Source organism: Rattus rattus, chromosome 2 (genome assembly GCF_011064425.1).
Source record: "Rattus rattus isolate New Zealand chromosome 2, Rrattus_CSIRO_v1, whole genome shotgun sequence".
NCBI classification, from domain to species: Eukaryota; Metazoa; Chordata; class Mammalia; order Rodentia; family Muridae; genus Rattus; species Rattus rattus.
Window position 1 is genome coordinate 43,487,565 of NC_046155.1, and position 71,094 is coordinate 43,558,658.

General features: G+C 46.2%; 2 protein-coding genes and 1 pseudogene across 4 annotated transcripts in view; 1 reads left to right on the plus strand and 2 right to left on the minus strand.

Annotated features, from left to right (window-relative positions):
- Positions 1–231: 231 nt before the first annotated feature.
- Positions 232–28,083, minus strand: Cpn1 (carboxypeptidase N subunit 1). Its single transcript, XM_032892027.1, has 9 exons — positions 27,665–28,083; positions 21,738–21,934; positions 15,885–16,040; positions 15,506–15,688; positions 13,676–13,787; positions 10,510–10,649; positions 8,525–8,624; positions 4,768–4,886; positions 232–559 (listed from the first exon to the last, which is right to left on the minus strand). The coding sequence occupies exons 1-9, from the start codon at positions 27,885–27,887 to the stop codon at positions 416–418; spliced, it is 1,374 nt and encodes a 457-aa protein (XP_032747918.1). The 5' UTR covers positions 27,888–28,083; the 3' UTR covers positions 232–415.
- LOC116894730 lies at positions 17,035–18,291 on the plus strand (annotated as a pseudogene).
- Positions 28,084–46,971: 18,888 nt separating the features above from the next.
- Positions 46,972–71,094, minus strand: part of LOC116891203 (cytochrome P450 2C23) — a 24,809-nt gene continuing 686 nt past the window's right edge. Inside the window, exons 2-9 of one of the 3 annotated variants that reach the window (XM_032892028.1) lie at positions 64,714–64,876; positions 59,626–59,775; positions 58,728–58,888; positions 58,071–58,247; positions 56,664–56,805; positions 55,243–55,430; positions 48,989–49,130; positions 46,972–47,574 (exon numbers count right to left, since the gene is read on the minus strand). In XM_032892028.1, the coding sequence (XP_032747919.1) occupies positions 47,393–47,574; positions 48,989–49,130; positions 55,243–55,430; positions 56,664–56,805; positions 58,071–58,247; positions 58,728–58,888; positions 59,626–59,775; positions 64,714–64,876 (1,305 nt within the window). In that variant the 3' untranslated portion in view covers positions 46,972–47,392. The remainder of the gene's footprint in view (positions 47,575–48,988; positions 49,131–55,242; positions 55,431–56,663; positions 56,806–58,070; positions 58,248–58,727; positions 58,889–59,625; positions 59,776–64,713; positions 64,877–71,094) is intronic. The other 2 variants (XM_032892030.1, XM_032892029.1) reach the window with 2 other exon arrangements.

The window sequence follows — 71,094 nt, forward strand, 5'->3', positions numbered from 1 at the left end:
GACCTCTGGAAGAGCAGTCAGTGCTCTTAACCACTGAGTCATCTCTCCAGCCCCACTGCAGTCATTTTGACAACTTCTTGCAGCACCATGTTGTCACCAGCTTCAGGCCAGACTCTCAGACAGACAGACAACCAGCCTGAACTGTCTTAGTATGCAGTGACCCGAACCAGACTCCCAGAAAGGTCTCCAGAACCCTGCTGCAGAGCAGACATGTATATATGCACCAGTTTCTGGAAGGTTCGGACTCCTTTAATGCTGGCCCAAGGAAGGCTTGATCCTGGGACAAACAGAAACACTCGGAACTGTTCGGTACGTGCCTGCGTCTACATATGTCCCAGATAAGAAAAGAGAAGTGTGGCCATGGGGGTTTGAGAGCAGGGATGGCCTCGCTGTGTGTGGCCCTGGGTGCTGGGCTTCATGCGGGGCCCCTGTGCCGCTTTGCTGCCTGGTCTTTCTTTCTGGATGTCCGGGGCTGCTTTGCCCTGCTTCCCTGTCCTCGGCCAGGAGCTTTCTGCACAGGGTGCACCTGAGTCGTGCTTCGCTTGAGCTGGAAGTCAACCTGCAAAGGCAAGGCAGAAGCTAAGCTCCTGTTCGGACCCCCACACACACACCTGCTGCCCCAGGTTCTACCACACACACACACCTGCTGCCCCAGGTTCTACCACACACACACACACCTGCTGCCCCAGGTTCTAACACACACACCACACACACACCTGCTGCCCCAGGTTCTACCACACACACACCTGCTGCCCCAGGTTCCCACACACACACACCCCTGCCCCAGGTTTCTACCACACACACACACACTGCTGCCCCAGGTTCCACCACACACACCCTGCTGCCCCAGGTTCCCACCACACACACACACACACCTGCTGCCCCAGGTTCCCCCACACACACACACACACACACACACAGACACACACACACCTGCCCCAGGTTCACACACACACACCTGTCCCCAGGTTCCACACACACACACCTGCTGCCCAGGTTCTACACACACACACACACACACACACACACACACACACACACACACACACACACACACCTGTTCTGCCCCAGGTTCACACCACACACACACCTGCCCCAGGTTCTACACACACACACCCTGCTGCCCAGGTTCTACCACACACACACCTGCTGCCCCAGGTTCTACCACACACACACCTGTTGCCCCAGGTTCTAATGGTGCCACAGAGTTGGCAATAGTTTCCCAAAACAGTGGCACAGAATTAATCACTGGTGACATGAAGTGTGTGGTGGCTGGATGGACTAAATGTATGGTTGTTTTTTTTAACTTTTTAAAAATGTATTTACTGTATGTCTATAAGTACACGGTCTTCATGCACGCCAGGAAAGACATCAGATCACATTATAGATGGTTGTGAGCCACTATGTGGTTGTTGGGAACTGAACTCGTGACCTCTGGAAGAGCAGCCATTGCTCTTAACCCCCGAGTCCCAAGTGTGTTTTTCTCATACGTACAAATTGCATTTCCACTTATACCCCGCTTAGGGCAAGAGTGCTGATGGAAAGGTAAAGGGGACTTAATCTTTCCCCCTCCTGCTGGCTGTGTGAGCCACTATATGCTAATGAGTGTTTCAACCTTCTGCCATGAATGGCCACGCATGCGGCACAGCAACAGAGATGACAGAGAATGTCTGGTTCCATTGTTTCTTTTCTTTCTGAGACAGGGTCTCACTATGTTGTAGCCCTGCTGCTTCAAAGTTGCTCTTAGACCAGGCTGGCCTTGAACTCACAGAGATCCACCTGCCTCGGTGTCCAGAGTGCTAGGATTAAAGGTGTGTGCCACCACATCCCCCTAAATTCTTAAAGCCCAAGATTTCTGTCCTGCGATCTCCCAAGGGCTGTCTACAACTGTCCTCTGGCCATGGGACGAAAGTGGAAAGATGTTGTGGATTGGGCGTGGGACTCTGGGTGTGGAGCCCTCATAAACAGGGAAAGAGGAGGGAATGACACCAAGTCCTAAGTACATTCCCTGGGGCTTCTCTGGCAACCCCTCCCTGTAATAGCCTGAACCACGGAAGCCTGGGGAGTTAAAAACATACCACGTGGTCTCCTGCCTCTTCCATAAAACTCCATAGCCAGATTTTCTGCTAGTTCTATAAAAGGGAGGGGGTCAGAGCCAACTGCAGGAGGCCGGTTCCTACTTCCCAGTTAGTAAACACCTAAGCCTAAGAAAGGACAAAAGACAGGGGTGGGCAAGAAGAGGAGCACAGGGCAGAGGAGAAAGAAAGGCCCCAACTCGGGAGGGAGGCGGGGACCACAGAGAAAGCCAGGCTCTGGAAGACATTTTAATCCTCTTAATTGTAACAACATCAAAAACAAGAGAAAAATCCTTTAGTAAACATCTTTTTTTTTTCTTCCCTCAAGCAAGTAGTTAACAGCTCTAAAATTAATACGGAAGGGAAGTGGATAAACACGCTGGTAGCTCTTACTGTCTGGGACTACTGCATCCAAATGACAGATTGTGCCTGTGGGTTATTCTTGACACACTGAGTGGTTATGCTAGTTTATTTAAAGGATATGTAGGGGGTAAAATAGGCATAACTCAATATGCTGTGGAGCTGTTGACATTTGGCAGCGAACAGACTTGCCTACAGTACACTGCGGCGGCTGCTGAGCGTTTGATTTTAGGGTGGGATAGGGAAGAAAGAGGATTGGCTGGTTGGGAAATAGGGCTCTGCACGATGGAGGGGTGTCTTCCCTCCCCCCAGTCGGTCATATAAAGCACTTGTCCTACAAGTGTGAAGACCTGAGTTTGAATCCTGGAAACCCCTGGAAGCAAGGCACCACAGGGAGTTTGTATAATCCCAGTGACCCTCCGTGGAGACTGGAGGCAGAGATGGAACCTCCCTGGCAGCTCCCAGGCCAGCTGGCCTAGAGCACACACAGGGAGCAGCAGCAGACAGCAAAAGGACACTGCCGCAAATAAGGTGGCAGGCAAGGGCTGACACCTGACATTGTCCTTGACCTCCACGGCCCCATTCCCCACAAACACTCTCTCTCTCTCTCTCTCTCTCTCTCTCTCTCTCTCTCTCTCTCTCACACACACACACACACACACACACACACACACACACACACACACATTCACACACACATTCACACACACATTCACACACACACACACTCACACACACACACACACACACACACACTCACACACACACACACACACACTCACACACACACACACACACACACACACACACACACACACACACATACACACACACTCACACACACATACTCACACACTCACATACACACACACACTCATACACACACCCACACACTCACACACACACTCATACACACACTCACACACACTCACACACACATACACACACATACATATACACACACACATACACATACACACACACATACACACACACTCACACTCACATATACACACACATACACATACACACACACACACTCTCAAACATATTCAGAGAGAGACACAGAAACAGAGACAGAGACAGAGACAGAGACAGAGAGAGGTAGGAGTAGGGGTGGGTTCGGGGGTGACGATGATCTCTAAGTTTCCCCAAGGAATTTTTAAAAGACCCGAAGCTCTCTTTGGTTGCACAGGGTTCTGGGAACAGGCTGAGAGCATGGGGTTGAGACCCTGCCACACATCAGGTGGTGAATCCCACTCCCATCTCATTGCATGATACCTACGGGTTGTTGTGAAGGTTAAAATGGATAATTCTGGAAAGCGCTCCTGCAGGACCTGATGCCTGGCACTGAGTACCACATGTAAAAAGCTCATTGCTGGAGCTCCGGGAGGACTGACGTCCATGCCCCTTTACACTCTGAGGTTCTAACCTTCTAAAGTGAAAAAGTTCCGGGCTGTAAATCAATTTGTTCTTTGCTCCTCATCCTTTCTATAAAGGAGAGTTGTGGAGAGTTGAGGACTGGAAGTGGCTGGTCCTTGGTGGCAGCCATGGGAAAGTGAGCCTGAGACCACAGGGCACAGTCGGTTTGCGGAGCGCCACCTAGTGGTGGTTCTTGTTTATGGCCTTGAATAAAAGCCAGTGCTATCTGGGGAAATCTCCAGCGCTTACTAACCAGCCTTTATAACACCTCTACGGACCCGTGCTTCATCTTTGCGATTCCTGAGGATTAAGTGTGCACTGGCTGGTTTTGTGAGTCAACATGACACATGCTAGAGTCATCAGAGAGGAAGGAGCCTCAGCTGAGAAAAAGGCCTCCATGAGATCCAGCTGTAAGGTATTTTCTCTATCTGCGATCAAGGGGAAGGACCCAGCCTCTGGTGGGTGGTGCCATCCGTGGGCTGGCGGTCCTAGATCTATAAGAAAGCAGGCTGAGGGGTTGGGGATTTAGCCAGTGGTAGAGCGCTTGCCTAGCATGCGTGAAGGCCCTGGGTTCTGTCTCCAGCTCCGAAAAAAAAAAAAAAAAAAAAAAAAAAAAAAAAAAAAAAGCAGGCTGAGACGGTCAGTAAACAGCACCCTCCACGGCTTCTGCATCAGCTCCTGCCTCCAGGAACCTGCCCTGTTTGAGTTCCTGTCTTGACTTCTCCCCAAATTGTTTTTTGGTCACAGCAAAAGAAACCCTGACAATGACAAAGTATTAGCACCAGTTTACAGAGGAGGAAGGAAGATGAGAGAGACAGGCAGTGCCAGAGATGCGCCAGGAAACGTCAAGAAGGAACAACCCAGCAATGGGACGTTGAAGATGGCATTCACAGGTCAGGTTGAGGCTTACCAGTGTTGGTCCCGCAGGCCCCACGGTCACAGTCACTGTTTTGGGCTCATACCCTGGTGCCTTGGCAGTGACCGAGTAAGTACCTGGAAGCAGCAGCCGGAAATAATCCCCGTGTTCACCTAAACATCAGAAGGATGTAATTTAGTCAGCTGATTTCAAATATGCTTCAGTCCGAACCTGTCCGGGACAGTTTGAGCTGACCACAAGCCTGGTTTGTTTTGTTTCTTTCTCCTCGAAGTTTGACAGCTAAACCATTCAGAAGAATGTTCCTCACGGGGAGTCACTCCTGGAAAGGTTTCACTGTGCTGTGCCTCACACTACAGTCTGTTCTAAATCCTGGGTCTAAAGCAGACTTGTGCCCAGTAGAAAGTCGCTAAGAAAGAGAAAAGGGGAGAGGGGGAAATGTCTGCCTGATACTTTGCCTGATAAGAAAACGCTGAGCCCTCTGGCATTCAAAAGGCCGTTTAGAAGAAAAGAACGTGGGAAGAAATAAAGATGAGTGCCCTAGTCTCAAGTTGTAGGGAGGCAGATTTTGCCAGAGAGAAGCAGAAACTTCTGTGATGAACAGCTTCCAACGAAAGAAACGAACTATCGTATAGATGAGCGTGTACTCAGGAGCTGAGTCAAGACCCTGGAAAGGCTACATACCGAGCCATGCACAATCTAACCAGCAAACCCCAGCATCCAGGTTGGACACCCACCACCCAGGGGCGTTAAACATGAAGAGTCAGACCAAATGACCACTAAACGGTCTGCCTTGCGAATCCTACTTTTCTCACCCCACCCCCATCTCTCTTTTGAGACGACAGGGTCTCGTGTGACCCAAGCTAGCATCAAAGTCATTATGCAGGAGGGCCCCTCGAAATCATGATCTTCCTATCTCAGCCTTCCGAGTCTTGGGATGACAGGATGTGCTACCATGCCAGCCGGAGAATATTTTTAAGACAGGGTCTTATATAGCCCCAAACTAGTTATTCTGCCTGAAGATAGCCTCAACCCCAACCCCCACCTCCCACCCACAGTTCTGGGATTATACGAATTACAAGCCTAATTTCTGTGGTGCTGGGACTGAGCCCAGGGCGTCCTGCACACAAGGTAAGCCTACTAGCAACAGTCACATTTCCAGCCCTCACTGATTATAATTTCTTCCATCACCTTCAGAAGAAAGTGAAAGAGAAAATAAAAATTAAAAAGAAGCCTATTATTTTAGGGCAGGGTTGTAGAATTTGGGCTAATGATCGTTCATCCCTTGAGAATCAATTGTGAAGGTGTCTAGAGAGATGGCTCGGGAAATTAAGAGCCCTGGCTGCTCTTGGAGAGGACCTGGATTTGGTTTCCAGCTCCCACATGGTGGTTCACAACTGTCTCTAACTCCAGTAACTCCAGTTCTTGGGGTTCAGATGCCCCCTCCTGGCCTCCGTGGGTACTGCATGTATATGGTACAATTACAGACATGCAGGTGAGATGCCCACACAGAGACCAAAGCATACATAAAATCTTTAAAGAGAGATAAGTAAAAGCTGAGCATGTTGGACCCCTCAGGGGAATCAGGAGTTCAAGGCCAGCCTCAGTCAGACCCTGCCTCAGGAAACAAATGAACAACAACAAAAAGAGGCACTTGCCACCAAGCTGAGGGTCTGAGTTGAATTCCTAGAACTCACACTCACTGTGGCACAAGTGTGCTCTTACGGATCCATGCCAAAAATAAACAAGTTACTGAAAAAGTAATGAATATGAAAGATAAATACATTCAACGAGGAGTGACACTGGCCACCAGGTGTGACGGTGTGCACCTTCACTACCAACACTTCACCTCTGAGACGAAGACTAGGATCTCTGTGAGTTCAAGGCCAGCCTGGTCTGAATTGTGAGTTCCAGGCCAGCCAGTACTACATCGTGAGAAATAAAACAAAGAACAATACAGGCAGTAGTAAGGACATTTTTTTCTGATATTATTAAATGTCTGAAATGTATCTCTCTCCTTCCTTCCTTCCTTCTTCCTTCCTTCTTATTTTTGTTTATCTTTTTTTCTTTCTCACTTTTTTTTCTTTTGGACAGGATCTCAGGCCTTCCAGTCCGGTCTCAGCCTCACAATGTAGCCTCTTGCCAGTCTTAGGAGTTCCAGGGATGAGCTTGAGTGCTCCCGGATGCTAGGATAGGTGTGAGCCAACATGCTGAGCTGATCCTGACCCCAGAGCTTCCTGCGTGTTAGGTAAGTGCTTTACTAAGCTACACCTCAGCTCTGTAATTTACTTCCAAACACTTGAGGAATACAGGGTGTCATTATGTGCATGTTGGACAGTTTAGGTTGTATCCAGAAACGGTTATTGTCTTAATTGGGGGCTCTTGCTCAGGGGTGATTAGCAATTGTGTTACAAAAGCTCCATTTCTAGATGTTTCTTCAAAGAGGGCTTTGGCTCTCTCCACCTATAACCAACACCAGGTGCTTCGCTAAGTAGCACAGTCAGTGTTCCTAGAGCAGTGAGTTCTAATCCTCACGACAGATCCTGAAAGCGGGGCCTAACTGTGGTATTCATTCTTAGTGGCTATGACATTTCAGAGACTTCCCCCACCCTTTTTAATGAGAAAGAACCAAGGCCAGCAGTCAGTGTTCCCAGGGATGGTGCTGAAGTTTGACCCCTCCGAACTCCTGTGTGCAGCTGCTGGGCTGGAAGATTCCCCATCCTGCCAGACTGAGGTGACAGCTTCTAGAACTCTGCCTTTCCTTAAACAAGCCTGTCTCTGAAGAGCCCTGGGCCCACCTCTAAGGACACGAAGCAGAGAGTTCTTCTAGGCTGGACAGACAGCATGATCTGTGAGCTGCTTGCTTGGTAGCAAACGAGGTTGTTTCGGGAGGTGAGTAGCTACTGCTGTCTATGAAAACTCAACACAGAGGAACTCCTAAGACTGGCAGGAGGTCAATTCAGCTGGGACAGTCAGCAAGGAGACAAGCCGGGCATGCCTGAGAGGCTGACTAGCCTGGCATGTCTGTGAGGTGTCCTGTGTTAGCTGAGGTGAGAGCGCCTGCCCACTGCTGGGTGACCTGGTCCGTGTAAGTAGAGAAAAGGAGCTGAGTCCTAGCATGCAGAAGCTCATAGCTCCATCTCCTCATGGTGATCTGAGTTCCCTAGAAGCTTCAAGTTCCTGCCGCCCTGAGCCCCATCTACAATGGATTAGACTCTGGAGCTGTGAACCACAAGCCCTTTCTCCCCTAAGTTGCTTTTTTCAGAGTACTTTATCATAGCAACAGCAAGAAGAAACCCAGCCAATGCCCTTCCAGAATGTTCTAGGTGGCTCCATAATTACCCTCCACTGTTTACCTTGCCTCAGACCCAGCCTATAGGAGGAATCTGTTAGCTTTGTCTGAATGGACACGTGGGAAATACCTGAGCCAGAGGGAGAATAAACATGAGAGTCGTGGTCCTTCTTGACCTATTGCTCTCCATCTTTATTAATGGTGTCTAGCCCAGAAATACTCCCAACAAGGCTGTCTCCACAGCGGTTCCTGGGCTCTGACCAGGGGCTCCATTCGCTTCAAGGGTACTCGCTCCCTGCTCTATGAACCTGCTCACTCCAGAAGTAGAAGCAATTCCTTATCCACGCCTTAGCTGCTTGACACAGCGTTTCCTTTTCGCTCCCGTACACGGTACCCACCCTCCTCTCAGTGTCCATGATGGCTTACGAGTTGGTCTTTCCGGCTTACAAACTGGTCCCCAGTGCTTCCGAAGGACATGAGGGGCAGAAACTCCCTTCCTACCTGAAGTGACATCGTGGTTGATGCCGGTGACGGAAATGACAGCCCCTGTGAGGTTGTTATAGTTCTCGTCAAGCACCATTCCCTTGATGCCCTGGTGAACCTGCAGGAGAGAGCGGCCACTGAGAGTTAGGGTCACAGCAGGGGGGGGGAGGTTCTGGCCTTTCTCCCTTCTCATGGGTCTTCACTGTTCCTCATAACCCCTCCTCAGTAGAGGGAGTGACCCTGCTACTCTGTCACAGCTGCCTTTCTTCTCAAAGTTCCTGTGCAGGTGAGGAGGCGACAGTCACCATTAGCAGCCCAGTCTCAAATGTTTGGGTGTTTTACCTGCATGTGTGTCTTTGCACCATGTGCCTGCCTGTCGCTGGGAGAGGCCAGCAGAGGGCCTCAGACCCCTGGGACTACTGTCACAAATGTCTGTGAGTCACCATGAAGATACTGGAAATCAAACTCAGATCTTCTGAAAGAGGACCCAGTACTCTCAACTGCCAAGCCACCTCTCCACAGTCTCCTGCTAGTCTAATCTTGAATTTTGTTTTAATTAAGAAACTTTAGGGGTTGGAGAGATGGCTCAGCGGTTAAGAGCACCGGCTGCTCTTCCAGAGGTCCTGAGTTCAATTCCCAGCAACCACAGGGTGGCTCACAACCATCTGTAATGGGATCCGATGCCCTCTGATGCCCTCTTCTGGTGTATCTGAAGACAGCCACAGTGTACTCACAAACCCGCATACATGAAATAAATAAATACATCTTTGAAGAAGAAAGAAAGGAACTTTAGATTGTGATGTGTCGAGGTGGCTCAGTGGTGAAAGGCATTTGCTGCTGAGGCTGACATCTGAGTTTGATCTTGGGACCCAAATGGTGGAAGCAGAGAACAGGCTCCCTTCCACAACTTGCTTTCTGATTTCCACACAAACAGGTATGAGTGCGGGTGCAAGCATGCATGCACGCACACATAAAAACATGCAAACACACATATACAAACATGCACACACGTGTGCACACACGCACACACGCTTAAAATAAATTGTGCTAATACTAACCCTGTGAATTGTACAGCCCGGTTTATCACGCACATTTGCAGTGTGTGCCTCTCTTCTAGAACTCTCTTCATCTGACGACACTGAAACCGCTTTCCATAAATTGAAAGTCTCCATTCCTCCCATCTCTACCCCACCTCCTGCTCTTCCAGCCCCAGCCACCATTCTGCGTTCTGTCTGTGCGGTTGCATGAATTCTATCTAAACACATGGAGTCATAGCTTGTTGCACGTAGCGTAATGTCCTCAGGGTCCAGCCTTGCTAAGGTGTGTGTCAGAGCTTACTTAATTTTGAAAGCTTCCCTTCCTCCCTTCCTCCCTTCCTTCCTTCCTTCCTTCTCCTTCCTTCTTTTCCTTCTCTGTCTGTCTGGTTGCCTGTCTGTCTGTCTGACTGACTTCACTTCTTTGGGACTTAACAGTGCTGAATAATATAACAATTTTATTCTAATTGTGGTTGCTTTCGTGGGTCTGAAGACACAACTCTGGGTTTCTCACATGCTAAGCAAGAGCTTTATCACTGAGCTAAAACTTCAGCCTGATTTTTAATTTTCTGGAAGCTTAGTCACACTGCTTAACATAGAAGCGACATCACGTTTCACTGGGAGCACCTAAGGGGTCCAGTTTCTCCACCTCCTCTGAAGCCTTGTCTTTCCTGTTTCTGACAGGAGCCTCTGCCATGCACTTGAGGCAGCAGCTCCCTGTGGCTGCTGATTCTGAGCGGGTTTTGGGTGTGGAGCTTGGCTTGTTTCCACTGGACCCATTCTAGAGGGCCCTGCTTATAGTAAAGTTTTGGACAGACACTTGTGTTCCAGGACATTGAGGGGAAAACATCCAGGAGTAGAGTGCTAGTTGAATGGAGTCAGAGCTGGGGCCCGGGCCCAAGCCTGTGGCAACCCCAGCCGCCATTGGAAGCATATTGCAACCAGGAGAGTCAAAGAGCAAGGTTTTACCTGTTCCAAGAACTGGATTAAGGCTTCCCGGTTACCCAGCCACTCCCTTTGCAGCTCCTCTTGCCGGGGAAACTTGTTGCAACTCAGCTCTAGGGTGATCTCAAAGCAGTTGGTATGGAGGTAATTGAAGTCTTGCATGCCTAGGGAAAGAGACAGCGGCTGGTCTTTGTGTCCAGGCACCCACCATTGCCACAGCCCATCTTTCTCGTTAGTCACAGTTTCTCCTCTACATCTTCATCAGCTTCTCCTTGAATTCTTGACATCTGTTGACTTTACTCTACACAGATGTACTGGCTGGTTCTGTGTGTCAACTTGACACAAGCTGGAGTTATCACAGAGAAAGGAGCCTCCCTTGAGGAAATGCCTCCATGAGACCCAGCTGTAAGGCATTTTCTCAACTAGTGATCAAAGGGGGAGGACCCATTGTGGGTGGTGCCATCCCTGGGCTGGTGGTCTTGGGTTTTGTAAGAAAGCAAGCTGAGCAAGCCAGGGGAAGCAAGCCAGTAAGAAACATCCCTCCATGGCCTCTGCATCAGCTCCTGCTTCCTGACCTGCTTGAGTTCCAGTCCTGACTTCCTTTGGTGATGAACAGCAATGTAGAAGTGTAAGCTGAATAAACCCTTTCCTCACCAACTTGCTTCTTGGTCATGGTGTTTGTGCAGGAATAGGAACCCTGACTAAGAAAACAGAGTTGTTCCTGAGTCTCAGGCTGAATCCTTCATGTTTCTTCCGTTTCGTGATTGAATTCCCCTTCCGAGTGTGTTCGCATGTGTAGATGCTTGAGGAAGTATCGGGTGTCCTGCTCTATCAGTCTTTGTCTTACTCCCTTGACAGAAGGTTCCTCACCTGATCCTGGAGCTAAGCTCACCCCTAGCAAGTACAAAAACTCTCCTGTCTCCTCTCAAGTGCCAAGGTGATGGGAACTTGGCCTCAGGTCCTCACACTTGTGCACCAAGGGCTGCGGCCCACTGTACACCTCTACGACCCCTGATTTCTCTTGTGCCTCTCATTGCTGTCTGCCTCTTAGTTGAGTGCTCACAGGCGCTGCTTTCAGGGGATGGCATTTCTCTTTGAGCTGCGATGTCTCTAGACCTGAGAGATGAATGGAGAAGGATGCTCGCTTCTGAGAGATGTCTCGCAGCTAGGCACACAAACACCATCTGAAAATGGCCCAGCAAACTTGACTCACGGAAAAGCGGTAGACATCTGTGTTTTAGTTTTTCTCTACCAAATACTGGCTTCTTCTGTGTGTTCATATTATTCAATTGTCTGATTGAATCAACTGTTTCGGTATATTTCTGATTATTAGAATGACGTTTATATTGTCCCTTCACGTGGATTAAAATTCATCAATTCAAGGACATCTAGTCAGGCTTAAGTGACCAACCGAGTCACTGTCATTTCTGATTATTTTTATAGCATATATATTCTCTGAAATTTACATATGCAGTGGCTAAGGTAACACCATCTTATCCAGACCTAATCTGGTCTGCTCAAATGTTTCTCAGTCCTCTACTGCAGATAACTGTTACGTTGTATCTGAAATAACTATATATTGTGCCAAAAGCAAAGGTTACAAGATTACTCTGACCCTCATCTAACGCTGATGCAACTGTGTAGCCCTGCCTACCCTGGAACTCACTATGTAGACAAGGCTGGCCTCGGACTCACAGAATCTTCCTGCCTCTGCCTGTGGGTTTTGTCTTTAAAAACACTAAACCCTGAGCTTTGGCACCAATGCTGTGAGATGTGAGTTGGCTCATGGTTGCCAGCCCAAATTAAAGGATTTTTATTCTCTAATTGGCTTAATCAGCACAGCTGCCTGCATTTCTCTCACATGGAATTATTAGACATAGAATCTTAAAATGATATGAAATCACAAAGGACCCATCACAAAGGCACAATAGCCCTGCGGGCTGGGGGGAGGGGAGAACAAAGCTGGAGGTCTCACTTCTGATATCAAAGGTTCACTAATCAAAATAATCCAGTACTGCTGTAAGGACAGAGTTAGGTAGACGGAAGGCAGAGCCCAGGAACTCTGGTAAATACGCTCAAATAATTTTTGATAAGGGTGAAAAATGTTTTAGCAAATGGTGGTAATAAAACTTGTATCCCATACACAAAGACTAAATAAAAAGTTCGTTCCATGTATAATGTCACACAAAGATGTGAACGTTGGCTCACAGCTGTGATCCCAGCCCTCAGGAGGCAGAACGAGGCAGGAGAGTTAAGTTCCAGGTCACTTGAGCTACAGAGCAAGACGCTGTATAAAAAAATCAATATAGGTGTCCAGCACCATGGTTCAGCCCTTTAAGGGATGGCAGAGGCAGAAGCAGGAGGATCTCTATGGGCTCAAGGTTAGCCTGGGCTACACAGCAGGTTCCAGGCCTGCCTGGGCTACATAGTGAAGCTCTGTCTCAAATACAGAGACCGGCAACCATAACTGAACAACTGGCTTCTTCCCATGCACTAAAGGCCCCTAGAGGGCGGGGCCATCCAGCCAAACACAGATCACTGAGCCTTACTCTTGAGAGTTTGACTCAGGACACACAGGATGTTGTTATGTCTGACAACTTCTCAGGATACTGTGGTCAGAGACCTCACTGCTGAGACAATCACTGTGATTGACCTAATCAATCATTGTTAATCTTGGGATAGTGCAGGTTTGGCTGAGGGTGGAAATTCTCTGAGGAAGCATGGGCCAAGCTGTTGCCTGAAGCTCATGTCTGTCTTTCTTTAGAAAACAGCATTTAGAAGACAGGTGTTTCTAACTGTTTTACTTAAAGAACCAAAACTATGAGGCGAGTGTGGTATCAGGCTTAGTTAGAGACAGGGAAATGAGAGCACAGAGAGGCCATGCAATTAGCCTAAACCACACAGCTGGCACACCAACAAGATTAATTCCAAGCCAATTTAATCTCAGAGACCACACCCTTCCCTGGGCCTCACTCTTTTTCTCCTATGCGCCAACAGACTAGGGCATGAAACACTAGTTTTATAAAACCACATACTACCCCCTCCCTGGTCTTTCAGGGTCCTGAATAGACTATTAAAATGACAGCTTGGAAGCTCTCTATTTCTCTAATCCCCATCCCAAGTATTCCCCATTGTGTCTGTCCCTGAGAAGTCGTCTCCCCCTCAGCGGGCCATTCCCAGGACTGCTCACCCTTGCTTAGAGAATACCAGGACGCCCCATTGGTGATGCCGTCTGGAAAGTAGTCCCCACAGTTCCAACCTTGGTGCATCCATCCATGTGCATAGGAGTAGACCTTGGCCAGCTAAAGGAAAAGCAGAAAATGCCTGAGGGCAATCTTGACCCCCCAGCAGTGGCTCAGGTGCCCAACCAGGGGACGCCAAGAGGCCACAAGGACACACACAGTTCATTCTATGCTTCAATGCAAGGGGGTGTCAGAAATAGAAGGAGGTGCTGAAGTGGTGATGGTGGTGGTGATGATGGTGGTGGTAATGGTGGTAATGGTGGTGGTAATGGTGGTAATGGTGGTGGTAATGGTGGTGATGATGGTGGTGGTGGTGATGATGGTGGTGGTGGTGGGATGGTGGTGGTGGTGGTGATGATGGTGGTGGTGGTGGTGGTGGTGGTGGTGGTGGTGGTGGGTGGTGGTGGGTGGTGGTGATGGTGGTGGTGGTGGTGATGATGGTGGTGGTGGTGGTGGTGGTGGTGATGGTGATGGTGGGTGATGGTGGTGGTGATGGTGGTGGTGGTGGTGATGATGGTGGTGATGGTGGTGATGGTGGTGGTGGTGATGGTGATGGTGGTGGTGATGGTGGTGATGGTGATGTGATGGATGGTGTGTGTGAGCATCCATGTAAGTGAGCATGATTCAGATTACAGGTAGAAGTTCTGGATCATTCTTGAGCTCTGCCTCCCTCCCTCTCTCTGCTGGCTATTTTGAGACAGGGTCTCACTCTGTCGTCCAGGCTGGTTTTGAACTCAATCCTCCTGCCTCAGCTTTCCAGATGCTCAAGCTGCTCCCGGAAGCCCTGTATTCTGGTGTTTCCACTTTCTCGGGATAAATCTGTCATGTTGCAAAGGGAGGGATGACAGCAGATTGTCTACAAGGAGGTCCTTGAACCATTTTCCAGCTGAATTTAATGAAGGAAATCAAAGATTGCCTAAGGTCAAGATGTATGTGATCTGACAGACAAGGGATGTGTGTTGGAAAGAGAGGCGTGTGATTAGGCTCTCTATAACTATAACACCTACTACTTTTTAATAATTAAAAAAACTTTTTGAGACATCTTGCCCTAGGTGTCCCGATCTCACTCTAGACCAGGCTGGCCTCAAACTCACAGAGAACCACCTGCCTCTGCCTCCCAGGTGCTGGGACTAAAGGTGTGCACCACCACCACCTGGCTCTATACTCATGTTTTAAAATAAGATTTAGATGTGTGTCTCTGTGTGTCTGTTGCGTGGGTGTGTACATGTGGGTGCAGCTGTCCCTGGAACCCAGAAGTGTCGGATCCCCTGGGGCTCTCCTTGTTGTGTTTTGAGCTGACCAACACAAATGCTGGCAGCAGAACTGGGGTCCTCAGTGACAGCAGCAAGAACTCTTAGCTGCTGAGCCACCTCTCCAGCCTCTGCCCCATTGTTTTGTATTATTACTTAGATCTTAATTTGCATAGCCTGTTTCATATTAAAATAGACATATCCTCGTAAAACTGTAAGTTAGACTCAAAATTCATATTCTACTGCATTGACTTAAGGACAGTGTGGATCGCTTTCAGGGTTATTCTCACTCGTCAACAGCTTTAGAATTCTTGTCATCGTAGCAATTATAAAACGTTTTGATTTAATCATCCCTGGATTCTGGTTCACTCCCAGAAATAAAACGGAACTTGCTAGACGGCCCCTCCCAAGCGGACCCTGTCTTCTGTAACTGTCTGTGAACCTGTTGCTATGGGGGTCATGTCTCTGAATGAATTTCATCTCTGAGCCTCACACTACCCCTCTGGGACGAGCTGCCATTCTACCTACCGTCTGGAAGAGCTCGTCATCCGGTGTGGGGGAATTGGAGGTGCGATGGGGACTTCGGAACCTGTGTTCCAGTGACTTGTCATATGGGTAATTGGCCACCACAGCCCCGCCGTGCATATTGGCTGAGAGAACGAAGTTTAAGGATCGAATCCACTGGATCACTGCCCGGGTCTCTGGTTCCACCTGTGAAGAGACCAGAGGTTGGCAGCCAAGCTGTGGCTGAGCGGCCACATGGCCCCTTGGAGGATGCTGTCAAGAAGGGGCCTGTGGAGCCAGGATGCTGAATTCCTGATGGTTCTGTTGCTATGAAGAGTGCTTGGCACGCAGCAAGCCATGCAGCTGAGATTTACTGGCTTCTGTTACCCTTTTCATCTCCTACCTGACTTTTCCAGTTGTCAGGGAGGGGCAGGTGGTGGTTGGGGCCGCCATACTTCGAATTGTAGTAGAAATAGGTATTGAGATCCGGGAAGTTTCGGTTCAGGTCCACCCCATTTGCATTGTTCCTACCAACCAGATACCCAGATGTGTTTGGGCCCTAGGAGGAGAAATGGAGAGAGGAAAGATGAGTGGTTAAGACAGAGCCGTATACTTCAAGAGTGTGGTGTGACTTTTAAAAGTACTAGTTACTATTCTAGTTCCGTGATAAAATACCATGACCAAAATCAACTTAAGAAAAAAATGGTTTGGGGTTGGGGATTTAGCTCAGTGGTAGAGCACTTGCCTAGCAAGCGCAAGGCCCTGGGTTCGGTCCTCAGCTCCAGAAAAAAAGAAAAAAATGGTTTATTTTAGCTCATGGTTCCAAAGTGAGAGGGAGGGATGGACAGACAGACGGACAGATGGAAGGAGGAGTGAGATTACTATGGTCCCGAAGGCAGAGCTATTGGCAGTTTGGTTACTGGTGGAGAGGACTTTCTTCAGTGCTGTAGCCACAAGCAAAACGTCCACGCTCCAATAATTGACCCTTCACCCACACTAGTCACACTCACTGGGTCACATACACAAGCAAGAGGCATGAAAGTTGAGGGGTGACCAGATGTGGGGGATGGAGAACAGCAGAAGTTAGAGAGGACAATACTTTAGACACATGTACGAAACTACATCAAGAGACCCTTATGTATAATTAACATATGTTAATAAAACCTAATTACGAAACATTAGGAGCTTTATCTTCTGAGTAACCCCTGGATGCCTTGATTTCTCTGTTTATGGTCCAGGTTTTATCACCTTTTGTTCGCATAGCCACTCACCCACTCACTCACCCATCCAGTCCAAAACCATCCATTTACGCTTCGTCTATCCAAAACCCTCAGACAATGGGAAAAGGGCTAAGTGAGATATTCTTCTAGCCCCATAGGAATTCATAGTCACACGGGGAGCTAGACACATTCATGAATAGATACAAAATGGTATAATACAGATGTGTTAAGATTCCCATTAGGGCTGGGGCTTAGCTCAGTTATTAAAAGTGCTTGCCTAGCAAGCCCTCTCTCCGTTCAGTCCCCAGCACTGCAGAAAACCAGCACGCTGGCATGCGGTTCAGAAGCTCAAGGTCATGCTTTGCCACATCGCAAGTTCAAGGCCAGGCTGGGCAATATGAAGTCCTGTTTCAGAGTGCAGTGTATATTGTGGGGGGAGGTCATTAAAATTACTTTCTGTCCCTCCCCCCCGCCCCAACCCGGTCGTGGTCAGTCAAGCCAGTGTCTACGCCATGAGCAGCTTGAGGACCCATGAGTACTGGGACTGTGGAGCCCACCTCCTCAGCTGGGGTAATCAAAACATGGTTGGGGCATTAGTGAAGCATTTGAGGCCATTAACATCACTAACAAAGAGAGGACGGCTGTAAAAATTCTCAAGCCAGTGAAGAAAAAGAAGATAAAATGAGAGAGAGGTTAAGATTCTGGAGAACCTTCGTGGTGGAACAAATATCATTAAGCTGATCGACACTGTAAAGGACCCTGTGTCAAGGACACCAGCTTTGGTATTTGAATATATCAATAACATAGATTTTAAGCAACTCTACTTTATCCTGACTGACTCTGACATCTGGTTTTATATGTATGAACTACTTAAGGCTCTGGATTACTTCCACAGCAAGTGAACCAGGCACAAGGATGTGAAACCTCACGATGTCAGGATAGATCACCAACAAAAAAACCTCCAACTGATTGACCGGGGTCTGGTGGAGTTCTACCGTTCTGCTCAGAAGTACAGTGTTCCAGTAGCCTCGAGGTACTTCACAGGACCAGAGCTCCTTGTGGACCATCAGGTGTAGGACTACAGCTTGGATATGTGGAGCTTGGGCTGTATAATAGCGAGCATGCTATTCCGAAAGGAGCCGTCCTTCCATGGGCAGGACAGCTATGACCAGCTTGTTGGAATTGCCAAGGCTCTGGGAACAGATGAGCTGTATGGATATCTGAAGAAGTACCACATAGACCTAGGTCCACACTTCAATGATATCCTGGGACAACATTCATAGAAGCGCGGGGAAAACTTTATCCATAGTGAGAACAGTCACCTTGTCAGCCCCGAGGCCCTAGATCTTCTTGACAACCTCCTGCGGTTATGACCATCAACAAAGATTGACCGCCAGAGAGGCCATGGAGCACCCATGCTTCTACCGGGAGGTGAAGGAGCAGCCCCAGCCTTGTGCTGAGAACACTGTGTTTCCAGTGATCTCACCACAGCAGGATGAAGCCTGGAGAGTCGACGCTCCCCCCCACCCTTGGCCTTGTGAGGAAAACCTTACTGTTTCTCAGCACGTCTTTGTGAGGATGCTGCTTTGATGCACCACTTTAAAAAAAAGACTGTTTTCATTCACAACCATAGCTACAGCTGGAAAGTTAGTCTTCAAGCAGGTCCAAGAGGGAGGAAAACGGTCCATTAGGATTTATTCAGGAAAGCCCTCACGGGTGCAAAAAGGCACACGCCATCTTTCCTTTTTTTAACCCTGTGACCAACAGGTCTGGCTGCAGTCAGGATGGTGGGCATTTGCAGCTCTGATAGGTCATACACGAATGCGATGGCCAAGAAGTCTCTTGCATGCAGGCGCTGGCTTGAGGGTAAGGTGTCCCGTGACTCCTGCAGCTGGCTGGAGAGCGACGGCCATGGCTGGTGGGAGGGAGTGGGACTCTTGGAGCAAGTGTCAAAGCTTTATAGATCCCTGTGCTAACCATCATATTAGCAAAAAGCTAAGCTTTGTGTTCTGTTTGTGTGTGTGTGTGTGTGTGTGTGTGTGTGTGTGTGTGTGTGTGTGTGTGTTTGAAAAGTTCTCAGGGAGCACTTCCCCTCGGGATGGAGGTCCTCTAACTCAATGACCAGACCGAGCCCACCGGGTGCATTTAGAGAGAGGATTTGGTTTATTGTCGGGATACACAGGCAGGCACCTGTGGGCGCTTCAGTCACTTTCGGGGGCCCACGGAACCAAGGATGGGCTTTTTATAGGATTCTGGGGAGCAGAAGCAAGCATACAGAAGCAGATGCATGGTTACAGGGATATAATTGGTGGATTCTAATGTGGCAAGGGTTCAGCCCGGGGGCAAGTTTCCTAGCTACCTTCCTGGAACATAACGACTGACTCGGCCCCCCAAAGGTTTAGCCCGGGGGCAAGTTCCCTAGCTACCTTCCTGAAACATAAGACTGACTCGGCCCCCCACCAGGGTGTGGGACCTCTCCCGGGGCTTTTCTCATTGTCAGGCGCTCAACCGCAGTCGTCCTGTTGCCATGCCTTCAACCATACACATCTTGCTTGGCAGCCGCTGTGTACTCAGTGTTCTAACCTTTCCCTGAACCAGTCATCTTAAGTACAGCCTTGCAAAATGGCGTTACTGCTGCTAAGCTGGGGTCTTTCATGTTTAAATAGGGCTGATTTCACTTGTGGGATTGGTCACTGACATGGCTTGCCCTAGTCCAGTCTCCTTGGCTACTGTCACGCCTCAGTACTGGGGACCTAACTTGCTTGAGATACCCACCACATCACACCTAGGGTCTCTTCAGTAACCATTTCATAATGCCATACATTTTTATAAGGTTGGATTTTTTTTTTTTTTTTTTGGTTCTTTTTTTTCGGAGCTGGGGACCGAACCCAGGGCCTTGCGCTTCCTTGGCAAGCGCTCTACCACTGAGCTAAATCCCCAACCCCTGGTTGGATTGTTTGAAAACATCTGCTTACATTCCAAATTCCAATAAACTTGTACTGGTGTGGGTAGCAGGTCCACTTCTAAATGCAGATTCTATTTTGCCGTTTGGCCTGTGGGAACTTAAAAAGCAAATGCAACTCTCTTTTTGATGGTATGGAGTTGACTCTATAGATTAAAATAAGATCTCGGGCCAGTGATGTGGCAGGTAAAAGCACTTGCAGCCAACACCAATGACCTGATGTGGAAGGGGAACCTACTCCCATGAGTTGTCCTCTTCCACCCCTGGCCCGTGGCATGTAAACACACTCACAATGAATAAAGTTAAAAAAATTACTTTGTGTGTCATTGGAGAAGGTGGCTGGTGTCCACTACAGTCCTGTGGACTGAGTGGGTACAGCTCAAATTGTTGGCTATTCCCGGAAGGGGTGCCAATAAACCTCATTTCCTATTGGGAACTCAGAGATGGACTGCCATTCACATTTTCTCTAAGAATCTTTGTCATTCTCAGAGTTTCCCTTTTTACATGGCATCCCACTCATATTTTATTCTTGGATTGCACAGGGAACATGACATTTTAAAAAGTGCTCTTAAGGTACCTACATAATTTCTGCTCCCGTGCAAACATTTAGCCGACTTTAGAGTTTGGTGTGCTCCTCCAGGGCAGGGGCTTTCTCACGGCTTCTCGTTCTTAGCAGTGTAGCTCTTAACTGTCAATCTAATGGCAACAGGCTTTACCCTTTGATTTTGTACACGGCTGGCCATTAGTTAGGCGGGTAAGGAAGGGCTCTCTGGGATGGGGGCTGCGGCTTGGTGTCAGAAGGCTTGCTTAGAATGTGTGAGGTTTCTGGATTTCATCTCCAGCAGAGCCAAAAGAGAGGAAGGGGAAGAAAAAGAAGTCAGAGTGGGGAGAGAACAGGAGGAAGAAGAGGAAGAGGAGGGAGGAGGGAAGGAGGAGGGAGGGAGGGGGGAGGGGAGGGAGGGAGGGGGGGGAGGAGGGGGGGAAGGAGGGAGGTGGAGGGGAGGAGGGAGGGAAGAACAGTAACATCACCTAAAGGAAAGTTCCCAGGTTCCCATAAACAGAGCAAATGGTGTAACAGATCCCGACTGCTGCTGCAACGAATTACCACAAACGTGTCCATTTAAAACAATGGCGGGCTGGAGAGATGGCTCAGCGGTTAAGAGCACTGACTGCTCTTCCAGAGGTCCTGAGTTCAAATCCCCAGCAACCACATGGTGGCTCCCAACCATCTGTAATGGGATCCGATGCCCTCTTCTGGTGTGTCTGAGTACAGTTACAGTGTACTCACATATATAAGTAAATCTTTAAAAACAAAACAATGGCAACTTTTCATCTGGAGTTCTGAGGGCTGAAATGGGTGTCACAGTGACGCACCAGCAAGATTTGAGGGAATCTTTCCCTGACCTCCATGACTTCTAGAAACCATCCCCACTCCTAGGTGTATGATTCTTTTTCCACAGAAACTGATGCTAGGCATAGTGGCACCGCTAAAACCAGTCACCTGGAACCCTGAGTCAGGAGGGTCCTAGGCAGGAGACCTGCTTTGCTGCGTTCTAGCCTAGGCAAATTTTCAAGCTCCTGTCTCAGAATTTAAAAAATATGAAAACAAGGCTGGGGAATGTAGTTCAGTGGTGGAGCACTGACTAGCACATTTAAAGTCTCAACAGCCCCCCCCCCCAATCTAGAATTAATTCCCCACCCTAAGATTTGGGGAAAGTTTGTGCTCTTCCGCTACAAGTACAGGAAGGTGGGTATATTTTCCCATTTACAAGGCGTTGCAGAGGAATTTCCACATCTGTTCCCATAACAAGATCTTGAGGTTAGCTGGGCTGGTGTTGGGATCAGGGGTTCAAACAGCGCCCGCCCACTAACTGCCTGAGCGCTTAAACCGCCTGCAGGGGTAGAGCACTTCAGCGTTCTCCAGTCTTAAGCCTTTGCCCCTTCCTGCACCCCAGCAGTTGTACCTTTTGTTCTTCAACTGATATTTACAACGGAACATATGACACACTGCCTACTGGCACTCGTTTCATAAGATGTCGTTAGTTATTTCACAAATCTCCCTCGGACCGCGTACCTGGGCAGCAGCCACCTCGTAGCCGTCAGGGTTCATGGATGGAAGGATGTGAATGCGGGTGTCCTGGATGAGGCGCAGGATGCGCTGGTTCCGGTTCCGGAACTCCTCGCAGAGGAATTCCGACAGCTGCAGCAGCAGTTCGCGGCCCAGCACCTCGTTCCCGTGCATGTTCCCCACGTACTTGACTTCCGGTTCCACTGGCACAGAAACAAAACCCAGCTCTTGAAGGGGCAGGCAGGAGGACCATGGATTCAAGGTCAGTTTTGTCTACACAGTGAGTTCCACACTAACTTGGGACTCAAAAATCCTGTCTAACCCCACTCTACCCCCGCATTCCGTCCCCCAACTCACCCCACCCCCAATCCCTGATCCAAAACGGAAAGGCAATCTCAGGCTTTGATTAGGTCTTTCCTACCAATCCCCTTCCTAATAAATTGTTGACCAGGATAATAATGGCCATCATTTATTGAACCCCAAGTATACTAGCCATTGAGGTTCGGCATTGCTAATCCTAACAGAAAACTTGTGGAGTAGGTCCCATAGCCTCGGAGTGAAGAGGTGAGGGCTGGATGCTAAGTAACTTGTCTGAGGCTGCCGGGCAAAGTAGACATCAGTGCGCAGAGAGCACTCAGTCCCACCCAGAAGAGTGCATGCGCAAAGACACACCCACCACCCCAATCTTTCTGAACGATGGCTTTTCCCCCAAAACTGCTCTTGGTCCTGGTAAAATCTTTCCAGTTGAAGATGTATTGTTTGGCATGTGGGGCTCTGATAGCCGGAAAGCATGTCTTGCGGCATGAGAGAGAAAGGAATCTACTTCTGCCTGGGTCTTTACTCTCCCTTTGGCCACATTAACTGTCAACGTTTGTCAGATGGGGGGTTCTGTAAAAGCCTCTCGCTCAGTGGTTCTCAGCTTCCTAATGCCTTGACCCTTTAATACAGTTCCTCATGACCCACAACCATAAACTTACTTTATCTCTCCTTCACATCTTACTACTGTTATGAATCGTAATGCAAATATTTGATATGCAGGATGTCTGATAGGCGATCCCAAAGGGATTTTTGGCCCACGTGTTAAGAACTGCTGCTCTAGGGTCACCAAATGTGAGAGGCTGTGCTCCCCTTTCAACAAAAGCTCTTCCGGCGCTGCCCTCTTTTCTACCCAGCATATGTCTGCTTCTCTGGTTGTTGATTCTCTTCCTCTTCGTCTCCCTATTTCCTTGCTGCCCTTGCTGGTCCAGTTCAAACGAAGTCTGAGCTCTTCTGGTTAGGAGGGAGTCTCTGTGGCTTTCCTTTCATGGTACTTACTGTTCTGGACTCTACCTATGTATGCTCATGGCTTATTTCCTCAACGGGACCTAGCATTAGCCGAGTAGATGACCTTAGCATATCTTTAGAAAGAAAAAAAAAAAAAAAACCTCGTCATTATTTATCTTTAGAGTAACTCATCACAAGAAGCCTCTCTGATGAATGCTTTCCCACAAGGATCATGCTTTAGGAAATACCATGCAGGTATCTAAAAGGGTCTCTCTCAGCAGCCCCAGACTGCTCTGGAACTTGTTGTCTAGACCGGTGTGGTCTCACAGAATTCCTTCTGCTTCTGCTTGCTGAGGGCTGAGAATAAAGGCATGCAGCACACTTCCAGCCCATCCCTCAGCTTTCTTTTTAAGGAAATGTTGGTGCTAATAATTAGGTTGTCTATCTAGGTGTTTGTCTTTGGTAAAATACAATTTGGGAAATCTCTTTAGTTCCCTCTATTCTCGTGGCTGTCCAATGCAATGGTAACGCTGTGAGACTCAGGTGCAGGAGTCGCTGGTCTATTTCCCCCAGCGTTGGGCTGTGTTCAGTCAGTGTTCGCTAGCGAACCCTCTGCTTTTAAACAATAGAGACAGGAGACGGCTGTCTTGTAATGAGCATTGCCAGCGGTTCTTTTGGCTGGCGCTCCCGCACCCTCAAACCTACGTCGTTATTAACACGTCTCCCATGAAGTCTCCCTGCATCTGAGTGGATCATTAACATCAGTGGGGAGCGGATAAAAACTTTTCTGTAAAGGACGTGGAAGGGCCCCGACATGGAATCTTTGGGCTTTGTGGACAGCGTTTATCTCTGTCCCAGCTCTTCAGCTCTTTCGGTATAAGTCAGCACAGATCAGTCACGGAGTGTGATAGCAGTTCCTTAAAACTCCATTCACCTGCTAAAAGCAGCTGGGTGGAGCCCCTTTGTCCGGCTCCATCCCGAGCATCTTTAAAACTCTTCAGTTGGAGTCTCTCTTAGCTCAAAGTAAAGACCAAGGCGGCTCCACCTGATTCTCACTCCCAAGTGAGCTCAATGCTCTCAACCATTTGGCTCGGATCTCAGTGCCTCTGCTGGAACTACATATGCCAATCGCCCTCTGCCTCCTGGGGAACTGCATTCTCTTTTTCCTTAGCCTGTCATGCCCTCCCACTCAGAGACCCTTCGGATCTCTGCTCAACACCACTTGAGGCAGAGGAACCTTTGGGAGAGAGTGGCCTCCTCTGCTAACCTGTGGATTGTTGCACAGGATGCCCATCTCTCCTTCCGGTTTAAGCTCTTCCTATAGCACTTTCTCCATCTGACATACCTACTGCCCCATTCATTGCTGGTCTGCAATATATATATATTCTGCTATAATTCAGCCTTATTAGGGCAAAGTCTGTATTACTCTTTGTTGTCCTTCCAAAGCCTATTGAAGTGTCAGCACGCCTGCCTGAAAGGTCTGTCTGTCTGTCTGTCTTTCTTTCTTCCTTCTTTCCTTTCTTTCTTTCTTTAAGATTAATTTACTTATTTCACGTATGTGGGTACACTGTAGCTGTCTTCAGACACACCAGAAGAGGGCATCAGATCTCATTACAGATGGTTGTGAGCCACCATGTAACCACATCGGAATTGAACTAGGACCTCTGGAAGTCAGTGCTCTTAACCACTGCACCATCTCTCCAGTCCCCAAGTTCTTTCTTTATAAGGATCTTTCTCTCTCTCTCTCTCTCTCTCTCTCTCTCTCTCTCTCTCTCTCTCTCTCTCTCTCTCTCCCCTTCTGGTTTACCATTTAATTCTATGTACATGTGTCTGCATGGTCCGTAGAGCCCTTCAGAGGGTGCCAGACCCACTTGAGCTGGAGTTTCAGGTGTTCGTGAGCTGCTGGGTGCTTGGAGCCCAACTTGGGGCCTCTATAAGAACAGCAAATGCTCTCCTAACTGCTGAGCCATCTCGCCAGCCCCATCAAAAGTTCTAGTAGGCGATGGGTAAATATTTGTAGAATGAAGGAATGTAAGGAGCAAATGGAAGAACTGCTAACTCAGGGGAAAAGCCTGCCCTGTCTACCACAGCCTCAAGGAAGACCCTGAGTGCCGGAAGTATGGGGGCACCAAGGAGGGGCGTGGACTAGAACCTCACAAAATCCATCAACACCAGCGGAAGGCAGGTACTCAAGGCTCTAACCCCAGAATCATTGGCTCTTCTTGAGAGTGATATTGAACTTCGAGTTGGAAGAGGCTAGTCCGGGTCTCAAAATGGAGCATCCAAAGGAACCAGAGCAGCTGAGGAAGCTGTTTATTGGTGGTCTGAGCTTTGAAACACAGATGATAAGCTTAAAGAGAACATTTTTGAGAAATGGGGCACACTTACAGACTGTGTGGTAAAGAGATCCTCAAACAAAACGTTCCAGACTTTGGTTTTGTGACCCTGTGTCGAAAAGAGGTGGATGCTGCAATGTGTGCTCGGCCACACAAAGGAACCAAAGAGCTGTTTCTAGAGAGGATTCTGTAAAACCTGGTGCCCATTTGCGGTGAAGAAGATTTTTGTTGGTGGTATTAAAGAGGATACAGAAGAATATAATCTGAGAGACTAACCAAGATTGAAACCATAGAAGGGGAAGATAGGCAGAGTGGGAAAAAGGATTTGCTTTTGTAACTTTTGATGATCATGACACAGTTGATAAATTGTTGTTCAGGCTATTAATCTAGTAAAAGGCCCTTTCTAAACAAAGAGATGCAGTCTGCTGGATGGAGGTTGTGGAGGTGGATCTGGCAACTTTTATTGGAAACCTTTTTGGAAGAGGAGGCAGGTGGTGGCAGCAGAGCATGGAGATGGTGGATATAATGGATTTTATGGTGGCAACTATGGTGGTGGTCGGTTACAGTAGTAGAAATGGAGGTGGTCAGGATATGGAACCTGGATATTTGGAGGAGGAGGATATGATGGTTACAATGAAGGAGGAAATTTTGGTGGAGGTAACTATGGTGGTGGTGGGAACTATAATGACTTTGGAAATTATAGTGGACAGCAACAATCTAATTATGGACCCATGAAGGGGGGCAGTTTTGGTGGAAGAAGCTCAGGCAGTCCCTATGGTGGTGGCTATGGATCTGGAGGTGGAAGTGGTGGATATGGTAGCAGAAGGTTTTAAAATAAAACAAACAAACGGCTACAGTTCTTAGCAGGAGAGAGAGCGAGGAGTTGTCAGGAAAGCTGCAGGTTACTTTGAGACAGTCGTCCTAAATGCATTAGAGGAACTGTAAAAATCTGCCACAGAAGGAACGATGATCCATAGTCAGAAAAGTTACTGCAGCTTAAACAGGAAGCCCTTCTTGTTCAGGACTGTCATAGCCACAGTTTGCAAAAGTGCAGCTATCGATTAATGCAATGTAGTGTCAATTAGATGTACATTCCTGAGGTCTTTTATCTGTTGTAGCTTTGTCTTTTTCTTTTTCTTTTCATTACATCAGGTATATTGCCCTGTAAATTGTGGTAGTGGTACCAGGAATAAAAAATTAAGGAATTTTTAACTTTTCAAAAAAAAAAAAAATTTAGAAGCTCTCGTGGTCAATACCACATTGGACCTTTAAAGCAAGAGAGCAGGAAGACTATATTAGTATCGAGAGAAATGATTCTGGCCTCTTTTGGGCAAGTTGGTGGGTTTAGCTCAAGAGACCATTGGGAGCTTCGTGCAAAGATTCAAGGCAGAGTATAATGAAGGACGGAGTGCAGTTGGGATACCGGAGGGAAAGAGCTTTGCCGTTGACCCTCTGAGGGAGGGTCTGAAATAAGACGTGTCACTTAACTATGTCACCACTGCTACAAACAAAGCAACAAGAGCGTCGGCGTTCATCAATATTTGAGCAGCTGATGAGACAAGGTAACTGCTCGTTACACAACCAAGAAAGATGCCAGAGAGCTGTGTTGACTACACAGACGAAGAACTAAGAAAAAGCGACAGCAGGATTCCCTTTTACATTTGAGATGTAGGATGGATAACATGGCCGAAAGGACAGATGTCGACCGATGTAAATGCTAGGTCTCCGTGAGTGCTTCCGTTTTCCTAGTTTTGCCTCTTCTGGTTTCTAGTTTTTTCAGCTGGTTGGTTGTTTTGAGATTTTTTTTTTTTTTTAATGTTTCCAGGCTGGTCATGAACTAATTTTTGAAGCGAACACAGATTGCTTTGGTAACAGAAGCAAACTAACAAGAAAGCAAGCCAATATCCCAACCCCCCAAACTCTCTCTAGGACACCACGTTGTTTCTGGAAGGGATCTACCTGATCCCTCAGGAGAACTAGGAGGCCAACCATTTCTGCTATGTTCTTAAGTCGTTGGATTTTGATAGCGGGAGTGAGAGAAAAAGACCCAGAGTGTGAGGGAAAGGAGGGGAGGGTGGAGGGAACAGGAAGAAGACACCCTTTACCCATGGAGTTCTGAGCAAACAGAACTAGAAAAAAGGAATACGCTGGAGTCGCAGCTCCCCAGGGGCTAGGGAAGCTTGAGAACCAAGTGGTGCCAGCTGCCTTCTCGGGGGAGGAAGAGGTAATGTATTTGTATATAGAGAACTCCACTGTTGCTGCGACCACGGTCTCTGGGTTTGTAGAGGAAGGGAGTTCTTGGCCCAACACCCCCCAGAACAACTCGAGACTTACAGGGTTCATGGGTCCCAGGATAGTCGCTAAACTCCAGCACGTAGAGGTACCTCCCCTTCACGCTGCGCCCGATGTTGTAGAGCCGCGTGATGTCCGGGCATTGGTTGTGCACCTTGTACAGCGTCCGCACGAGGTCGTCGTAGCGGTGGTGACGAAAGGTCACCGGGGTAACAAACTTGGAGAGGAGGAGGAGGGGCAGGAAGGCTGAGGGCAGGTCTGGCATCTCGAGGAGCTTCTAAGCGGCTCTGAAATGTGCCTTCCCGCTCTCTCCAAGCAATCCTTTGCCTGTTGGGATCCAGAGTAGCCGCCTCGCACCCGCCGCACCTGCAGGAGGCTGGGGACCCGCCTCTGCTACGCTGGGAATTATTTCTGTGGCCCCGGGATAGCCACGTTGCCCTCCGGACTCATTTCTCTTCCCCTCCTAAACCTGGAAAACCTTTTGGAAGGGTTCTGCGCATCTCCACTTTGGGAAGCTCTCTGATTCTGGCTTACTGATTAACTGGACTGTAAACAGGCTTCAAGAAACAGCTGCTTCTAACCCTTTGATTCCCAGGGGCTTTTAAGAGACTTGGCATGTGCTTGTTACAACTTACAAAAGGATCTGTCCGCCCCCTTCAATCCCTGTCCCCGTTCTGAAGCACCACTCTGTCCTCCCCTCTCAAAGATCTTAAAGATAAACAAGACCAATTGAGAAAAAGAGACGTCTGCTTGGCGCCAACAATTAGAAATCACACATTGGATAATGTGTCCGTCAGTAATAAATAATTTGTAGCAAATGATAGGAAGATGATCTTATTTCGGCGCGGGCATAAGAAAATGGCTTTCGGAGTAGCACTCTGATAGCTCAGAAATTAGAATGAGACTTGGCAGTTGTGATTGCAGAAACTAAAACGTTTCTGCACAGCAGCATATAGCTTACTGGCCAGGAGGAAACGTCTGCCTGATATTCATCCTATAGAGGATTAATATCCAGAATTTAAAGAACTCGTTCCAGCTGGAATGCACTTATAATTCTAGCACGAAGAGGTTGGAGGATTGCTGTAAGTTTGAAGCCAGGGCTATCCCATTAGACCTTGTCTCAAAAAAAAAAAAAAAAGCCTAAAGAGGAGCTAGAGGGGGGTTTAGCAGTCGAGCAAAGCTGCTCTCCAGAGGACCCAGGCTTCGGTTCTACACTCACACGGCAGCTCACAACTGCCTGTAACTCCAGTTCTGGGGGACCTGACAGCCTCCTCTGGCCTCCACAAATACCAGTTACAGACATGGGCACAAAACACCCATACACAAAACTAAGCACAAGAACAGACGGCCCAACCAACGAGTGAAGGAGTCGAGCTGCCTTTCAAATCCAGATGGACAACATCTCTAATCATGAGGAAAATACAGATGAAAACAAGGTTGAAAGCCGGTCTCACACCAGCCAGAATGACCAACATCAGGAGAGCAGCAAATGCTGGTGATGACCCAGAGAAATGTCAGCTAATGCCCGGCCTTTATGGAAGCAAGTACGGGCTGTTGTTGTTGTTGTTTTAAATTAAAAATAGGACTGCCGCATGACCCAGCCCTCACACTCTTGGATGTATGCACAAAGGGTTTCAGCACAGCTCAGTGAAACCTTTACAGCTGTGTCTACGGCTCTACTCGCAATAGTCATGTTCTGGAGCTAGCCGAGGCGCTCAGCAATGGATGGATGGATAAAAATGTGGCCTGCATCCACACAGTGGAATATTATTCAGCCATAAAGAATGAAACGTTATGGCTTTCAAGAAAGGAATGGAATGATGTTTAAGCGAGAAAGTCAGTTATATGGTTTTTCTTTTAAGTCATGTAGGGAATCTTTTAAAAAGATGTTAACTAGAAGGAGGTTATTAAAGAACAGGAAGGGAACTAGCTGGAGGTAGATGAGTGTGGGCAGTTAAATACAATTAAAATACTGTATGTATGAAAGTTTCACACTCTCCTCCCCGCCCCCACTGCTTCATACACTAAGTACACACTAGTAAAAAATAGTCAAGAGGTCAGACATTTTACCAAGGTACAAATGGTCAGCTTTTCAAAAAGTTCAGTATTCGTTATGAAAATCCAAGTTAAGACCAAGTGAGATATCACTTCATCTCCCCTAAAAGGACCATAATATAGAGGGACGCTCAGGGAAACCGGTGTGACAGCAGGGCCCTCGCACAGTGCTCATGGGAAAAATCAGGTAGTGCGGCTATTGTAGAAAACAGTTCGGGCTGGAGAGATGGTTCGGTGGTTAAGAGCACTGACTGCTCTTCCAGAGGTCCTGAGTTCAATTCCCAGCAACCACATGGTGGCTCACAAACATCTGTAATGGGATCCGATGCCCTCTTCTGGTGTCTGAAGACAGCTGCAGTGTGCTCATATACATGAAATAAAAAAAAAAAAAAAAAAGATATGACTTCCATGTGAGCTCATATCCACACAGTTAAAAAAAAGAAAAGAAAACAGTTCAAAAGTCTCTCGAAGGCTAAACATGCACTTTCCATCGAGCCCAACAGTTCTACTCCTGGTTATTTACCCACGAGAAAGGAGACCTGCGTGAAGGCGAACAGCTGCCCTGCTCAGTGGAAACAGTTCAACGCGTCACACTATTGGATGTTGTTGGACAATAGAAAGGAACTAAGTGCTGGCACCTTGTGTGCTGTGGATGTGCGTTAAGTGCTGTACCTCAGAGAGAGGCTGGATGAGAAAGGCTCCATCTTGCGTGAGTTCTTTCACATGAGCTGTTTACAAAAGGCCAACATCAGTGTAGGGGAATGGGTGGTTGATTAGAGATTACCCACGGCTAGGCACGGGAGTGAGCAGTGACTGTAACCAGACACAAGATTTCCTTTTAGGATCGTGAGAAGTTCTAAGGCCAGGTATAGCAATGGTGGTGGTTGTACAACCAGAAATGTCCTAATACATATCCTTTAGAATTTAGATGCTTACATGTCACATGAGGTCACAGGACAGCTTGTAGGAGTTGGTTCTCTCCTTGCACTGGATGTATTTTGGCATCAAAAGCAAATCATTAGTCTTGGCAGTAAGCATCTTCACCCACTGGGCCATCTCATTGACCCTGGCCCCCATCCCACACGCACATGCACCAAGGCACTCACACACATACACACATGCACACACACACAAGCACACACAGAGGCACACTCTTACACACACACACACGTGCGCGTGCACACACACACACACACACACACACACACACACACACACACACGACAGGGCTTCACTGTGTAGTCCTGGCTCCCCTCAGGTGCACAGAGATTCAACTGCCTCTCTCCCTCCATCACAAAACCTTTTCCTTCCAAGCAGCCATCATTGCCTGAACGCTGCTTCCCCGCGGAGTTCAACCCTTGCTCCAGATCCTGCTGCGTCCGCCTCCTATCCGCAGTGCGCATGCCTTAACCTGGTGTTCTCACTATGGAGCTGGAAGGTGATAGGACAGAGCAGAGGTTTGACTGGCCCACTGTTTCTGCCAGTGACACTGCCTCCAACCCCCCCCCCAGGAACCCCGTTGTGTGTGCGGTTTGTTGAGTGGATGCACTAACAGGTTCGCTCCCTGACTTCCCCTGTATCCCGATGCTCTGCCCTTAGCTAATACTCAAGAGAATCCCGTGCTCTACAACCCACCCATAAAGGTAACCCTTCCCTCTTGGATCTGTTTGTGAACAGCATACAACCTGACCAGTGTAGCTCAGAGGTGACCCCCAGGGCGGGCCCAAGGTGTACCCCGGAATGTTACCGTCTACCTGCTGATAAAATGTCACAATTTTCTGGTGTGGTCTTGTCATCCTACACGGTAAAGGCAAGGATCCAGAGCTAACCACTGTCATACACTTGCACTTGAACTATGACAGTATCTACTGTCACCAGTGGGGGTGTGGCCTAGTGGCGTCCAGATAACCCAAATTCTTCCTCTAGGAAGACTCTCACCTGTCTGGGAAACATGTTGGTAGCTTTTCACTCATGTTAAGTAGATGGCCCCTGTTCTGTGGGAGAGGGAGCCCCCGACTTTCTGTAGGAAATATTCCTCGTCGGATTATTAGGGTTGAAGTTGGGACAGTTTCCACTGAATCCCACAGTATGAGAGTGTGTGCTTTGAAGCTCCTGGTCCCACAATGTACCTCAAATCCCCTAGAAGAGAAACATGAACATCAAGGGTCAAAGGTTGGATTTGAAATCTAACTTCACTTCCTCTCTTGGGTCGTTTGACCTTGGGGAAAACTACTTCTCTAGACTTCAGTTTCCTTCTGCATAGCATGGAAAAATACAGCCCCTCCCTCCTGGGTTGTCGTGTCAATCACAAGACGATGGGTGTAAGGCCCTTTGCAGAGCCTGACATGTACCAGGTGCCCAGTAAATGGCAGACAGAGAAATGGCTACAGCAGCAACATCGTGAAGCGTCTGTGTCTCATACTCGGTGATGGAGTAGTTCACCATGCATTCCACAACTGTGGACACTGCACTGCTGAGCCAAAGGCACGTGGTGCCATTTTCCACCGAGAACAGGCCAACGGAGAGCCCTGCATGTGTGGTATTTATAAGCCATAGATACGGGCACAGTCAACTGTGGAAAAAGCAGTCACTAGCCTCCCAATGAATGAATGGGTTCACATCATCTAGGGTTTTTTTGGGGGGGCGGGGTTGGAAATGATGGTTAAGGAAAGGTTGTTGAAGGGTGTTCAGGGTTTGTTTTTTTTTTTTTTTTTGAAGTTCTGTCCCTTTTTGTAGAGGGCATGGGGCATAATAAAGTTGTCTATGACCTAATTCCTGACCTGTAAGGATGTTCACTAGTCTCAATGTGCTCACTGTGTGACATCCTGGTTTTTTGTTTTGTTTTATTTTGTTTTGTTTTTCACCCAGCTTGGACTCCAAGCTTGGGATTTCAAAGCTCTCTCTAAACAGCTTGCTCCTCCCCAGATAGCAGTCCCCAGCACTCCGCCCCCACACCGCCTGTGTCAGTCTATCTCTGTTTCCACAGTGGTTTTGTATAAACTGTGGAGTGCTGTGTGTGTGAACTCTGCAGCTTACTGTGTGGGCGAGATGTTTTCTCTTTTGCTTGTTCTTCCGGGACGTCAGTGGTGATCTGTTGAAATTTGAAGGTGCCACCTTTCCCTCTACAGCGGATCCTCCGGGAAAAGGGCACCCCCGGTTGCCAGTCAAAAACACTGGCACCATTCCAGCCCCTAAATCCTCTGTGTAGTCTGCCTGGAGGTATTCACTGGTGTCCCTTACCCTCCCCATCAAGACTATTGACTTGTTCTGATTCAGCCTTACCTGGATCATGGCAACTGCCTGCCACCTATCTTGTGTCCAGGGCTCCACTCCCACCTACTCTACCATGCTCCCTGAATATCTTTCCACTGTGCGAACACTTAACTCTTCACTCTCCCAAGTCCAGAATCCTTTACCTAGCAGGGACCTTCCAGGACCCAGACTGTGCTGCCTTTCCACCATCAAACCCGACTCCCTTGCAATAGCCTACGTCCTGCAAGCCTTTAAAATCCTGTGTGAGTTTGTATTGCTTGTCTCTCTCTACTTGGAAGTTGGCAGACACCAACTTATTCATTTATTATATATAAGTACACTGTAGCTGTCTTCAGACACACCAGAAGAGATCATCGGATCCCATTACAGATGGTTGTGAGCCACCATGTGGTTACTGGGAATTGAACTCAGGACCTCTGGAAGAGCAGTCGGTGCTCTTAACCACTGAGCCATCTCTCCAGCCCCAGACACCAACTTATATGTGTAAAACATAAACTCAAGTAGTGTTTTCTGAAAGCTTGCCCTGTCATTTTCCTGGTCACTGTCCTTGCCTGTTGCGTCCACGGCACTCTGGGCATACTTCACAGATCCCAGCCACGCTGTGGTTGCTGGATTTCTCGTCTCCCTCAGTTATGGTATAAGGTGCTTCAAGACTTTGTTTCTGGATTCCTAGCTCCCACTTAGGCATGCTACAAATGCTCATGTCGAAATTGACTTTCTCCCTCCCAATTTGTATCCCTTTGATCTCTTTTTGTTGTCCCTGGCTAGGACTTTGAGTACTATATTGAATAGGTAGGGAGAGAGTGGGCAGCCTTGCCTTGTTCCTTTTTTAGCGGGATTGCTTTGAGTTTCTCTCCATTTAGTTTGATGTTGGCTATTGGTTTGCTGTACATTGCTTTTATTATATTTAGGTATGCACCTTGAATTCTTGATTTCTCCAATACTTTTAACATGAATGGGTGTTGTATTTTGTCAAAGGCTTTTTCAGCATCTAATGAGATGATCACGTGTTTTTTTCCCTTTGAGTTTGTTTATATAGTGGATTATATTGATGGATTTCTGTATATTGAGCCATTCCTGCATTCCTGGGATGAAGCCTACTTGATCATGGTGGATGATTATTTTGATGTGTTCTTGGATTCAGTTTGCAAGGATTTTATTGAGTATTTTTGCATTGATATTCATAAGAGAAATTGGTCTGTAGCTCTCTTTCTTTGATGGGTCTCTTTGTGGTTTAGGTATCAGTGTAACTGTGGTTTCATAAAAAGAATTGGGTAGTGCTCCTTATTCCATTTTGTAGAATAATTTGAGGAGTATTGGTATGAACTCTTCTTTGAAGGTCTGATAGAATTCTGCACTAAAACCATCTGGCCCTGGGCATTTTTTGGTTGGGAGATTTTTAATGACTGCTTCTATATCTTTGGTGGTTGTGGGGTTGTTTAGGTGGTTTATCTGATCCTGGTTTACTTTGGTACCTGATATCTATCTATGAAATCATTCATTTCATCCAGGTTTTCCAGTTTTGTTGAGTATAGGCTTTTGTAGTAGGATCAGATAATTTTTCAAATTTCCCAGTTACTGTTGTTATGTCTCCCTTTTCATTCCTGATTTTGTTAATTTAGATACTGTCTCCGTGCCCTCTGGTTAGTCTGGCTAAGGGTTTATCTATCTTGTTGATTGTCTCAAAGAACCAGCTCCTATTTTGTTGATTCTTTGTATAGTTCTTTTTGTTTCTACTTGGCTGATTTCAGCCCTGAGTTTGATTATTTCCTGCCCCCGCCTTCTACTCTTCTTGGGTATATTTGCTTCTTTTTGTTCTAGAGCTTTCAGATGAGCTGTTAAGCTGCTAGTGTACGATCTCTCCAATTTCTTTATAGAGGGACTCAGAGCTATGAGTTTTCCTCTTAGCACTGCTTTCATGATGTCCCAAAAGTTTGGCTATGTTGTGCCTTCATTCTCATTGAATTGTTTGTTTTAAGATTTATTTTATTTTTTATTTTATGTGAGTACACTGTAGCTGTCTTCAGACACACCAGAAGAGAACATCAGATCTCATTACAGATGGTTGTGAGCCACCATGTGGTTGCTGGGATTTGAACTCAGGACCTCTGGAAGAGCAGTCAATGTTCTTAACCACTGAGCCATCTCTCCAGCTCTCTCATTGAATTCTTTAAAAGTCTTTAATTTCTTCCTTGACCAAGTTATCATTGAGTAGATAGTTGCTCAGCTTCCATGTGTATGTGGGCTTTCTGTTGATATTTATTGTTATTGAAGACCAGTCTTAGTCCATGGTGATCTGATGGAATGCATGGTATTATTTCAATCTTCCTGTATTTGTTGAGGCCTGTTTTGTAATCGATTATATGGTCCATTTTGGAGAAGGTACCATGAGGTGCTGAGAAGAAGGTATATTCTTTTGTTTTAGGATGAAATGTGCTATAGATATCTGTTAAATCCATTTAGTTCATAACTTCTGTTAGTTTCACTGTGTCTCTGTTTAGTTTTGGTTTCCATGATCTGTTCATTGATGCGAGTGGGGTGTTAAAAATCTCCCACTATTATTGTGTGAGGGCAATGTGTGTTTTGAGCTTTAGTAGCATTTCTTTTACAAATGTGGGTGCCCTTGCATTTGGGGCATAGATGTTCAGAATTGAGAGTTCATCTTGGTGGATTTTTCCTTTGATGAGTATATAGTGTCCTTCCCCATTGTTTGATAACTTTTGATTGAAAGTCTATTTTGTTGGATATTAGAATGGTTACTCCAGCTTGTTTCATGGGACCATTTCCTTGGATTTTTTCCCCCATACTTTTACTTTGAGGTAATGTCTGTCTTTGACTTTGAGGTGTGTTTCCTGTATGCAGCAAAATGTTAGATCCTGTTTATGTATCCAATCTGTTAGCCTATGTATTTTCATTGGGGATTGAGTCCATTGATGTCGAGAGATATTAGGAACTAATGATTGTTGGTTCCTGATATTTTTGTTGTTAGAGATGGAATTATGTTTATTGTTTTTCATCTTTCAGATTTGTTGTGAAAAGATCAATTTCTTGCTTTTTCTTGAGTGTAGTTTCCCTTCTTGTGTTGGATTTTTTCTTCAATTATCCTCTATAGGGTTGGGTTTGTGGAAAAATATTGTTTAAATTTGGTTTTGTCTTGGAATACCTTGATTTCTCCATCTATGATAATTGTGAGTTTTGCAGGGGAGAGTAGCTGGCATTTTTTGTTCTTGTAGGGCCTGTATAATATCTTTCCAGGACCATCTGGCTTTTAGAGTCTCTGTTGAGAAATCTGGTATAATTCTGACAGCTCCGCCTTTATATGTTACTTGACCTTTTTCCCTTACTGCTTTCACTATTCTTTCTTTGTTCTGTGCTTTTGGTGTTTTAACTATTATGTGACGAGAGAAATTTCTTTTCTTGCCCCATCTGCTTGGTGTTCTGTAGGCTTCTTGTATGTTTATGAGTATTTCTTCCTTTAGGTTAGGAAAGTTTTCTTCTATAATTTTGTTGAAGATATTTGCTGGCCCTTTGAGTTGGGAATCTTCACTCTCTTTTATACATATTATTCTCAGGTTTGGTCTTTTCATTGTGCCCTAGATTTCTTAAATGTTGTGAGATTGGAGCTTTTTGCTTTTTGTATTTTCCTTGACTGTTGTATCAATGTCCTTTACTCATCTTCTGCCACTGATTCTCTCTTCTATCTCTTGTATTCTGTTGGTGATGCTTGCATCTGTGACTCTTCCTCTCTCTCCAGGCCTGTCTCCCTTAGAGTTTTCTTTAATGATTCTATTTCCATTTTTAAATCCTAGACGGTCTTGTTCAATTCCTTCACCTGTTTGATGGTGTCCACCTCTATTTCTTTAAGGGATTTATGTGTTTCCTCTTTAAGGGGGTTCTACTTGTTTACTTGTGGTCTCCTGTATTTCTTTAAGGGAGTTATCTGTGTCCTTCTTAAAGTCCTTTATCATCTTCATAAAATGAGAGTTTAGATCAGAATCTTGCTTCATAGGTGTGTTGGGGTATCCAGGATTTGCTGTGGTGGGAGTACTGGGTTCTGATGTTGCCAAGTCAAATTGGTATCTGTTGCTTATGCTCTTGTGCTTGCCTCTGGCCATCTGGTTATCTCTGATGTTATGCGGCCTCCCTGTCTCGGACTGGAGCCTGTCTTTCCTGTGAGCCTGTGATTCTGCGATCCTCTGATCCTGGGGAGTCGAGCTGCAACTGGGGTGTCAGCTGTGTAGGATTAGGTCCAGTGTTGAGGCACTAAGTGACCCCCAAAATTCTAACAGAGAGCTCCTACAGCTGATAAACAACTTTAGCAAAGTGGTTGGATATAAAATTAACTCAAACAAATCAGTAGCCTTCCTCTACTCAAAGGATAAAAAGGGCTGAGAAAGAAATTAGGGAAACAAAACCCTTCATAATAATCACAAGTAATAAAAAATATCTTGGTGTGATTCTAACTAAGCAAGTGAAAGATCCATATGACAAGAACTTCAAATCCCTGAAGAAAGAAATTGTAGCAGACCTCAGAAGATGGAAAAATCTCCTATGCTCATGGATTGCAGGATTAATATAGTAAAAAATGGCCATCTTACCAAAAGCAATCTACAGATTCAATGCAGTTCCCAACCGAATTCCAACTCAATTCTTCATAGAGTTAGAAAGAACAATTCTCAAAAAAAAAAAAAAACAACAACAACAAAAAAACCAAAAAAAAAAAAAAATTCTCAAATTCATTTAGAATAACACAAAACCTAGGATAGTGAAAACTATTTTCAACAATAAAAGAACTTCTTGGGGAATCACCATCCCTGGCCTCAAGCTATACTACAGAGCAATACTGAAAAACAAAACAAAACAAAAGCAAGCAAACAACAACAATAACAAAAAACCCCGACATGGTATTAGTACAGAGACAGGCAGATACATCAATGGAATAAAATTAATATACCAGAAATGAACTCACATACCTATGGTCACATGATCTTTGACAAAGAAGCTAAAACCATCCAGTGGAAAAAAGACAGAATTTTCAACAAATGGTGCTGGTTCAACTGGTCGTCTGCATATAGAAGAATGCAAATTGATCCATTCTTATCTCCTTGTACAAAGCTTAAGTCCAAGTGGATCAAGGACCTCCCCATAAAACCAGATATACTGGATCTAATACAAGAGAAAGTGGGGAAGAGCCTCGAATACTTGGGTACAGGAAAAAGCTTCCTGAACAGAACACCAATGACTTATGCTTTAAGAGCAACAATGGACAAATGGGACCTCATAAAATTGAAAAGCTTCTTTAAGGCAAAGAATACTGTCATTAGGACAAGACGGCAACCAACAGATTGGGAAAAGATCTTTACCAACCCTACATCCTATAGAGGACTACTATCAAAAATATACAAAGAACTCAAGAGTAGACTCCAGAGAACCAAACAACCCATTTAAAAAGTGGAGTACAGAGCTAAAAAGAAAATTCTCAACCAAGGAATCTCGAATGGCTGAGAAGCACCTAAAGAAATGTTCAGCACCCTTAGTCATCAGGGAAATGCAAATCAAAATGACCCTGAGATTCCACCTCACACCAGTCAGAATGGCTAAGATCAAAAACACAAGTGACAGCAGATGTTGGAGAGAATGTGGAGAAAGAGGAACACTCCTTCATTACTGGTGGGACTGCAAGCTGATAAAACTACTTTGGAAATCAGTCTGGTAGTTCCTGAAAAAATTGGAAATAGTTCTACCTGAGGACCCAGCTACACCACTCCTGGGCATACACCCAAAAGATGCTCCAACATATAACAGGGACATATGCTCCACTATGTTCATAGCAACCTTATTTATAATAGACATAAGCTGGAAAAAAAACAGGATATCCCTCAACAGAAGAATGGATATAGAAAATGTGGTACATATACACAATGGAGGACTATGTAGTGATTAAAAACAATGACTGTGAAATTCACAGGCAAATGGATGGAACTAGAAAATATCATCCTAAGTGAGGTATCCCAGACACAAAAGAACCCACATGGTATGCACTCACTAGTAAGTGGGTATTAGCCCAAAGGCCGACAATGCCCATAATACAACCCACAGACCATATGGAGCATAGAAGGAAGACCAGGGTGTGGATGCTTCAGTCCTGCATTGAGGGGGGAACAGGAGGATTGTGGGAGGTGGAGGGAAAGGGAGGGAAAAAGGAGAAGGAGGAAATGAAGATCCAGTATCAGGATCTGGAGATGTGAGAGAGGCACAGAGATGTCAGGAAATCAAAGAAAAATAGGTAGCAGGGGAGATGAGGAACTGGGGATAGCCACCAGAGGGTCCCAGACACCAAGGAAATGTGAGGCTCCCAGGACCCAATGGGGATGACTTTAGCCAAAGTGAGCAGAGAAGGGGGAGATAGGCACAGCGCCCGGTTGAGGGATGGGGACACCCACCCATCTCAAAGTTTTTAACCCAGAAATGTTCCTGTTCAAAGGAAGAACAGGGACAAAAAATGGAACAGAGACTGAAGGAAGGACTACCAGGGACTGCCCCACCTGAGGATCCATCATGTCTGCAGAATCAAGCCAACACGGTTGCCGTGGTCAAGAGGTGCTTGCTGACAGGAACCTAGTGTGGCAGTTCCTGAGGAAGTCTGGCCAGCAACTGACCAATGCAGATGTGGATGCTTGGAGCCAACCATCAGATGGAGCTCAGGAAACCTGATGGGGGAGCTGGTAGACGGATTGCAGGAGCAGAGGGAGATTGCAACCCTATTGGAAGAACAACATAGGCTGGCCTGACCACCCAGTTCTCCCTCGGCCTAGACCACCAATCAAGGAGTGTACCTGGAGGGATCTATAGCTCCAGATACTTATGTAACAGAGGATGGCCTTGCCTGACAGCAACGGGAGGGGAGGCCCTTGGTCCTGGGGAGGCTTGGTGCCCCAGCATAGGGGGATACTGGAGCAATGGGGCAGGAGAGTGTGGGTGGGGGAGCACTCTCATACGGGCAAAGAGGAGGGGAAGGGAGAGGGGGATGTGCGATGAGGGCTGGTAAAGTGGGATATCATTTGGTATGTAAATGAATGGAATGATTAATTTAAAAAAAAAGCATTAAAAAGCAAGGAGCTTCTCCTTGCCTTTACATCGGTCATGTTGGCCTCAGAGCAGAATGGAAACTGACCATGTAGAAGTTTAGAATCGGAGGTTTTCCCACATAGCTCCTCTAACCTACCTCCCAAGATTGTGGCTATTGGTTCGGTGGCCTCAGACTGCTCTCTGGCCAATAGAAAGCTTGCATGATGTGGACTCTGAATCTGTCTACCGGGCTTGCCTAACTTGTAAATAGTCTGTACTGCTGTGATCTTCTCCACCAGGAGTGAAGTGCTTCTTTCTGACTTTGGGGCAGCGAGTGTGATGTGTGTTTGCTGATGTGACTCAGCGAGGCTCTCAGACAGAAGGTTTACTGGAAACCAGGACCATGGCTCTAATGATCTGGCCACCTGAGCGGTAGGGGCCATTGCAGGCCAGACTCTATTAATCGAATCGGGTAGATGGATCTTGTTGGTTCTAAGAGGCTGTTCGTTTGGCATTTTAATAACCAAATAGTTTTGCCTCCCTCTGCTCAGAGAAATGCAGATTTCTAACAAGAAAGTATAAAGTAACAGAGATCAAAATTGTTCAGAAGCCTCTGTGGTTAAGGAATGGATTAAAGGGCCACGTGGGTCATTAATGTAGACCATAGCAATGTCCTAAAGAGTCCTGGCCTCTAAGGAGGGCGTTCCCTACAAGCCATACTGGATTTGGTTTATATGCTTAGATTGAGAGCATTTGGGTTCTAAGGAAACTAAGGGTTCAGGAGCAGCAAGCGGCAGTGCCAAAGGAGAGTTGGCGGGGACACGTCCCTTCCCTCTGACTGAACACAGCAGAGCCTGGTTCAGGCCTCCTGCTGATATCCAGTCCTTTACAATTAGAGAACTAAGGCCAGATGAATGGGGTGGCATGCATCTTTAATCCCAACACCCAGAAAGCTGAGGCAGGAGAATCAAATATTTGGGACAAGCCTGGATTTTATGTTAATACACACACACACACACACACACACACACACACACACACACACACACACATGGGGTAGGCACAGAGAGACCCAAGTGACACTGTGTGACTTTGCCCCAAGTTATTTTTGATTGGTTAATAAAGATGCCAATGTCAGACAAGAATAGATTGGGGTTTAGGGTTTCTGGGCTTAGGGATTGGAGGAGAACCATGGGGGAGGAAGAAGAAGGTAAAGGAGGAAGGAGAAGCTGCCATGGGGTAGGCGAGTCATAAAAATGTGGCCCTGAGGGCTGGCCAATTGGAGTCAAGAGCAGCCCAGATGAACCATAGTAAATAACAATTTGGGGTTATTGATAGAAAAGTAGACTCTAAAAACATGGAGGGCAGGTATCTGCCCCACTGTAGTGCTGATTAAGGCTTCTTGTAAATATAAAGAGTGTTTGTGTGTGTCCTTTATCTGGGAACAGAATGATCAAGGTGGGGTAGAAACCCCAGATTGGGATTAAAAATTTCTACAACAGAGAAGACCAGTGTCTCCTGACTTGATCGAGAAGATCTGTGGAAAGGATCTCTGGAAGTTCATTCAACGGATTAGGACCACAGTCCTCTTGGCTATATGATGAAGTGGTTTCCTCTCTAGTGGGCTGGAGGGCAGGGTGGGAAGCCCACAGCCTTTCTTGTCAGAGGCTGGGTTTAAGCCTGAGATCTGGGTAAACCGGGTCAATTCTTTATCCTCTGAGCATCAGGGTTTTCTCTATTAACTCTATTAACCGAATCGGGTAGATGGATCTTGTTGGTTCTAAGAGGCTGTTTGTTTGGCATTTTAATAACCAAATAGTATCTCACCTGATGTATCTCACAGCACTGGAGTAAAGCAGGAAGGACAATGGCTTGCTTAACGAGTGTTAGATGCTGTTTGTGACAGACCCACACCTCCCCGTGGGAGAATGCTTTCAGAAGCTCTTCAAGATGTCATGATGTGTCACAGGATGTTCTTTGGAGCTAAGAGATGCTGTAAATTTATATAATAAAAGTAACTATATATAGCCTCATCGTTATCCCTGACTCACAGTCAGAGCCCGCGGTTTGAACTGCTTTGCCATTTCTTCTTTGCTCTGCTCTGATGCTTTCTCATGAGCAGTTAGGGCAGACAGAAACGAAGAAACCAAGGCACCTGAACTAAAGGAGAAGAAAGAGAGGGGAAGGGACAGCAGAAGTGTCAGCTTGGGACAGGGGAGTGCTCGGGGAGGGGATTCAAGTCAGAGAAAGAAGAGAGGTGGAGGCAGGAGGGAGGTGACATTCTGGGCCATGAGAGATGTCCACAGGGACTTTTACAGTTTAGTTTTGCAATATGCTTGGTTGTTCTTCCCTTCTCTATGCTCAAGGAATCTTCAGTGAAAGTCTCTACTGCACACGCGCACGCACGCACGCATGCACGCACGCACGCACGCACGCACGCACGCACGCCCACACCGCGCAGGCTTACAATGGGAAGCTATAGGTCTTCCTTAGGTTTATTTCTTGGGTGGCTATTCAACTTGTTTGTTGAGATAAGGTCTCCCACTGGCCTAAAACTCACTAACTTAGGTTAGACTGGGTGGCCAGCAAATTTGAGGAATCTGCCTGAGTCTGCCTCTCCAGAATTGCTGTCACAATCCTATCAGTACTCCTCGCTTCTTCTTTTTTAAAACAATGCAACCTGACCGCAGTTTCTCCTCCTTCAACTTATCCAGTCTCCCTACTTCCCCCTACCCCCCCCCACACACATGTCCCCTCTTCCAAATCCACTCCTCCTCCATTTCCCTTCAGAAAAGAGCGGGCCTCCCAGGGATATCAAGGGAACACAGTAAGACTCGTCGCCAACGCTCACATCAAGACTGGGTGAAGTAACCCAGGGGGAGGAGAAGGGTCCCAGGAGCAGACGAAAGAGTCAGAGACATCCCATCCCCACTCTCTGGAGTTCTACAAAAGCACCAGGCTAACGACCATAAGATATTTGCAGAGGGTCCAGCACAGAGCCATGCAGGTTCACGACTGTCCCTTCTGTGAGCCCCTATGAGCCTTAGTTGATTCTGTGTACCATGTTCTCCTAGTGTCTTCGACCCCCCTGGCTCCTACAATTCTTTCTCTCCCCTTTTTCAAGGGTTCTCTGAGGGCCAAGAGGAGGGTCCCTATGGGCTGGCTGGTGCCCTCTCCCTCCCTCTCCTCTCCCTCTCCCTCTCCCTCTCCCTCCCCCTCTCCCTCTCCCTCTCCCTCTCCCTCTCCCTCTCCCTTCCCTCTCCCCCTCCCTCTCCTCTCCCCTCCCTCTCCCCTCCCCTCTCCCTCCCTTCTCTCCCTAATACATCTGGCTTCTTAATATGGGCTTTTGAGTTCAAACTCAGGTCCCCATGATTGCATTGCGAGCATTTTACCAATTGGTCTATTTACACCTTAAAGCAAATTTTGTGCTTTAAGAAAAAAAATGTATCAAAAATCATGTATATGCCACAAAATAAATGTAATTAAGAAAAACTTCTGTCTTAAAGATTGACTAGCAAAAAAGAGAAAGGCAAATGCTTGTTCATTTCTTTTGTTTTGAGATGGGGTCTCTCTATAAAGCCCTGGCTGTCCTAGAACTCACCCTGTAGACCAGACTGGCCTGAAACTCAGAGATCCACCTGCCTCTGCCTCCTGAGTGCTGGGATTAAAGATGTGAGCCAGCCAGAGAGATGGCTCAGTGGTTAAGAGCACTGACTGCTCTTCCAGAGGTCCTGAGTTCAATTCCCAGCAACCACATGGTGGCTCACAACCATCTGTAATGAGATCTGATGCCCTCTTCTGGTGTCTGAAGACAGTGACAGTGTACTTACATATAATACATAAATAAATGTTTTAAAAAGATTTAAATATGTGCGCCACCATATCTGGTGAAAAAGTATTTTGTTTGCATATCAATGGTGAGGTCTAGTTAAAGCAAATGAAGGACTTGATCTCAGGAAACTCAGCAGGCTGATTCCAAATGTCCAAGTGCATGGGAAGAGAAGAATCTTCCTGAAAAGAGGCAAAATTCCCAGGAGCTGCAAAAAATGGAGTAGGGTAGGAGGAAGGTGAGGGGTGGTAATGTCCATCACAATAATGGTCTGGCTTGGTGCTTTTGGGATAATCCCAAATCCCAGCATTCAGAGGGGAGTGGGGTAGGGAGGGTGGGGACAGGAGGATCAGAGTTCAAGGTCATTGTTTACCACATCAGTCACCAGTTTGAAGCCTAGCTGAGCTTCCTGAGGACCTATCACAACAAACAAAACAAATACCCACAAAGCCACAGTAGTCATCAGCTCCAGAGGGAGCGGTTCTGAAATCCTCACCTCTAAAGCTAAAATACACGAGTGTGCACACTTTCCACATTTACCGACTTCACCACTGAGAAGCACCATTTCCAGACGTTTGTGGACATTTGCAGTATGGTGCAACCTTCACTAATCACACCCAGCTAGAACACTTTCTCTTCCTCAGTAAAACCTGATACTGTTCCATTGTCCCTTCCCACCAGGTAACCCCTTAGCCTAGTCTGTCTACTGCCTTAAGTACCTCAAGTAAGTGAAATCAGATTTGTGCTTTTGCCACGGTCTTGTTCTTTAATGCCCTGGAGGTTCTTCTGTGTAGTATGTATCAGAATCTATTCCCCTTTAAAGACAGAAAGCAGTCGATTGCATGCATGCGATACATTGTATCTATCTGTGTTTCTGCTGATGAACATTTCTGCTGCTTCCACCTTTTGCTGTTGGGAATAAAGCTGCTGTGACCATGGGCATGTGTTAGTATCTCTCCGCACCCTCAGGTTTAACACCTTAGTTATATGCCTAGAAACTCCACTCCACTTTTAAAAATAAGCTACAAGATAGAGCCTAATATGGTTTTCTTTTTAAACCGTTGGTTCCTTTTTTAGATTTTATGTGTACCTGTGAGTGCCTACATGCATGTCTGTGTACCATGTGCATACCTACTGCCCTAAGTGGCCATCACATTCCCTGGAATGTGGGTTCCAGGCAGCTGTGACTTTCCATGAGGGAGCTGGGAACTGGGTGTGGGTTCTCTGAAGAATGGCAAGTGTTCTTAACCACTGAGCCATCTCATCAGCCCCAGATTTCATTTTCCACAGAGGGCTCTTAGGTTCACAACAAACTTGAGCAGAAGACAGTTTTCTGTATACTATACACCCCTATGCTCTATTTCTGCTGTCCTAGCTTTCTGCTCCGATGCATGAATAGTCTCTCACCCCGACCCCACCAACATTAATTACTCACCAGAGCAACACATCTGATGCTCCTTTATTGACATGGCATCATTACCCAGACCCAGTAGACTGGGTGTGGCACATTCTGTGGTTCTGGGTAGTGTGGGTACCACATAGAACACTCTCACTATCCTAAAAGTCCCCTGTGTTCCCTCTACCCAGCGCCACTGACCTTTTCTCTGTCTCCAAGGCACTGATATTGCGCTCCTTGTCAGTACCAAATCGTATCCTGTTGTTGGGATGTCCACTCATATGCTCGAGAACAACTTGGTTGAGCTTACATTTTCACAATTATAAACTAGAGTTGCTCTAAGCGCACATGTTGGTATGTATGTATGTATTTATGTATTTATGTATTTATGTATTTATTTATGTATTTATTTATTTATTTATAATTATGTTGTTTGTCAGTTGGGGTGGGGGCATGTCCCTGTAAGTGCAGGTATGCCCATGGAGGCCAGAGAAGGCATCAGATTCCCTGCAGCTGGAGTTACAGCTATTGGGGGCTGACGTGCTCTCTGGAAGAGCTACGTGCGCTCTTCACCACCGAGCCATCCTCTGGCCCCGCATGTGTGGTTTCAGTCTAGCTATAGCTTCAGTTCTGTGGAGTAGAGGCAAGGGCAGCAATGCTGGGTTGTACGATGGAGGTGAAAGGCTTAGCTTTGTGAGAAAGGCTTAGCTTTGTAAGAAAGGCTTAGCTTTGTAAGAAAGGCTTAGCTTTGTAAGAAAGGCTTAGCTTTGTAAGAAAGCTGTCTCCCAGGGTGGCTGTAGGACTCTGTATGCCCTGGCAGGGTCTTGTTGCTCCAGCTTTCCTCCTTTCTAACCTCTGTGAGCCGGCACTCACCTCACCCTAGTTCATGTCTCTTTGGTGAGGTATGATGTAGAACATCTTCTCGGGAATGGTTTGCCCGCTGTGCGTCTTTGGGGGTGAAACATCTGTTTAGCTCTTAAATCCCGTGTTTAACATCTGTTTCAATTTCTTTCCTTTTATTTTTCCATTTTTGTTTTTGAGACAGGGTTTCTCTGTGAAGCCCTTGCTGTCCTAGAACTCACTCTGAAGACCAGGCTGGCCTCAAACTCAGAGGCTAATCCTAAGGGCCGGGATTAAAGGCCTGAGCCACCATTGCCAGCACTGCTTCAACTTCAAATAGAGTTTCAAGAGTTGAATGTTTGAGGTGATCATCCTTTATGAGATGAGTCTGTGGCTTGTCTTTTCGTTCGTTCCCTTGCCTCAGCTCTGTCTTTCCAGTGACTGCTCATTGCCAGAGCGGTCAGACCTGACTGTTGGTTTATGACCCAGTCAGTGGTAGCCGCTGCTCTCTGGACTCACCTCAGCCGTTTCTAGGGCAGCCATCCTTTCTGTTCTCCTGTGTAAGCCACTGTTCTCTTGGCAAGGCGTAGGCTTTTTGCCTCGCGCCCCCTTGCTCTTTGCCCCTGGTCCCACTCCTGTGTCTGTCAAGAGGGCCTGGTCATGAACGTCTGCACCTTAGTTTAACCTGTAGTTTAACTTCGTAAGAATGCTCTTTGGGCCACATGTAAACCAATGGCTGCCAATGGATGTGGGAGCAGGGAGAGCTCTGGGACAGGGGATTGATTGCCACTGGGTTTTACTCTTTATCTTCTTGTAGATTACAGGCCAAGGAAAGGATTTTTTTTTCTTTTTTTGAAACTTAAGATAAAGTCAAACATACAAAGAAACTATTGTCGGGGTGAGAATTTATTTTGTGAATGTGGCACAAATCATGTAAATGCTTTTAAGTGAGAACAGGAAAATGTACGTAGGCCATTACATTAATTTCTCTGTTGAAACAATGACAGAAAACAATTCTATTTCCAAAGTCACGGAAGAGCACACAGTGCTACTTGTAGGTAGCGTCTGATGAGGGTCTTGTATATCTGGTGTCAGTTGTGCTTGGGGCCTGGTTTCTAGAGCAGTTGAGGGACACAGACACACTGCCTGTGTCCTGGAAGCTTTCAAGACCCAGATTTTTAAATCGAAATAAATGTCCATGTGGTTTTCATGCATGATGTTTCTGGCCTAGGCAGTGCTTAGCATAAAGAGACTATTTATAGAAAAAGGAAACAATTACTTTGATTTGAATGATTAGAAGGATAAACCCTTATCTAGGAACAAGGCACAGCTTGTAAGGTGGCGGCAAATTGATAATCCCGGTAGTAATAGGCTTGATGTCAAGGTCCTTGGGCTCCACCAGACTCTTCATGGAAAACTTTTGCAGAAGGGTGGTGAGGAACAGGAAGAGCTCCATCCGGGCCAAACTCTCACCAACGCAGGCCCGCTTTCCTGGGAGGAGAAAACACCACGTTAGCTCTCTTCAGGTTTAAATGAGACCTGAAAGCCACTGGAAATGCCCATCAGAACCCTGGGGAGGACAATAAACCAGCACTTATCAAAGCACCCTAGGGGCCTGAGATGGCCCAGGGGTTATGATCACTGGCTGCTCTTGTAGAGGACCCAGGTTTCCCAGTACCCGCATGGTGGCTCACAGCTCTAGCTGCAGTTGAAGGGGATCTGATGCTCTCTTCTGGCCCTTGTATGCACATGTATACCCATGTACATAAAATGAAAACAATTAAACCCGTTTAAAGACGCTCAAGAAATAATCATCTTTAGTGCACTTCCAAGGGGTCATCTGAAGGAGTTAGCAAGGCTTTGAGGCCAGCACTTATGTCATCTTTTTATGACATTGTGGGACTGAACGACACCTAGACCTGGCTCCATAAAGGGCTGGTTAAGCAAAGCCTTAGGACTCTATTATACAATGCAATTGGAAGATTTTCGTGGAAGACAATTTAGTATCTTTTATCACAGTGCACTATGTAAAAGTAGACTACTACAGACTATACAGAACAAGTCACGTTTAATAAAAAACAAAAATGCAAACAAAATAACCAACCTACACGTTACATATACCAAGGCACTGTTTGAAGTATCTGTGATCAGACCGTAAGTGATTATCTCTGTAATGGGAAATTGCTGGTAGTTTGATTTCCCTCTCTTCTTCCGGTTTACGACATTTTTATTTTGGTTGTTTATTATCATTGTAGTTAGACACGATGCATATTAAACTTACTGATTTGTTATTTATTGATTTATTCTCGCAGGCCTCCAGATCAAACCTGGGGCCTTACATACTAGAGGTAACTGGTTTATTACTACCATCTCAAGCTCCTTAAACTGCTTATTTAAAAAAAATGCTCATCAAACAAACACACAGAATGCAGGCTGATGACGCCAAGTGCATTCCATGGCCTTCCAGTAAATATAACTGGAGGCCAAATTCAGAGAAGAATGCTGACGAAGATTCTTCGATGGACTCTGGCTCAGAGAATCAGAAAATTAATATTATTAATCACAATCAACAGCAGTTAAATGAAGACATTTGTATGTTGGACTGTTTTGGAAAAGTTGCCATTACCAAAGAAAATCAGCAGACAAAATTTGCAGCCGTGAGTTTCTTCATTACCAGGCAATAGGTGACATCTGAATTTGATCAATGTTTGTTTTCTTTAAAAACTTGCATCCCCAGCCACAAAATAGTTCCTGGATGACTTAGCTGATGTGACTGTATATAGCCTTAAATGTCTCTAGCTAGCCTTGGGAAGTTAGGACGGTTTGATCAACCGACTTTGCATCAGTGGGTCACTTAAGAAATAATTCAGCGAAGCTAAAAATTGACTGAAACGTGTACATTTACCAAGGGAGAAGGGAACAAAGTAGTCTGTTTTCTTGAAGCAGCCATTTTTATCCAGAAAGTGTCCTGGATCAAACTTCTCTGGGTTGGCAAACTCCTTTTGATCCAACATGATGGAAGACAGCATCGGGAATACAGCAGTACCCTGGAACCAAGAGATGGAGAGCACAGAGAGGTGCTTAGCTGTTAGCTTGCAAGCCAGTCAAACATTCCGAAGTACTCACGTGCTACCGCGATGATCATCTTGGGTTATAGCTGTTACACACTTACCCATCGCCATGACAGTTCTTTTTGGTAAGAGTGGCAGTCAAGAATTAGCTGCTGAAAATTTGAGGCAGCTCACAGTGCCCACACATGCACTTTTTTTTGCAGCTTCAGCCTCAAGCTGAAAGACTTACTTTGTTATGTTTATTTTCCTTCCTTCCTTCCTTCCTTCCTTTTCTTTCCCTCTTTCTGGATTCAGATGCCAGTGGAAGGAAATGAGACCCCGAGCCTGAGGTCTATACAACGGAACCCCATTTCCCTCACTTGTAAAATGAGTGTTTTAGTTAGGGCTTTACTGCACACCATGCACTCTTATAAGAACAACATTCACATGGTTACAGGTTCAGAGGTTCAGTCCGGTATCACCAAGGTGGGAGCATGGCAGCATCCAGGCAGGTATGGTGCAGGAGGAACTGAGAGTTCTACATCTTCATCTGAAGGCTGCTAGTGGAAGACTGACTTCCAGGCAGCTAAGATGAGGGTCTTAAAGTGACACACCTACTCCAACAAGGCCACACCTACTCCAACAAGCCACACCCACTCCAACAAGCCACACCCACTCCAACAAGCCACACCCACTCCAACAAGCCACACCCACTCCAACAAGCCACACCCACTCCAACAAAGCCACACCTACTCCAACAAGGCCACACCTTTTAATAGCACCACTCCCTGGGCCCAGCATATACAAACCATCACAATGGAGTAATAAAAACAGGTCTTATAGGATTCTTGTGATGCTTAGATTCCAGCTTCTTAAACTGTGGGTTTCAGTCCCACCGAGAGCCATGAGTGTGAGTGTCCTGGTTAGTTTTGTTTGTCAGTTTGTCACCTGAGTAGAAAGAACTTCAACTGAGAAAATACTCTAGTCAGATTGGCCTGGAGACAAGCCTCTGGGCCATTTTCTTGATTAATGACTGATGTGGAGGGGCCAGCCCACCATAGAAACACCCTTGGGCAAGGGGTCCTGGGGTGTGTAAGAAAGTAAACTGAACAAGCCAGGAGGAGCAGGCCAGGAGGCAGTGTCCCTTCATAGCTTCAGTTTCGGCCTTGAGTCCCTCAGTGGACTGTGACCTGGGATGTGGAAGCTAACTATAAAGAAACTCTTTCCTCCCCAGATTGCTCTTGGTCACAGTGTTATTACAACAACTAAAGCCAGCTATCAGAGTGGGAACTGTACACGGGCTTGCAACAGTAACAAGTTTCTGAATACACAAGGACCAAAAATGTAATCAAAATCCAACATGTAAAGAATCCCGGGCATTTCCGGCAGTCCTTACATGGGTGGCGTGGCGTCCTGTGGCTCACTGAAGTCTTAAAAAAAAAAAAAAGATTTATTTTTGTTTTTATGAGTGCACTGCAGCTGTCTTCAGACACACCAGAAGAGGGCATCAGATCTCTGGTTGTGAGCCACCATGTGGTTGCTGAGATTTGAACTCAGGACCTCTGGAAGAGCAGTGCTTTTCAGCACTGAGCCATCTCTCCAGCCCTTCACTGCAGTCTAGCTCTGAACACAGTGTGTGGGTGCCCCGCACTGAACATGCTGTCACACCCCATGACTCAGACAGCGAGGCCTGAGACACCTCAGCTGACATGCAAGTCTACTGCATGCTAGGGACTGCAGTCTCCCTCCGGTACACACGGGTTTTCCGAGCTCAGAGAAACAATGGTTTAACAAAGGCTCTTCAGGTTTTTGCCCTCTGTCTTCCTTCAGTCTGCGAGTCTAAAACCAATGTACCTTTAAATCGTGTTAGAAAGGATAAGTTGGTTTTAAAAATTGCTGTCTGAGTCACCGACTTGGATGCCATTAAGAAATTGTTAAAGCAGTTTTGGTTTCAAATTAGGGTAGGATTCTTAATAACTTCTGAAATAACAGTAAACATTCCTGCTGCTCTTTTGTGCCGAATGTTTATGCGAAGTGGTACTCTCAGCATTGACGATTATAAAAAATATCAAAATATCAGTTAACTCCGGAAATCACCAGAGATACACTCCTACCTACAGGACCAAATATCCAACTGGCTTTTCATTCTTCACGTAAAACTAAAAATACACCGAGCTCATTAGTATGCAAACTTGGCTGTCTTCACTACCTCGTAAAATCATATGTATAGCAAAAATGGTTTTAATTATACTTAAAGATTTATCACCAGAAAATGTTTAATGCGTAGACCTATTTTGTAGGCCTATATGCAAAGTCAAAGGTTCCCTTGGTAGAGAAGGGGTGTGAGTGGGGGATGTTAAAGAAGCTCCAGCCTAAATGACAAAATGCTAACGGTGGCCACTGTTTATACTGGGAGCTTCGCGTCCGCCCGACACTGAGCTGAGCTGTTTATAAACACCATTTAACTCTCATGCCAACGGAGCACGGAGGATGTTTTCTTTGGCTCACGTCATATAAACAGGCAAGCCGAGGATCAGAAAGGAGAAAGGCTCGCTTGGGGCAAGCAGCACAGCTAGACAAGCCTGGATCCAGCTCTGTCTGGCCATGGAGCACCCAGCTTAGCCAGAAGCTAACTCTTTCTGCTTTCGCCTCGTGTTTCTTTAAGCGTTTGCGCAAGAATTGGAAATGACACTGCAGTACAAAACGCACAGAAGACTTTAAAGTCAGACTGTTTCTCTCCTGCTCCGTTAAATTATTTTTGACACTTACTGTAAAAGTAACTTTTATTCGCCTGATGTAATTGTCATCTCGGAGGTTTACTGCTGAATAAGCTCACCCTTTCTAGCTCTTTCTGAGCTCTGGCTGGCTGGTTCAACTCAGCTGTTCTGGGTCAAACTCCACTCCAAACTGGCTGATTCAGTTTGGCTTCTCTCAGCTTCTCACTGAATTGCTCTGCGTGGCCTTGAACTAACTCTGGCAATCTGTTCGCATCTTGTCTCCTTCTTATTCTCTGGCTTCCGCTGCCTCTGTGGCCTGCACTCAAGTACACGAATTCAGGCACCAACTCAACACCACTGCACTCGTTCCACTGACTCCCACCTGACCCAACTCCCACTCGCTGACGAACCGACTGACCTCCCTTCGTTCTCCTAGGGCTGCGCTTAGTCTTTCTCCCGAGAGCTGGGCGTATCCTATCTCTGACTCATCTTTCTCTGACTGTCACTCTGTCTGCCCCTTAATTAGACTCATATTCTGGGGCTGAAGGTATGCACTAAGGGCCTGTCTGCATTCCAGCCAGATCACTGACCTACAAGGTCTGTGGATGTGATCAGAGCAGCCGTGTGGCTGGTTTCAAATTCCTCTACAGTTTAGCTGTTTACATCCTCATGCCATGGTGTGCATGTGGAGGTCAGAGGGCAGCTCTTTCCTTCCACCATGTGGGTTCCAGAATTGAACTAAGGCCATCACTTGGCAGCAAGCACCTTTACCTGCTGAGCCAGCCCACCGGCCCCTCCCACTGGTCCCTCCCACCGGCCCCTCCCACCAGCCCCTCCCTCCTTTCCTGTACCGACTCTTCCCTGGCTTCTAACTTGATATAATCACTGTTTCCAGACTATACTCGTCCTCTGGAAGATACCTTATGAAGTGAAAATGGACACACACAGCTTGGCCCACCGTTTCCACACAGAACCTGTGGTATACTGTAGTTTGCACAATATTCTCCTTTATAGAAATAGAATTTTAAATGTCCATGATTAGTGAGCATCTTTTTAAATAGAATTTTTCTAACTCTCAAATATAAAATACATTCTTTTAGTTTGTGCTTTGAGCCAGAGTCTCAAACTAATTATGCAACTGAGGCTGGCCTCGAACTCCTAATCCTCTTGTCTCCGTGTGCCAAATACTGGGGTTATAAGTGTGTGCCTCAACATCTTGCTTTTAAATACAAATATTTATATTGATCTATTATATATAAAATAATTATTAATAGCTAATTCCATATCAAAATCGGAATCTGATAGTTGGTTCCAGACAATACTGCCATTTTTATATATTAATATAAACACATTTTATATATTAATATAAACAAGCCATTTTATTTGTAGGATACACTTTCCCAGCCTCATACAGAATAAGTCTTATGATTTATTAAAATTTATATAGGAAATTCTTATTTTCTGGAAAATCCACACAAAATAAAAGTTCTTAGCAGTAGGGATGCTTTTCTGGAGCTGTGGTCACACTGCCTTCTGCAAGGTCACCTTTGATAAAGCTACCAGGAAGAATGCCTGCCATCCCTGGGGCAGGACTCTGCCAGTTCCTCCACAGTCTGGACTACACAGTGAGTTCGAGGCCAGCCAAGGTTGCATGGTGAAGCCCTGTCTCAAAGAAAAATTTTCTTTTCTTTTTTTTCCCCAGAGCTGAGGACCGAACCCAGGGCTTGTGCTTGCTAGGCAAGCGCTCTACCACTGTGCTAGATCCCCACTCCCAAGAAAAATTTTCTTAGCTATCCCATCAATATAGTTGATGAGTTAAAACATGAATTCTTATAATTTTTATTTTCAGTCTATTCCGTTCTGTGGGTATATTTTATATGTTCATTAACCATTCATAATGACCATACATAAAAATAAATAAAATGTGTAATAATTTTTTTAAAACTGCAGATTTGTGTTTTATTTACTTATTACTTATTTATTGCTCTAACAGAGTTTTCTCTTTGCAGCCCTGGCTATCCTGGAACTCACTGTGTAGACCAGGCTGGGCTCTCAAAGATCTACCTGTTTCTGCCTCCCAAGTGGGACTAAAGGTGTGTACCACCACTGCCCGGCTCCTATAATTTACTTTAAGTATTTTTAAAATTCCATATCAAAATTGGAATCTATTATTTTGGTTCCAGAAAATATAGTTATTAATACTCATATTAATAATATTATATATTATTAATATTAACATAACAGTATTATACATTACTATAAATACATCTTATACATGTAATATAAACATGTAATTTTATTTGTAGATAACTTATTTTCCTAGGCTAATACAGAAATAAGTCTTTTGAGCAAAAATTGTATAATTTAGCATTCTAAACTTGAAAATATCTTTAAGTCTTTAAAATCTTGCATTCTTCCTGCTTACCCCCGAGTACTTTTACCTTGTAATTTTTTTATTAATGAAAGTTTTCTTAGCTGCACTGGCGGTGAACGTCTGTAACCTTAGCACACCAGGGACTAAGGTTGAAGGATTGAAAGACAGCGTCAGTTTAGGCAGTGTAGTGAGGGCTTGTTCTACTAAAATGGAAGGAAAAGCCCAGTGACCCTCTTGTCTTTGCTCACCACGGTGCAGGGTTACATATGCATGTCGTGCCTGGCTTTATACATGGGTGCCGGGATTTGAACTCAGGTCCTTGCGCTTACACACCAAGTGCCCCTCCCTTACCCTCTGAGATCCTTGGTTTTTCTTATGATGTATATCCTGGTTTTAGACTATTGAAGTGTTCCTGCTCAAGGTCCAGTCCCATGTCAGTTGTGTAGACTCAAACTTTAGCAGACTGGACAGGAAAGGTTTGAGTTGGGCAATGTCTTTTTTGTTGTTGTTGTTTTGTTTTTGTTTGTTTTGTTTTCTGTCACATTTGGTATCTTTTCTACATCTATGAGCTATGGAACCCTGTAAATGTAAGTGCAGAAGACTTATTGCACCCCTGATGTGCACAGATTGACTGTGAGGGCAGCAATCGCTTAACTGAAAACTGGGATTAAAGGCAATCAATGATTTGGCTCGACATGAGAACCGTTGCCTCTTCACAGTGAGGCCCTTTTTAAAACCCACCATGAAAAATCCGGTGAGCTTCTTCTGCATCAGAGACTGCTCATTTAATGTGTGACATGACAGTAGGAGGGACATGGGAAGCTTCAGGTCAGCGTCCCACATTCTACAAAGTCAATGACAAGGCCCAGAGGCGACAGTGTCTGTGGCTCTGTGTGTTCCTTTGGTGACTCTAACCTGTTGGTTTCTCTTCCAGCCCCAGAACTAGAGAGTTTCTCAGCACCAGCAGGTACCCTGGTACCCCTTCCTTCCCAGTCATCCCATTGCAAACATGTCTAACCTTGGGGATGACATAGTCTCTGAATTTTGTGTCCTGGACCACAGCATGGGGCAGACTGGAAGGAAGGAGAGTGATGTATCTTTGAATCTCATGCAATACAGCATCGGTGTAAGGCAGCTTCATCTTGTCCTTCATGCTGGGGGGTTGGTGGCGTCCAATCACACGGTCAAGTTCCTCATGAACTTTGGCTGCAGAGACACAGGGTGGGCAGCTCAGGCCGATATTCCCAGGAGACCTAGAAATACTTGCAAGGAGTGATAGGAAGTGGCCTGGAGAAGGCTTTGGTGAGCGGGATTATGGCGGTTAATAAAGGGGTGCTGCTAGACAATGCTGTTTTGCTGCAAACCCCCAAGATGTGGCTGTTGGAAACAAAGGTCGGGTCAGGAATGTACACAACCGCCATTGTGGTTGGGAAAAGACCCAGGGAGTCCCAACTGATCACGTGACTCCCAGCAAATCAGCCATAGAGGGAAGATGTTTGACCCTGATTCTGCTGGGTGCATCTTTCTCAGCTTCTCCCACTTTCCCACAGCTCCTGCAAGAACTGCAACTGTTTGCTGAGCAGTAAACACGGACTTCCTACAGCCTGCGCTCTGAGAAATGCCTTGAGATTATCCTTTGGGTTTCGCTTTAAATGCATGATTAAGACCCAACTGAGGATCCAAAAGCAGTCCGTGGTTGCTGTAGGAGGGAGAATTTCCTTCAGTAGTGTAGCTGCGGGTAGGCCACCCATTCTCCTGTCAGGAACCCCTCACCTGTTCTGGGATCAACAGGAGTAGGAAGTGGGAGAAGTGAGTTGGATCTGTATACATTTTATACAGGCATGTAAAACCAATAGGACCCATATACATTGTATACATGCATGTAAAATGAATGGGATCTATATACATTGTATACATGATACATGCGTGTAAAATGAATGGGATCTATATACATTGTATACATGATACATGCATGTGAAATGAATAGGATCTATATACATTGTATGCATGCATGTAAAGGCATAATGGAACCCATCATTCTATGTAATTAGTATATGCTAAAAAAAAAAAGAAAGAAAGAAAAAGAAAAATTCAGAGCTAAGAATCCCCCTTAAGGGGTTTGGCACATTTTCAAGGTGGAAGCCCACAAGTGAAAGAACTCATGTGCGGACACACAGCCCTGTGTTGGCAGGTCCGGGAGTGGTTTCAGCATGGAACACATTATATCTTTTGCTCAGTTACAGCTCCATTTTTGTCTTTTTTTTTTTCTAACATAGGAGGTTTGAGATCCGTCAGTTCTATTTTGGAATTTAAATGAAAGTCTTTTAGTTCCTAAGCGCCTCTCTTCCCTAGCAGCAGCATGGGACGTAATTCTGCTCCTCAAAGGCAAGGCTCTTCTCCCGAGGCGGCAGCCCCCACTCCCTCCCTCACCCAGCGTACCTTGCACCTCTGGATACTTCATAAGGAGCAGGAGCCCGAATCGCAGGGTGGTGCTGGTTGTCTCGGTGCCTGCCGTAAACAAGTTAGACCCACAGACCGCCAAGTTCTCCAGATGGAACTCAGACTTCAGGTTGTCCTTCTCCTGCAGGTGGGCAGAGTTACGGGCTCTGTGAGCTAAAGAGGAGGCAACAGTTTCCTCAAATCCCACCACACAAGAGACCACTCCTTACAAGATCCCTTTCATATCCTGTACTATTGCAATCGAGCAGTCAGTCATGAAGCTGAATCCTCTGGGCTCGAATCTCAGGTTAGCCAAGGCACAGACGTGTATCCCTGACACGTTACTTGGTCTCTCCCCTTAGTCTCGTAACATTCCAGCAGAGATTGGAGAGTTAACGGGCAGGAAGTTCTCAGAATGACGCCCCATGTACACAAACACTTGGTGAACGATAAACTCTTGAGCAGTATTTAATGAAGGAGACTAGTTTGATAAGCTCTGTTTGAGCCCAGTGTAGGAAGGTCACTGGCTCAGGACTAGCTAGCTTCCCTTTTTCTACCCAGCTTTGTGGCTCTTCTGTAACACCCACCATTGTTAGTAGCTCTTGTTTACTCTGTAGACCAGGCTGGCCTCAAACTCAGAGATTTACCCACCTTGATAGTTTTCTTTTTCCCAGAGATAATGGGTCCCCTAACATTCATCAGAATGACTAGGCCCTTGCAGTGGACCTCCTTGGTAACTGAAGTAAGCATAAATGCCTCGACTAATGCAGTGGAATGAACGTACAACACTCTCTTCTCAGACATCTTTTCTAGGGACCCTGGCTATCGATGTCATCCCTCCCTGGAGGTAAAGTTTATATTGTGGAAATATGTGCCCCCTAGATAGAGTTGACTGGTGTTTTCCTCTCATCTATAGAGTTGGCTGAGGGAATCTTTTTGTTTTTTGGAGACCGGGTTTCTCTGTATAACCATGGCTGCCTTGGAAGTTACTTTGTAGACCAGGATTGGCCTCTAACTCAGAGATCCACCTGCCTCTGCTTCCTGACTGCTGGGCCTAAAGGTGTGCACGCCAACTGTTCAGCGTAGCTGAGGGACTCTTAACATGCACGGTGCTAAGTTTCAGAGCTCTGAAACTGGTTTTCAGATCTGGAACTGAAGCTGTGACTATGGAACCATACTGTTTTCTCTTGTCACACTGTTTCCTGTTCAGTAGTGTTCCAAGTACCAACAGCTGCTATCGGGTCTGCCTGTATCACGTACAGTTTGTTTACAGTGTGTTTGTTTCAAATCCTTTATCCAGAAAGCCATATAGTACCAGAAATACAGCTACCTTCATGTGTGATCACTTTCCTGCATCTTCACGAGGGCTAAAATACATAAAGAAAAGAGGTCCCCTGGGTCCTGTACCTCCTCAACCTTGCTGAGAAAACAGTCGATGTAGTCCCGAGGGTTGGCAGGATCCAGAGACTTCTGGTGTTCCTTCACTTTTTCAAGAATGAAATTTTTAACACCATCAAGTCTTTTTGCAAATTCTATATGCTTTCCAGGGAGATACTTTATGATCGTTGGCCAAAGGTTGTACATCTACAAATGAAATCGAGCAAACACAAAAACTGTCGGTAATTCCCCTGTGAGGGGTGGTGTGGCTAGCAAACGGAAGGGGAGGGTAAGCAACATGCAGGGGGCGTGTCTTTCCCGTCTATGGCTTGTCCCACCTCTGCTCAAGCCCAGAATCAGGGAGTGGAGATGTGCTGTAATGGAAGTGACTGGGAAACCCCTCTGGGATCCCTTCCTCCTTTCTGTCTTTAGTTTGCAATGCAGGGCATCGCTCACAAACATTAGGCAAGACTCTAGACTGAGCCGCATTTCCAACAGAACAGTTGGAACAAGCAGAGAGGGCCAACTTCCCCAGTCGCTGCGTTAGATGTTACTCATTTACTCCGCACACCCGAGGGAAGGACGCCATGCTCATAGGTCAAGGGAACCCAGAGCCTTTTGCTGTGCAGTAGGCTTCCAGTAGAGCAGTGAGGACCGTGACAAACACAGGTAGAACCCAGGTCTTACCTGGCACCATACGGAGTTCACTTGTTGAAAATTTTTATTTAAAAGATCCATAAGGTTGAGGAACGTCTTGTCGTTGTATTGGAATCGATCGTTGAAAAGGATGGAGCAGATCACGTTGCAGGGAGCACAGGCCAGGATGAAGGTGGGGTCAAAGGGCTGAGCTGCGGGAGGTGGGAAGGGGGCAGAATTTCAACGCTGAGACTTGTTGACTGCAAGGGCTAAGGATCGAACTCAGGGCCCTGTCCGTGCCAGGCAAGTCTCCCACTGAGCTATAGTTCCAGCGCCTAACAATGAGCATTCTTGTCATCCTAAACTAGGGTTTCAAGAACTGGCCTCCTTTCAAATATACACATATGGCTTATTCCTTGAAACTTGCTTTATTAGGATGTAAGCATCTTCTAGTCACCTTAACTAACACACATATATTAGCATATATAGTGCATATGCTGTTAGCACAGTCCATTGATCTTGTAGTAGCATGAGTACTATACACTCTATGTAGTATTACACTATAATTATAACACATTTGATATTAGATGTATATTATAATAGTGACAATAAGCAATAAGCAATATTACAGAGCATTTATAATACATTGGATACTATGCAAATGTTTTTCCTGTATCATTAAAATCTTTCTATCGGGTTTGATTCGCAGCCTGATTTTTTTTTTAAGTAGTGAAAATGAATCTCAGAAAAATGTAGTAATTTTTCATACATCTAGTATAGTGCCATGGTTAGAACATGAATCCACTCGAGGCACTGCAGAGCCCTAACTAACGGCTTTTGGGATAATGTTCCTGTCCTGGCTAATGTCTTCATAGCCTGGGTAGACTTTGGACCAAGGGACCCCTCGAGGAAGAACAAGGATTAGGGACAGGCTGTGTGTGGGTTTCACCTTTTGTTTTTTGTAATTCCTCCACAAGGCACCGGGCTTCCTCCTGCACCCTCTCCTCTAGGCTTCTCTTCCCCATCCCGAAGTTCCTCAGTGTCATGAGGGAGAAGCGTCGCATGACTTTCCACCTCTCTCCATTACTGAAAATGAGTCCTAGGCAAAGAGACAGAAGAGTGGGGTCTTGTATCACAGAGGCCAACTTCTCTATGGCTCCTCTCTTGCCTGGCTCCTTACCAGGACAGAGAGCTGGCAGGTCAAAAGCTCATGGAGTGCAGTTCAATTGGAGCATCTGCCACAGAAAACGAAATCTAAGCTACAGTCAGAAGGAGGCAGAAATGAACACGGAGGGAGGGTTGTCGGTGGGGGAAGAAGAGTCCCAGCTGTGGAAGGGACTCTTACTGGCTCTGTTAAAAACCATCAACACTGCCATGAGAACTCGTGTTCTGATTCTGGTCTTAGTTACGGGCTTCTATTGCTGCCACAAAACACTCTGACTGAAGAGCAGGTTGGCTGGAGAGGACTTACTTGACTTACACTGCCACACCATCTAAGGAAGTCAGGACAGGAGCTCAAGCAGGGCTGGAACCTGGAGGCGGGCCCTGAGGCAGGTCATGGAGGGGTGCTGCTGACTGGCTTGCTCTTCATGATTTGTTCAGTCTGATTTCTTACAGAACCCAGAACCATCAGCCCAGGGATGGCACCATCCAGAATGGGCTGGGTTCTCCCTCATTGATCACTAATTGAGAAAATGCCTCCCAGCTGGATCTCATGGAGGCATTTCAGCAACTCCAGCTCCTTTCTCTCTGCTGACTCTAGCTTGTGTCAAGTTGACACATGAAACCAGCCAGTACAACTGACACCCTGTCTACTTGACCCATAGATGCAACACTACTAGGCCACAACTCTTCCTTTCTTACCACCTCCAAGATCTCCATTAAAAACATAAAGAACTTTAAAGGTCCCACAGTCTTTACAAATTCAAACACATTAAGATTTTAAAAAATAGCCAATCTCTTTAAAAATCCAGAACCTCTTTTAAAGGTTCGAGGCCTTTCGGCCGTCGGTGCCTGAAAAAAAAATCAAAATTAGATTAAGTCCTTCGAGAGGGAAGAACTAGAGCACAGTCTCGATCTGAACCAATCAAAACTAAACTCCAGCAATATAAAGAACTCAATATCCGATGGGTAGGGTCCACGTGCGATCTTCTGGGCTCCTCCAAAGGGCTTGGGTTACTTCCCCAGCTCTGCCCTCTGTAGCACACACACCTTGTCTTCTATGCTCTGTCTGGTTCACTCCACTGCTGCTGCTGCTTGGGGGTCATCCCACGGTACCCACATCTCCAAAACTGCGGGGGTCCCTGCTGCAACTGGGCTGCACTTTCACCAGTAGCCTCTCATAGGCTCTCCTCATGGCGCCAAGCCTTAACTTCTCTGCATGACCCGTTCAGTCCTGAGCCTTCAACCGCATCGGAGGCTGCTCTTTGAACACTAACCTCTCCTGGCCTCTCACAGTGCCAGGCATCGGCTGCTCTCCATGACCCCTGCGTGCCTTCAAAACCAGTACCACCTGGGTGACTCTTACACATTACCAAGTCCAGCTCCCAACAGGAGGTACAACCATGGCTGCCTCTGGAACATAGTTTCTCTGTGCTCTTAAGAAAAACACTTCCTAGAAAATTTCACCTCAGTGATGCTGGTCTCCTCCCCTCCTCTTCTTTTCTTCATCACTTTTTAAATTATTATTTTATTTATTTACATTCCAGCCATTGCCCCCCTTCCCAGTTTCCCTCCCACAGTTTCTTATCTCATTCATCCTTCCCCCTGCTTCCAAGAGGGTGCCCCCCACCCCACCCCAGTCCCAGGCCTCTGCCTTCCCTGGGGCCTCTGAGGCCAGACTACACAGTCCTCTGCGTATATATGTGCCGGCGACCTCAGACCAGTCTCTCAATCACTGCTAGCTTCTTAGCTCCAGTCAACTGGCATCAATTGTCCCAGTAACACAAAGGTTTCACTTTAGAAGCTCTGGTATCTTGTTATTCACAGCTGATTCCTCAGCCAACTACTGGCAACTAATTCTGGTGCTCAAATGAATAAAGGAAAGATTTGAATGGCTGCCACTAGCAATGATATAAATGTTTAAAGATCAAAGAGGTAAGGAAAATATCGAGTTGATAATTACCAGGAAGTGTTTCAACAATTTGATTAGTTATACATACATCGTAGCAATCTGCAGCAGTATTATAGTTGTTCAAAGGCAACAGAAGCCAGTTAGAATTTTAGCAGATATTCCATTGAGCAAAATATTATTCACTGAATTGCTCCCCTCCCCCAACATACTTTGGTAAGCTAACCCCAGTATCAGTGAATGTGACCTGACTTGGACAGGATCTTTATAGAGATTATCAAGTTAAAATGAGGTCATTGGATAGTCCCTAACCCAATGTGACTAAACTTATAAAATGGGAATACCTGCACACACACACACACACACACACACACACACACACACACTCACTCACTCACACACACACACACACCACACTCATACACTCACACACACACATACTCACACACACATCACAACATGTACACACATGCACACACATATCACATACTCACACACATACATCACACACATGCACACAAACATGCACACATCCACATTCACACACATCACACATGCACACACACATCACACATATTACATATCACACACACATCACACATACCACACACATATACACATGCACACAGGTGCACACACACATCACACACACATACACACACACACACACACACACACACACACACGAATGTAATGAGAAAAAGGTCCATGAATTTGAAAGAGAGCAAGTAGAAGTATATGGGAGGCTTTGGAGGGAGGGAGGGAGGGAGAAATGATGTAATTATGTTATAGTCTCAAAGAAAAGGACAAATATTAACAGAGAAGGACACAAACAGCCAATGCAATCAACTTGTTTTGTCCAAAGGGAGACTTGGCTGCTGCTTTGTTTGGATGAATGCACTTTGATCTTGAGAGAGGATGGCCCAAAGCTCAGTCCCCTTGTACAACCAGCATCCTGCATTATTACATGTAGTTAGGGATCCGTAATACACTCTGAAAAGAATTATTGCTCTTTATCTGGGATTCGAAGTTTATAATTTTAAATGACTTAAGGGAGAGACTCTTGGCTTTCCTTTTATAACATTTGACACCTATAAAGCATGGTGTAGCATATGCATGCCTAAGTCCTGAAATACAATGACATGACTTCCCTGTGAATCTGTATTCAACTGAGAATGGGATGTGACTGGGATGGTCATGGCTACACACAGGCTGCTCCCCTCATCCTCCTCCTCCTTCGCTGCTCAAGCTGTTGCTTAGCTCACAGCACCTGCCCATCCTAGGCCTTGTTAGCTGCTGCCGCCACTCTCCCCCATACCCCCATTGTAGGAGGCTACACTCCAAGTACTGCTCCTCTCCAGTCCCAGTCCTCTGAGGAACAGCTCCTGTTATCAAAGCCTTTCATATTGGTTTTAGCTCAGTCATGTTCACAGAATCGATTTATAGGTAACTTAACCTGATTTGATGTTCATCTCGAAGATACTGTACAATCTGTTGTATGATGAAATTATGTTCTGGTCGTCATGGTTTTTTTTTTTTTCTTTTTGGAGTTTCTGAAATTCATGGGTTTTCTGGGAATAAGAAGCCTTTCTGTTATCCACTGTAGATATTCTAGATTATGCCCAAGTTTATACTAATGAACTGATTCATAGTGAGCCCTGAATAATTCCAAGATGAGGGTTCGCCCTGCTGGAAGACCAGCCAAGTAAGTTGAAAAGGCTGTGTCACTTGATATTGACCTCTAAGGGATTTGGAGGCTCTGGGGATGGAGTTAAGACCAAAGATTCATGAGCTGGAGTTGGTGACCTGCTTACCCCACAAGCATGAGAATTGAGACCCTGAGCTTAGATCCCCAGTACATAAAAAGAGGGGTGCAGCAATGCACACGTACAGCTCCAGCACAGAAGTGGGAGGGGGCAGGGACAGGGGGATTCCTGATGCTTTCAGACTGGCCTAGCCTAGCCAATCGGCAAACTCCAGGTTCAGTGAAAGGTGTCATCTCAAAATATAAAGTAAAAAGCAAGGACGACAGAGGACTGCTACACACACGCACACGTACACACATGCACGCGAGCACAGACTCATGCACATGTGTGCACACACATGCACACACACAAACATTTGCAAACACACACAAACACACACACATACGCACATATGTGCTTACACACACACATACAAATATGCACACACATGCACACACACAAACATGCAAACACACCCAAACATGCACACATGTGCTTACACACACATGCACATGCGCACACACACACTTCCATCAAGCACGCTCATATAATGAGATCTCAGTCTACACTCCGCACACCAAGGCTAACGTGAGCTTCCCGGGTGCGCTTCATTCTTTTTTTTTTTTTTAAGATTTATTTATTTATTATATGAGTACACTGAGCTGTCTTCAGACACACCGGAAGAGGGCATCAGATCTCATTAGAGATGGTTGTGAGCCACCACGTGGTTGCTGGAATTGAACTCAGGACCTCTGGAAGAGCAGTCAGTGCTCTTAACCGCTGAGCCATCGCTCCAGCCCGCGCTTCATTCTTTAAACCCTCTGCATTCGGAATCCTCTAAGACCCTTTCGGCATGTCTTCTCAGTATGTAGTGAAACCGTGCCTAGCTCCTTCCTAAGTTCTATGAATTATTGTACAGATAATTGAATCTGAAGCTGTCGTGGGAGCCCCCTAAGTTTTAGCCAGTTGATAAGAAGTGCTAGTGACCGGGCACCTCTAAGGGTCTGTCTGGCATGTGTAGTGAGTGGAGCCAGTCTTGTTGGGCACTATGCCTGTCACCTATGGTACCTGCAATGCCTCTGGGCCACTTGCATTGTAATCCCATCCCAGCATTGCAAACACGTGGTTTGGCTGTGTGCAAACCAGACATGGGATCGGATGTCTTTCCCCTAAGTCCCCGGGGGTCGAGGAAAGTTAACCTGCATTTTGGTTTGGAACATACCATATCCCTTATGGGTATCTTCGATGATGGGCAGAGGTCCTCTCCCGAGGAACTCATCCCCTTGCTGGAGAAGCGCCTCCTTCACCACATCATAGCCATGTAGGACCACGGTAGGAGAGGTTCCAAAGTACAGCGTGTAAACAGGCCCGTACTCTTTGGCCAGCTGGAAGGAGACAGAAGCACTTGCGTAAATGGTGTTGTGAAACCTCTTCGTTGGAAGCTTGTGAGTGAGTTTTGCACAGGGATTGGCCTCTGCTCCACGAGTCTCGACTTAGGAATTTAACCCTAAGTGTGCAGTCTACTTCATTCCTTCATTTGCACATGCAGCCTTAGTCACTGGGCATCTGGACTGCTGCAGCTGCCACGCGCCCTAGGAGCCACTGTAGAGTGTAAGACCCGTTGGAAGTGAGAGGAAAGAAACAGTCACATTTGGGGTAGAATATCTCCAACGCACATTCTCTCCACGAATGCCAGTGTCCTTATGTGGCACAGTACATATAGACACGGTGAATGTACTGGTGATACATGGCGAACAATTAAAAAAAAAAAAAACCAGAAACAGCCAAATAAATGACATTTACCTTCTGAATGATGCACGGTTCTATGGCATTGATAAAGAACGAAGGATTGGATGCCAAAGAAGAGCTTAATAAAACAACACAGGGAGAGATCTAAAAGACAGATGCAGTATACACAGGGAATGGATTTTTTTCCCCGATCATAAAGAAGAATGGAACTATGTCGCTGTAGGGAAACTGATGCAATGAAACTAATCATGGTAAGTTAACTGAGTCAGAAGAGGTTGGGAACCACGTCTGGGGCTCTGACCTACAATTCTATACCCACCCCCCAAATTTATAGAAAACTTGTGTGCACATATATTTATTATACACGATATTGCATATAGTATTATATATGTGTGATGTGTGTGCTAACATGTAGGGGACTGCATATTCCGTAGCATATGTGTGGAGGTCAGAGGAGGTCTTGGGTGTGAGTCTTCTGCCTAATACCTTGTTTGAGGCAGTCTCTTTGTCGTTGGCTAAAGTACTGTATCTGCCAGGCTATCTACACCACAAACTTCTGGGGGAGTCTCCTGTCTCCGCCGTCCATCTCACTGGAGGGACATGGTGGTTCCAGACACACACTACCGTGCTCAGCTTGCACCACTGTGCTCAGCGTAAGTGGTTCTAAGGATCTGAACTCTGGTCCTCACGTTTGCTTGGCAAAGAGCTTTACCACTAAAGCATTTCCTCAGCCCCAACATGTTGTGGTAAATATTAAAAATACAAACTGCACCGACCCACGCTATTGCTGGCTCTGGAGGGCCCCGTGTCGTCTGCGGGGTATCTTCATTTAGTTAGCAAAGCGTCTCAACCCGACTCACTAAGTTTCCAATTTCCATCCCTTGCTGTCACCGGCTACTCTTTGGGCCCTGCAGCGATCTCGCCACCACGGCTAGCCCCACATTGCTGCTGGCTACTCTCTGGCCCCAGCAGCAACCACCCTCTGGCAACTCTCTGCTGGGAACTCTGTTCACAGTCCCAGCATCTGCCCCCTGTGGTTAAAGTCATGATACCCAGTATCCCAGTAAAATCAAAACTCTAGAAACTTGTAATTTATCAACTGGATTTATATCAGTAAATTCTCTCCCCACAAAAACGTCCACACAATAAACTCAGAGCCAATTGATATTGTTATAAACTGCCCATCTAGATAAGACAAATTGTCCTGTAATAATCCATCCCTTATAAGATAATCATAACTACCTGTGGCCATTTGAAGCCACATTGGTCTGGGTCGTCTTCTCCTCCTCCATCTCGGCTCTTCTTCACCTTTCTCCTCTCTCCAAAACTCTGTGCCCGCCCTACTTTCTCACTGCCCAATCACAGGCCTTCCTTGCCTTATCTTGTGCCTGCCTTCACCTGCATACAGACAACAATCTACACCAACAAGCAGATATTTATATGCAAGTTTGTGTTTCAATAATTCTGTTACAACTTGAGCACGTTTGTTTTTTTTTTCTTTTCTTTTCTTTTTTTCGGAGCTGGGGACCGAACCCAGGGCTTTGCGCTTGCTAGGCAAGCGCTCTACCACTGAGCTAAATCCCCAACCCCTTTGAGCACGTTTTCTTTCACTGATGGGTTCCATATTTTATACAGACACATAGAATCATGTGTGTACAGATGACTCTAAAGAAGTGAGACTGCCAGGGAGATAAGGGGATTAGTGGGCGTGGGGAGGAGAGAGAAAGAGGATGACGAGGTATGGGAGGAGTGAGTACTGTATACTTGCATTAAAATGGCCTTCTATGACCCAGTATAATAAAACATTTTTGTTTGTTTGATTGGTTGATTTCGTTTTTGTGGTGGTTTGAATGTGCTTGGCCCATCAGTGGCACTGTCAGGAGGTGTGCCCTTATTGGAGGAAGTGTGTCACTGTAAGGCAGGCTTTGAAGTCTCCTACGCTCAGGCTCCGCCCAATGCTGAAGCGCGCCCCCTGCTGGCTGCCTGTGAAAGACAGTCTCCTTCTAGATGCCTTTGGGTCAAGATAGAACTCTTGGCTCCCTCAGTGCCTACTACGGGCTGCCATGCTGCCTGCTATGATGATAATGGACTGAACCTCCGAAACTGTAAGCCAGCCCTCAGTTCAATGCCTTTCTAAGAGTTGCCTTGGTCATAGTATCTCTTTGCATCAATAAAATCCTACTAAGATAGTTTTGTTGGTGTTGTGTTGTTTGTGATTCTTGTTTCTACTAGGCTCAAAGGAGTTACAATTCCTTCATTGTTTTCCTCTCCCTCCCAGGAGTTTCTCTTTTGTTCCTTTTCTTTCTGTTCTTCTTTATTCCCCACTCACCTCTTAGCTTCCTCTCTATTGGTGGACAGTTCTAACGTCTTATACCATTCTTTTGCATTCCCAAAGGTGAAGTTTCACCTGCCATTAAGAGTCCTGCAGGGGAGCTGGAGAGATGGCTCAGCGGTTAAGAGCACTGACTGCTCTTCCAGAGGTCCTGAGTTCAATTCCCAGCAACCACATGGTGGCTCACAACCATCTGTAATGAGATCTGATGCCCTCTTCTGGTGTGTCTGAAGACAGCTACAATGTACTCATATATTATAAATAAATAAAATCTTTAAAAAAAAAAAACTTAAAAAAAAAAAGAGTCTGCTGTACTTTGGGACCGGCCTGCCTAGCCTTCCTCTCCCAACCCCTCTCTGAGGTGACGACTCTTCTTTGTAGCTTCCAGGGATAATGCAAGGGACAGAAAGTTTCCATCTGCAGTGTCCACCGCAGCAGCTCTCAGTCTCCTGAACCTGTGCCCACGGGCATAGTTTTCTGTTACTGTAGATGACTCTTCATGCTGGGGACCGGCAGTTTCCCAAGATGTGCACTGGGTTCTAATTCCTTCGAGCTATAGTGCAAAGCACAGTCCCTCTTCAGCAAAGCTATGACAAGTTGTCAAATCTGCTATCTTTACTTTCCCCCCTATCCTTTCTTGTAACCTCAACACAAACCCTTAACACTGCTGTACTGAAAGCGTCTTCCCTGAAGCTCCCTTGAAAGCTCTACCTCACTGTCTCATCCCACTGGGCCAGCCACTGGGCCAGCCACTGGTGTCGACGGGGTTAAAACAGTTCGTTTAATGTATCCTTCCCTTGGGTTCCAGGACACCCCATTCTTTGGGGGCTATTTTCACCTCACTGGTTCCTCCTGTTTAGTTCTCCTTGAGACGTCTATCTGGCTGACCCCTTTATTGGGGTGACCTTGAGATTGTGCCTCAGTCTACCCATTCCCATATGATTCTATCCAATTTCTTGGCTATAAGTACATCCTGTCTCCTGAATCTTCAAACTGTAAATGTGGGCTCAGCCCCCATTTGTTGAACTATGTTGAACTGCCTGCTCACACATCCATCCAATCAGTAATAGGTCTCTGAGACAGCGTCTCTAAGGCTGAGCTTTGCGTATTCCCTACCTCGCAAATATCAAATAAACCAAAAGCCCGATCCCATAGGCTCCCATCTTATTCTGTAGCAACCCGCTCAGCTGAGAGGTAGCAACCATTCCTAATTCCTTATCATGCACCTCTCAACAAGCCAGCGAACGGACCCTGTTGCTGTCTCCCAGATGCAGTTAGATCTAGTCACCCCTCCTAACCTCCTCTGTTCTTACACTAGCCCCAGATACCGCCATCTCCCCTAGATCACTGCTGCACAGGTAGCCTGCCTCTGTTTGAGTATATTTACAAGTCCACAGAGCCCTGTGGTTAAAACATAAGATGCATTATGTCACTCCACCTAAAACCTCTGATGTCCTGCCTTTTGGAATAGGAGCTAACATCCTTCCAGCAGCCTTCAAACGATCTCGAGACCCACTCTTCTGAGCTCAGCACTGCGGCTGGCTCCTGCTCGTTTTCTTATTTTATCTGCACTCGCCCCCTCCATATGCCTCGACTCTGCTAAGCACCCTGTGCTACAGAGTTCTGGGCTTCATTATTCATTTCGTGCAGAACGCACTTTTCTCGGGTTAACTTGGTGGCTTTAACTGTCATCTTATTTGGCTGTTTCTCACAAAACTAAGTGTATGCTCCAGTAACCGTGTGTCCTTGGTAGCTCCAAAGAGCTGATAGCTTAGGACTACACAAAAACCCTCACAGGGTTGTTTACAGCCATTTTACGTGTAGTTGCCAAAGGTGAATGACCACACAGGCTGCGATGAGTCTGACGGAAATGACAGCTGAGCCAGGATAGACCAGGAGGAATTCTTAGATGCTTATTATTAAGCAGAAGGAAACAACTGGAAAAGGTTTCATGGTGTGTGAGTCATCCATATGACATTTTAGGAAAACGCGCAGCTATGGAGACCGTCGAAGAGCTGTGGTTGCCAAGGCAACTCAGGAGTTCTAGGGCACTGAAACTGTTCTGACATTTTTAAGGGCAGATACATACCGTTATACAGGGGTCCAAGTCCAGAGACTGCAATGGGCAGCACTCAAATGTGAACTTTGAACTCTGGATGATAAAGTGAACTTTGAACTGCGGATGATAATGATTGATGCAGTTCCTCAATTATAAAAAAAAAACAAACCAAAAAATGTCCCACTGGTGTGGGATGCAAACGGGTAGTTCTGTGCATGGAGAGGAACAGGGGATCAATTACACCATAGAACTCACTGTTGGTGTAGGACTAGTGCATCTTCTATTGAGACAAGACAGGGCAGCCCAGTTAAGGCAAAGCAACCCAAAGGCAGGCAACAGAGTCAGAGACAGCTCCTGCTCCTGCTGTTAGGGGCCCCACATGAAGACCCAGCTATATGTCTGTGATATATGTGCAGGGAACACTCTGGTTGACCGTTCAGTCTCAGTGAGCCCCTAGGGGCCCAGGTTAATTGATTCTGTAAGGTTTTGGTTTTGTTTGGGTTTTGTGGTGTTCTTGACCTCTCTGGCTCCTTCAATCCTTCCTCCCCCTCTTCCACAAGCTTCTCCAAGCTCCACCTAATGCTTGGCTGTGGGTCTCTGCATCTGTCTCCGTCATCAGCGGCTGGGTGAAGAAGCCCCTCAAGGTGACAGTTACCTTAGGCTTTCGTCTGCAAATAGTGTCAGGGATTGGTTCTCTCACAGGGCATGGGCCTCACCTAGTTCTACTATAACTTGATATGCCAAGGTAGGTTGATATCCATGGGTGGCCTCCCCTTCTCTGAGGAGAAAGGAAGGGGAGGGGAGAAGGAGGGACTGGGAGGAGAAGAGGGAGGGGAATTTGCCATTAGAATGTGAAGTAAATTAATTAATGAATGAAAAAGATCACCTACTAATCTCTGGGGTAAAAAAAGTAAAGTTGGGCCAATTCAATGACTCAGCAGGTAAAGGTACCTGCCTCCAAGTTTGGTTTCCTGTGTTAGATTCTTGGTGGAAAGAGAGAATCCAGGCCTTCAAGGTGTTTGCTGGCTTCCACGTGTGCCCACGTCATGTGCTGTCCAGCACAGAAACACAGACATACGCTCACAGACTAAATAAACGTAATAAAGTATAGTTTTAAAAGTGAGTTACACTAAAGGCTTACTCCTTTCCATCTCTGTGTTGTTTCTTGCTATAGCGAATGTACAAAGACCCGTTTTCACTCTGTCTGAGTCATCCTATTAAAATATGCTTGGGGTTGGGGATTTAGCTCAGTGGTAGAGCGCTTGCCTAGGAAGCACAAGGCCCTGGGTTCGGTCCCCAGCTCCGAAAAAAAGAACCAAAAAAAATGCTTGCCCAAGTAGGGGATTTTTCTACTGTTAGGTGTTAACATTCCCAGGATCAGAAAGACATCTTGTCATAAAATATGGACTAATCTGTTCATCTAATTGCTTATTTAGTTCAAAGATGTATAATCAGAGAAATTT

Excerpts from the sequence above, each read along its gene's own strand:
- Cpn1 (XM_032892027.1), bottom strand. The coding sequence starts at position 27,887 with ATGCCAGACCTGCCCTCAGCCTTCCTGCCCCTCCTCCTCCTCTCCAAG. Across the intron at positions 13,788-15,505 it reads ATGACGAGCTCTTCCAGACG|CTGGCCAAGGTCTACTCCTA; the intron begins GTAGGTAGAATG and ends CTTTTCCTTTAG. Across the intron at positions 4,887-8,524 it reads CAACCACGATGTCACTTCAG|GTGAACACGGGGATTATTTC; the intron begins GTAGGAAGGGAG and ends TCTGATGTTTAG.